Source organism: Oryzias latipes, chromosome 15 (assembly GCF_053564925.1).
Source record: "Oryzias latipes strain Hd-rR chromosome 15, Olatipes_Hd-rR_3.1".
Taxonomy (NCBI): Eukaryota; Metazoa; Chordata; class Actinopteri; order Beloniformes; family Adrianichthyidae; genus Oryzias; species Oryzias latipes.
In genome coordinates, this window is record NC_136251.1 from 23,715,818 (window position 1) to 23,787,906 (window position 72,089).

General features: G+C 39.1%; 1 protein-coding gene across 8 annotated transcripts; it reads right to left on the bottom strand.

The window, feature by feature from the left end:
* Window positions 1-4,780: 4,780 nt before the first annotated feature.
* pax2a (paired box 2a) lies at window positions 4,781-32,627 on the bottom strand. Of its 8 annotated transcripts, none has more exons than XM_078931865.1 (12): window positions 32,048-32,606; window positions 30,781-30,946; window positions 30,298-30,318; window positions 29,715-29,912; window positions 25,690-25,775; window positions 25,454-25,573; window positions 24,498-24,542; window positions 17,865-18,040; window positions 14,750-14,870; window positions 8,475-8,576; window positions 7,444-7,530; window positions 4,781-7,274 (listed from the first exon to the last, which is right to left on the bottom strand). In XM_078931865.1, the coding sequence occupies exons 1-12, from the start codon at window positions 32,088-32,090 to the stop codon at window positions 7,198-7,200; spliced, it is 1,242 nt and encodes a 413-aa protein (XP_078787991.1). In that variant the 5' UTR covers window positions 32,091-32,606; the 3' UTR covers window positions 4,781-7,197. The 8 variants fall into 8 exon arrangements, with proteins under 8 accessions (XP_078787991.1, XP_023819283.1, XP_078787990.1 ...); XM_078931863.1 differs by having other exon boundaries at window positions 5,411-7,255; window positions 32,048-32,619; XM_023963515.2 differs by lacking the exon at window positions 30,298-30,318 and having other exon boundaries at window positions 32,048-32,627.
* Window positions 32,628-72,089: the final 39,462 nt, after the last annotated feature.

A 72,089-nucleotide genomic window follows, 5' to 3' on the forward strand; every position in this document is an offset into this window, starting at 1 on the left:
CATGACAAAACGCAGAAAGTTGTTTTGTCCCTGCGCCTGTCACGATCCACCCTCGTAACCGCAGCTGTGTATTTGTGTTGGCGTGTGTGAATGTGCGTGTCTGTGTTTGGCTGTGCAGTTGCACGTGTGTGTTTGTGCTGTTCCTTTTTTTTTTTGCACTGGCATGTTGTCTTGCTGTCTTCCCTGTCAGCTTGTAGCGTGGCACCTGCTCTTATGTTCCTAATTAGTCTCGTTTATTTAATTATATTTCACTGCAAAACTCGTTTTTGTTCTGCGGCAGATTCTATATTTGGGTTTTATCTCTGAATCTCTGAATTTATAGAATGGGAGCTATAAATTGCAGCTGTTAGTTATAAAAAGTACAGAAGTTTCTAAAAGAACAGCATCTTTTTGTTAGACGTGCAGTCTTCCCCTCTATTGATGCTCCTGGTGACGTTTTCCAGGGAAATGTAGACCCTACATAAGTGTTTGTTTTTTGTTTGCTGACAACTAGCTGACTCACAAGCAGAAACTCTCAAGTAAGCAGGAGGAAAACAAGTCAAGTTTCAAGCATGGTGAGTAAACAGAAATCAGGAAAGCACTTTATCTGTGACAGTTGGCCTAAGCACCTCTTTCTTCTCTGTTAGCTTTTCTGTTCCATTTGTCAAGTTCACTTGGCTTGCATGCCACTTTTATCTATTAGGTGTTGTTTCACTGTGCTTAGCACTACAGTAAAAAACCAAATGGAGAGGAACAAAGCAGGAAAAACATTTTTGGTCTGACCACAGTCATGATAATTGCAAGAAATATCTGTGGGATGTCTGGTCATTAACGTAATAGTATAGAATTTTCCAAAAGCTACAAATAGCTCTCATAAAGTATTTTTTTTTCAAGATGGGACAACCCTCTTAAAACTGAGCGACAATAAAACAGGGGGCATCCATGGTGCACATGTTCATCAATGAACGACAGTGGAAACAGGATTGAGTTTCACTTCCTGATTTCAAAGAACAGTGGCAGCCTCCCAGCTGACCCTCATCCCATGTTTTCCACTGGAGGATCCTGAGCTTAAAGAAAAGATGCTGTAAATAATTAAAAGTCGTGATGAACACCACCAAGCACAGTCACAAAAGACAAGATCAAACTTTTGGCACAGCAGCGCTGTGGTGGCCTGATAGTGTTTCCGAGCATTGCTGGCTGGGTATTGACCATATGGACACAATAATCACCCGTGGGATGAATCAGCAGATTCTTGATCTGGAGCCCAAAATCACACGACACCTTAATTAGGTAGTGTTGATATCGCCCCTTTACAGTACAAATTTGTCCCCGCCAGCAGAACTTCTTGTGGAAAGCACCGTTGGGCTGACTTTGTCAGGAAAACAGAGCAAAACTAAAATGAATCTCTCCCTCTCTCCCTGGTAGCTTTATCTTGCACAGTCCTTTGATTACCACTAGAGGTTTATGTTGTCTTGTTATATTAATTCATAAACAGAGAAAAAAATTCATACCTTGGTGTTGATATCTCGAATAATTTATGCAACTATTAGATAGGTATTTGTTTGTTTCCAGTGGTAGACAGTTCCTTGTACACTGCAAATAATTGCTTTCCTCAGGAAGTGCAGGCACCATAAAGCAGCAAGTTAAAAAGGTCAGGCATGCTGGAAGAGTTTATTAGCATCCTAAAGACATCTTCAGGAGATAGTCCGAGGCATAATTACCTGGATAAGGTACAGATGAATACTGTTTTTTGGGGGGAAAAGGCAAGGTTGGTTGGATGTTGGCTTTGTCTCCATTAACCTGGAGCACGGTGTTAAAGGATCTGTTTGTGGAGAAGAAATGACAGGGAGTCGAGCTGACGAGGCTGGGGTGAGACAGTTAAAGGTCCCTCACTGCATAGGATAATTAATAAATAAAATACCAGGGGAGCCCCTGCCATGCCTTCGTCTATGACAGGGGCTGTCTCCAGTGCGCTAAAGCATTAAATGACCAATTTCTGTCAGACTAACTTCCACCACGCTTTCTCCCCCTCTCTCTCATGCTTGCCCCCTCGTCTCCAGCACACTCTCACCCCTCTCTCCCCTGCTTCCTCGTTTTCTGAAGTGGGGCTACTTTGCTCTCTTTGCACTGAGTTTTTCAGCGACTGATGGCTCTAGTTCATTTCTGCTGAATTAATTGGTCCCTGAATGAATTCTGTTGACAGGGCAATTCATCATGTGTTTGGCCTGACAGTGACTGGGTGTTGGGTGGAGGGCTCATGCATGTGTATGTGTCTTTGGGTGTGCACGCGCGAGTTAAGGGGGTCGGTATGGGGAGCCAATCAAAGGTGGTGGGGGGTTGGTGGTTGTGGCCTCCCACTTTTTCCTCCTTGTGTCTTCTTCTCGACTGAGGCCGGTCTCCTTTCAGACTGAAGACACTCCGCTTGGAGTAGGGGTTGTAGGGGGGGGGCATGCGGTCAGTGCTACCCCATTTTACACACATCAGCCTTTTGTTGTGCCCCTGCGCGCTTCCTCATGGATTTACTAACGACTTAATACGTGCATGCAAACACAGCAAGACAAGCCCCCCACCTCCTCAGCTCTGACATAATCAGGTAGTAAGGCGTATTTTGTGCTTAATTACACTACGTGTTGCACAATGGCCATTCAAAGAAAGATCATCTAGTTCCTGAAGCAAAATTGCTCTGCACTGCTGACTGATCTAACGGGAATGGGAATATTATAACAGCATATAGTTGGCAGATGAGGCCTGGGTTGAGGAACACAGCTATTGCATTTCTCCAGACAGCTCTTTGAGGGCTCATTATTCTAATTGCATACTAGCAGCAGCAAAGGATGCACACGGAGCCTGAGTGTCCTCTGAGCTTAAACATGGCGGAGACCTCTTTAGGCTGTGTTGAGTCAATCAATGCTCACTCATTACAAACATCACAAAGTCATGTTCTTGTCGCCTGGATGGTCTCACCCGCCAACAGTGAAAATAACCTCATAATCATTGCTCTGTCAGGATCAGGATCATCAGAGATCAGACCGGAACTTGGTGGCTCTCCCACCACACAGGAAGAAACGTGAGGTGAAGATTTTTTTAAATGGGATAGTTTGACAATATTCCATCTCATTTTAGTTACTTTTGTCATTGAATAAACACATACTTTAATATATAAATTGCACTTCAACCTTTATTTTTTTTTTATTTTTGATAAAACACTCTGCCACTGTGACGCCTCGTTTTTCCAACACGAATCCATTTGGGATTAACAGAGTTAACGAAGGCCCCATTGTTAACAATACGGCACCCATGCATCCACTAATTAAAATAGCTTCTAATGAGGCCTTGTTGATTGACACAGCAGAGTTGGCCTCTCCCCTCACTTGCATTAACTGTCACAGCCATATGATGAGGCTGATGACAGGCTGCCATGCAGACACATGACAGTACGTCAAGACTTGACCATCAGTGCACCTTATCCATAACGGACAAGAACAAGAAATACGATGTTTAATCAAAATGGGGATCTTTAAATACTTTCTTAACAATTTTTTCAAAGAAAATGTCTGTAAAGACATGACAACAGTAAGGAAAAACAAGTTCAAATAAAATCTATTCTGATGTAAAATTAAAATATAACAAATTTAGTTCTTCTCCACTCATCAAAGTTGGTTTAAACTCTTAAAGGTAATCTATTTTTAAGAGTTAGCTGGATCATATTTTGATGTGTTTTATTAAGTATACTGAGTCCTGGAGTCTTTGTCCACCAGCAGCTCTTTGAAATCATTATATTTACTGTGTTGTAACAGACGTGAATCAAGCTCAAGAGGCCAAGCTGTGGGGTGTCTCCAAGTCAAGCTGACAATAAGGGTGAAGCGTTTGAGTAAATTTTGCACGTGGTTTGCTGGCCCCCGTGGCAGGGGCCTCTCCATACGGGTTTGAGAAGCCCAGAGGATGACAGGTGCTTTTCGTAATGCCTAACTGATGAGAGCCAATCAGTGGGCCACATTCTGCTGGTGTGTGTGTCTCTTCTCCTGTTGTTGTCATCTGGCCTGCTAAAGTAAAGATGAGCTTGACTGACAGATGCATCCGGGTTCACAGTTTATTGGTTTCTACGAGAGAGCCAGATATGCCAATTTAGACAGGGTAGTGACAAAAAAGTTCCCATCTAAATGGAATGATTTTACCACAGGGAATTCTCAGCTGAGAGAAGATGGAGTGTCTGTGTGTGTGATTTTTTTTTTATCTTTTAACAAGGCCTGAATGACACACACACAGGACAGTTAGGTGCTGACAGAAACAGCAGCTTTTGATGCTTCACAGGGGATCCATGAAATAAACAATAGGCAGAGGAAGCAGAGAAATTGAATTACAACTCGTTCGGTTTGTGTATTTCCAAGGCAGGGAGTGTGGGGTGAACGAGAGGCAGCACCAGTGTGGTACAGCCGGATGAAACCAATGCATCAATAAATATACTGGGAGTGTGAAGCGGAGGAAACGCTCTCTTGCTTCCCCAACTGTCTCCCTTTCTTTGTTTAACTCTCTTCTGCCAGTCCTGTGCACACATGCATCAATAAAATGTTTTTTTTCTTCTCTTTTTGCAACACAGTCTAATTAAAGTGAATCATATTTCATTTCCATGTACAGGCACACACATGTGCAGCTTTCATATTTCAGAGTTGTAACCCATGTGCTGTGTAGTACAAACTGTTCATAAAAGCAAACATCAATATACCAGCAGCAGCAAGGATGCAACCCTGATTTCTAAATCATTTGTTATGGGTGTGATAATGAGGGGACACCAAGTCAATGACAGACATATAAAAGAATTTATTTCTCATGTGCACAAAAAAAGAATTGGAACAAAACTGAAACAAAACAATGTTCGAGGCCACAAGACTTTCCTTTTCATTCCTTTCATTTTCATCAGAAATCCTTTCAATGTTCATGACTTTTTTATCTTTACATCAATGGTCCAGCTCCACTTCCAACAGCAAAGACTGTGCCTGAGCGCTCGCACCCCCCCCAATCCACGTAGTTCACATGGGTCTGCAAGTACACAGAAGCAGGCAAATCCCAAGTGCAATTTTTACAGGGTAGCCTCTCATGGAGAGTCAAGCTTCCTGTTTCTCTGCTTTCTGATGCCCTCACAATGACATCTGGTCCTAAAGTAACCCATCAGCTTGTGAAGATTAAGTGAAAACTTTGTCGTTTGCTCAAAAGTTGTACAAGAAGCGGAGTAAAATAAGGAAAAGTGAGCAGCGGGAGATGATATGCTTCTGTTTGGATGCATGGGTCATTTGGATGATGAATACAACATCAACAAAAAGCAAACTGGACAGCTTCTTTGATTGTTGCCAAAGACTTTTGATGCTCATTAAGATGACTTTCAGGAGCTAAGACAGGGTTGAAAAAGTAAACTCACAACAGTGGGCTTCTTCGCATTCTTTTTAAACTTTCACACTGTCCTGGATGGGGATCGGTTATTCTGAGTCCAACAACAAAACACAGAAAGCCATTAAACTCATTGCATAGTGACATAAAACATTATCATGACAATCTCATGATATTAAAAGATGAAGACAACTTATGTGATGTTAGCATCTAGCCGTAGGTTGCCCAGCAGTTGTGTCTTCCCTCAGAGCACAACAATACATTAAGACACAAATGTAATGCATGTTTTTTTTTTTCAGTCTCTTTATGTACAAAGGGGGCCGGTATATTATTATGATACTGTGACAGTGTGTGTGTGACATTATATTTACAGAAAAACATTATACATAAATCATCCTATAAAGCAGCGCTTTGTTGCAGTTGTTATATTGAGTTACAGAAATGCCCCCCCCCCCTCAAATCACAGTCTTGCTTGACATGTTGTCCACCTGCTGAAACGTTTCAACACACATGTTCAGTCTTGACTTTTTCAAATGATAATACTGCTTTAGTTATGCATACACATACTGTAAATAAAATATTAAATATCAAACTAATTCTTTGGCAAATGTAGGAAAGAGTACATTCATAAAATGTTTTCCAAAACAAAAAATGAAAATGCCTAAATGAATCAGTGTTTCCATTCAGCCTCTGTGGAGAGTAGTGGAAGGAAGTGAATATGCATCCTCAAAGGCCATTTATATCACGAAACAGGTGTGAATTTAGCTTGACAAAACAGATTTGTAAGGCAATTATTGGAGCTAATTTACAGTCTGTTTACACACCTGCATACAGCGTTCTAAAGTTTGTAGGCATCTAGTGGTATGAATGATGAAGAGTTGTTGTGTTGAAAAGGATTTTAGCCGAAGAGCAATGGCTTCCAGTGTACTCAGAAAACATATTTATGCAGTCCAACTTAACTTACAGTGAATGTACAGGAAAAAAGGCTAAAGAAGCTGAGACTGTAGTGCAAAACATAGCAAAGGACTTGACAGGGAAATGTGACAGTAATTCAGTATAAAATCTTTACTTAAAAATACAAGAAAACAACAACAAAAAAGTGAGTAAAATTCTTATACGCCCCTTTTAAATGACTGAATGTTTTGTAAAATGATTGTTTGTCACAGAGTGTCGTGGTGTGCAGGGTCAAGTAAAGTCGGAGGGCAAGCAAAGTTTAGCTGATGTTGTGAGGGACTAGGAGAAATGGAAGCAGACGATGTAGTCAAAGCACCAAAATAAAGCCTCTTCTGCAGTGTGGAGCCACCGCGACACCGAAGATGTCAGAGGTAAACACACAGAAAAGCATTTCCAGTCATTACATGAGCGAGCTGTGGGACCATTGACATCTCCCTTTGACTTTTTTTTCTTCCCAGCAGAAAAATACTGCAGTTCATAACATAAAGGAATGTGAGGATCCATGAATAAAATAACAACAACAGCAACAAAGAAACATGAGAATAAAACCCACAACATTTTCCACATGGTAGTCTTCACACTGTTTTGTTCAGTTTATATTTTATGATATATATTTATATAATCTCTTAAAGTCATTCTGGAATTGTCTGTTGCCTGACAGGTGAGCTCCACACGCACGTGGGCCCCGCTGACCTAAAATGTTTAACGCTGATGCTGGATAAAACGGCGCCGACTTTGCCCATCCCTCCTCCACATCAAAAAAGATGACTGGATTTCATTTGGGAATCCACCTTGCTCCCCTTCCACCTTGGTGTTTCTCAGACGGGGACAATATGGAGGCCGAAGCTGTGGCCCTGCAGTTTCAGCTGGTCTCCGGGGTAACTAGTGGCGGTCGTAGGCAGTGGCAGCAGCGGGAGGTGCGGAGCCACGGGATGCGGCACTATAATAATAAGGGGAACCTGAAAGTTAACAGAAGAGCGAGCCGTTGGAAAACACGAAGTCAGACATTATGTAAGACAATAACTGGTTAGATCCCCAGCCTGTGTTTGAATATCGATTTTGGGGCATTTTAGAGCATATCCAATTACATAAAAGACAACAAAAAAGAGTACTCAGGTTTGTACTTACTTAGTAACGCTGGATTACTGAAACGCCAAGCTTCGTTATAAGTCGTGTACTGTGGATGGGAGTAAGGGTTTCCAGAAAAGTCCCCTCCTGTAGATTGAAAAGACAAGAAATGTCATTACTTCAGCTAAATAAATGAAGTATCAACATTCAAAATAAGTACTTTTCTTTGTATTATTAGGTTATCTTGCACAACATCAAAATGTCTTAAAGACATTTTAGTTTTTTAGATCAAACAGCTTCGTGCCACAGGAGGAGGGATCATTGAAGTTGTTTGAATTACGTTCTTTTAGATTAAATCTGTGCTTTTGTTAATTTTCTTTACACAACCACACCAATAAAAAGGTGTTTTTGGTGCTTTGTCTAACTGACTGTAGTTATTCTGGATCAGCATTTCCATCAACAGTCTAGGTGGTACATTTGGAGAATATTCTCTAAGGAAAACTGTGTCTTCACCAGTTTGTAGGACAGATCTACATGCTGGCAGGGATGGCATCCTCACTGCTAGTTGTGTAACTTGAGCTCATCCCTGAGAGAGATAGTGATTTAAATATTTACAGGCTCTCCACGCCTCTGTGTTTTGACCCTTAACTGTTTGCTGTGAACCTGAACTGCAGGTTAAGTAGAGGGGAAAGAGATACGCTCTGCAGCCCTGGGTGTCCGGGGAGGCGAGGAGAGGAGCAAAAGCAGTGTCTATCGATGGCGCTGGTGAGAGTGCGCTGTGTGGACACGGCAAGGGTAATGAGCGCTGGGAGCTGGAGTGTAACTGAGAGGAACTGTCCTATCTCATGGCCACTGATTGCGATGATCGCCTATCGAGTTCATCTAATGTCCTCATCCACAGATGCTAACCGCAGTCTTACAAAGTAATAATGAGCCTGCTTGAGTCCAACACTTCAAGGTTTCCTCCCCATCACTGTACTCTGTTTCTTTTGATGAGTTTTGGTTGATCTGCTTCCTTTTTTACATACATGAAGGTGACTCCATGATGTTTATGCGGTGAGAAAAAAGTGGCAAAAAGTAGCATTACTCACCAGGAACCATTCCTGCCAGTGTGGAGGTGGGGTAGCTGCCTTGTCCTGTTGGGGGGACGTGAGGCGGGTAGCCAGGTAAGGTGGTGCTGGCCATGTCTCGACCTGCAGGTACAAAGACGGCTTTGTTTAATTTGCTTGAAGGCACAAACAATGATATGTATGCCTTTCTACTTTAGTCATTACTGATTCGCAGCCAGCGTTAGATCTACAATACTGTTTAGTCATGGGACTTTGTAACCCTTAAATCTGATTTCACATCACTGCCCTCAGCAGCCGTTTTTGTCTCTTATAAGCCTGTAAAAAAAGGAATTATTTGAAAGAATGCAAAAATTTGTTTTACATCCAAAGCCATTTGTCATGAGTGGATTTTGTTTTTTTGTAATATAAAAAGGGAAACAAGTATGAAACTTTGTCTGTGAACATTTTACTTTCATTTATTAGATACGTTTTGTGTCACAACAAATCTAATAGAAAAATAATATAAGTTCTGTCTCAAAATATAATAAGAGTGGATAAATTATTCTTAAATATATATTTTTCGAAAAAAGACTTCATACCAACACCATTTGTGAAATACTATTATATTTATTTCAAGTGAGGCACCACCTTTATCCTTAGAAAACATAGTTTTGTTTGTGTTATGGCACGTTTTTTTTGGTGTCAATCATCCATCTGATTGCAAGGACATGTGAAAAACACACACTATAATTGGTTAAAAAAAGCACAACATCACAATGCCAGCTTTTGATAGACTAAAGGAAAAAAGACCTTAAATGATTAAATACTGATGTAAAAATGCTGACATTCACATGCTTCTTCTGGGACTGCAGGAGTCCAGCAGGTTGAGAGTTGTTGGGAGGTCTTTATCAACATTTATTCCCACAGGTTATTTTGCATGTGTTTTGTTGTGCATTTATTAGCTGCGGAGACGCAATCCATTCAGAAAATGCAAAGACACATTAGCGTTGTGCTTGTATCCAGCAAACTGACAGCAGCATCCGGCCAATGAGGGCTCTTTCTGCTCACTGCTCCACATTCAGACCTCTAATTACCAGCGACAGCATTGGCCTGGCTGGATGAGGGGGCACACAAAACTTGGGAGGTATGAATCATCAGCATCAGCCCCGCATCCCTGCCACAACCATCCCCCAGACCTTGAGCCTGTCACGAGGCTGGAAGGACTGGAAGGTCCATTGTTAACCCTAGAGACGAGCAAGGGGTCAAATGCAGAGAAAAGCATGGTGGGAAGGGGAGGATAGCAGCCTCTGTTAATGAGGGCCAAACAGTCAGTTTGGCTTCTGTGTACAAAATAGCAGAGCAACGGCGCAGCATGAGAGGCGGCGGCTTTGTTGGATGTTCAACAGAGAAGTCCTTGATGCTTATGAATAAGCACAAAGGTAAATCCGCTCCGACTGATTAATTTACTTCTGGTTATGGGGCCTTATAGGTAAAATTGTACCTGCTATAAAGGGCTGGCTGGCATACTGGCTGTAGCAGGGGCCGTGGGCATAGGCAAGGTAGCTGGGGGTAGAAGCATCTACAGAAAGGCTGGGCTGGTGGGGCAAGACGTCAGCTAGAGAAGAATCCCCAACAGAGGATGGGGTGAAGGGGGCAAAAGATGCCTCATGGGGCTCCCGCTTTACACACATGGAAGGTGGGTATGATGGGTGAGAGTCTGGCAGGTGGAACACACATATAAAAGGGAAAAATAGGAAATAAAATTTAAATGGATGCAAACATACAATGAGCACACATCCTGAACATGCATATATCAGTCACACGCATGAATGTTTGAATGGATCAGCTTCAGTTGATCTATACTTGACCCATGATAAACGAACAGAAGAAATTTATATCCTACAATGTAGAAAAGAGAAAACGAAAGTCTTTCCATTCATCATTAGACTGAAAATCGTAATGAAAATGATCCTACATCTAAAAAAAAAGCAGCAAACAACAAATTTGACTCTATATTTTACCTCGATATCCTTCTGAAACTAAAAAACCCAAAATGTTATATGAATACTGAACAGAAAAGCAGTCTTTAGAGCTTGATTTGTTCATTTACTTAGCTCATAATAATAATCTTATATGCATCCAGAAGTGATTCATTCAACTAAGTGGAAACATAGACCAGTGGATGCTGTAACAACACACTGCGCCTGATCAATCAAGCTCAAATGCATACAAAATTTCCCGAAGGTTTTGAGAAAACAAACAACATAATCTCACCGCTGCCTTCTCGCAATAAATTCACTTCAACGAATAACATTCGGCCTGTCGACAGTGCAGAACTCTGATCTAATTTGTCTGATGGGTTGAGGCATCTTCTGTTTTATCTTAGTCTTGAACGTGTGCCGTAAATGTCAGATCTGTCTCTGGCTTTTTCCTGCCTGTTGGCTGAGGTCAAATTTCCTCTAAAGGCTTTAAGGGAAATAAAAAGGAAATCTGGGTTTCATTAAATTAATGAATCAAAGTCACACAAAATTACAAGTTTAATTTAAGTAAAAGTTGGATAATTCACTCATCTACCAAATTGGCAGTTGTGTTTTTATAAAATTTTTGTTTTAAAAAATGAAAAACAATTTGGATCTCATTCAATTTAACAAAATAAGCAAATGTTGGATTGGATCTCTAGGATAGAGGCAATACTATTAATCGTCTTTTAAATTTTGAAGTAAAAACTGTCAAGTGCAAGACGGATGCACACACTTTTTTGGAACATATCTAAGCTCTTCTAGCTCCAAAACATTTGACATTTAACATAGTAAAGCCTCTAAAGTCTCTGCTCCTTTAAATGAAATATTAGAAATGATGCGACCTCATTAATTTGGGACAATTTGTATTACAAGCGTCACATCAGAATTTGGGCATTGAAAATTTGTGGTTGTGTTCAGCTTTCACGTAAGTGAATGTTGTTCCTTTAGATATACTGTGTTATCTTGTTTTGATGTGTGCTCCAAGTTGTTTACACCGTATATGAGATTTCCTGCATATCTACTGTGAGCTTCTGTTTTTTTCAACCCCCGGGCAACCGTTGTCAAACAGACAGTGGTTACAGCGTAACAGCAACTGATACAAATGCTGCGTTCAAGACCACTGAACTCTGAAACTAATCAGATATGGTGTTGCTTATTGTCCTGGAGACGAGGCAGCGCCCGGGAAAAGGGAGCCTGTCAAATCAGAGGCCCTGATGATGGAGATAGAAGATAAACTCAGGGTCCACAGGGACCTTTTTCCCCTGCAAACACATCTCTGGGAGAAAGGAGGTGGTATAGAGTTCTCCAGCATCTGTCTGTGCTCCACCACAGATACCACATCTACAGACCCCATCAACCATAGAAATGGACCGTTAAGAACCTGCAGCAATCCTAGGAATGATGTTTCCAGATATAGCAGCAAACAGAGACTCTCAAGTGAGCGTTTCACTTTTAAATGCGCACGGAGGAACTTTGGTGAATTTAATGGTAGAACTATTGTTTTGAAAGGTTGACATACAGTTGTTTTCTCTGTATTGTCAAAGTAAAACTTTCCTTGTGCTGTGTCAATGAAAAGTCATCTCCTGAGGAGTATCTGGACATCAAAATTTTTCCTACTGTTGCACTTAAACATATGCTTTTATTTACCTACATCGGTTGCTGTGTTAAGTCATAAAAACCTACACGAAAGGAAACAGAAGAGCAATAGCCAAAGGTTGCTCCTAATTATGAACGAGTGAGAATATTTACAGAGCACAATTCCCCATTCATGGTTTTAGAATCGTTCATTATCAAATGTGTGTTCAAAGGTTAGTGGGAGCTTTGGGGAGGAAAGGGGGTGCAGAATTAATTCAAAGTGCGGAGCTCCGGGCATTTACTGAGATGAGATGAGATGAGATAAGATGAGATGATTGTCTTCAAGCTGCACAACACAGGATTGGCCATCACTTAATTTTTTAACATTCAGCAGAAGAAGCCGGGCAAGCTAGCAAATACAAAATAAGAGTTGGGAGATTTGTTATTTTTTCATTCACAAAAAAGCAACTGAGAAATAAAGACAGTGAACAATCATCCCCTCTTTGCAGGGCAGAATATACTGGGCAAAGAATGTGCCCAATTACATCTGGCTATAGTGCTATGCTGGGAACAATCAAGCCCAGCATTTAACACTATCCTCAGCAGGTTTTTGCCCTATTAAAAAAAGGAAACAATGTGGGAACCATTAAAAGAAAAATTCTTACACATAAAAAGCAAATTTACTCAAAACAATATAATGTTAGGAGTATGATTGCCAAAGCACCAACACGCAAGCAAAAAACAAAGCAAGCATAAATATCAATTTATCTTTACATATTAATTAATATTTTTTACTATTAACATTAAATCCCAGTGCTGTATTATAATGCACTAAATAGGTCTTTGATAACAGGCACCCATCCCCTACCCAGAAAGGGTCTCTTTCACACATTAGGAGAGAACTACAACAGACGATACAAAAGATGGCCGACTTTGCGTTCGCTAGAGCCCCTGGAATGCAAAACTGGGCACTTCATTAATCATTCATCTTTAATAGATTATGCAAATTTCAGGACATAAAAATCAACAAGATCAATAACTGCATGAATTTTAATTGGGAGCAAAAAAACATTTAAAGAATGAATATAATCTTGTGGCTCCATCCAGTATGAGAGCATAATTTATTGATAATTGGATCCCAGCCTAAGTGAGGAAGGTAATTTAGCTGTTTTTCAGGCTTGGCATGCATTCCTATTTACAGGGTTTGCTAATGGCAGAGAAAATAATATTATGCACTAACAACCTACACTCTGCCTCATGCATTACTTTGCATACTTTAAGTAATAAAAGTTTACTGGATATTACCGCAAGTTCACTTTTGTTTACATTCAGATCCTCATTTAAAGTGATCGTTAAATATTAAACTTTATGAAAAGTTTAGTTAGTCTGCATCTTCTTTAATTCAAATGTTGGCCCTCACATGCTTCCTAGACCCCAGGCCTCCAGGTGCCTTGAAGGCCACCTGCCATGAGCGTGTTCCCTAGAGCGAGACCACTTTCATAGGAGGAGTCCAGCATAAAAGACAAAAACACACCTTTCTACTCCTGAGGCCCAACTTTCTGCAGAAAAGATACCTCCCACATATTGAGGCATGAAAAAGGGGTCTTTCTATTCCCGTAGCTCTCGGTTGAGGCTGGACTGCAGGGATCATATGCCATTTTCAATCACGCTGTCTTCGTCTTACCTTACTCTCTCCTTCTCTCTGTCTGTCTCACACACACTGGATACTTTTATTGACGTTGATTCCCACTGCATAATTATGGGACTTTTAATAAAAGTTAGGCATATTCGTCTGGAGTCAGTGTACTGGCCAGAAAAGCTAAATTCACCTGGGGGAAAAAAATCCCCAACAGAGACGAATATTTCAATTAACCCGGTGTCCATCAACCTGGACAGCATATAAATAATAAAAAAACAATATAAATAATATTAAAAAAAAACTGTGCAGCAAAGTTTATGAATTCCAAAACAGTATAACTGCACTGCACCTGCACCCTTTATTGACTCTTAGTAGCACAGACATATAAATGACAAAATTTGACAATAAAAAATAGGTAATGTCATATTTTTCTTGGCTTTCTTGCATTTAATGTTTTTTGCAGCAAGAACCAGCTAGTCACTGTGAAGCTCCAGTCGCTGTCAATCAGCAAACTATGATAGGCTTTGATGACAGCGTCGTGCAGTGGCAAGTACAGCAGCTGTCTTTTATGAGAAGTGCTCCCAGTCAATCTGTTAGTGAGCCAATCTAGGCCAGCACAGTGGCCAGTTAGGAGTTGTGTGTGAAAGACCTGTAGGATTTAATGGGCTCAGATGGTCTATCGCCTCAGTCTGTCACTTAGAAATAAATGTGGAGTGCCTGAAAAAAAAAACACTTGAAAACGTTTTTTTTGTTCAGAAGACCCACCCCTTTAGAAAGTGGCATATACCTTTCTTTTGTTTTGCAATACATTCTTTAAATAAAAATTTGTTGGTAACTTAAGGTGATTATGCTGTTGGATTATTAGAAAGGGCTTGAAAGTGTTTATTTTGCAATTGATTTTTTGGAATTAGGAAGGAGGATTAATGGCAAAAAAGGAGGAATTTTCTAGAAGTTTTCTACAGAAAATTGTAACTACAGTTTTTCCTCATTGACTGAGTTTAACCACCTTGGTGCAGATGTCTTGGACTGATGCAGCTGTGTGCAATTCTTGAGAAGTCAATGTTGCATGGATGAGATTGTACCTGTCACAACAGAGTAGCTCTGGGAGACGCTGGAGGCGAGGTCTGAGCTGGCGCTGGTGGAGAGGCTCGGCTTCACGTCTTCCAGGCCGGCGTTCAGCGATGGAAGTGAGTACTCGTTTGCCTGTGAAGAAACACTTCATGAGCAGGAGGCCACACAACCTTCTTTATCACATTCCAACAGATCAGATCATTTTATTGCAATAACTCAAACTCTCCATGTAAGCTTGTCTTAGACTCCAAATTTGCCAATTGTTGCGACAAATATTTTTCAAACTTTATTATTTGTATGGCGGCTTTCATTCAGTTGAAACACAAAGCGCTTTAAATAAAAGCAAATAAAATACACATTAAAAGGCAGAGTGTTTAAAAAGAAATACACACAAAGAAAACAGGATATTAAGACAAATTTAGCACCCCTCCCTCTACCCACCCAGTTCCCTAATTTAACCCTTATAACGAAAAAGACATAAGAACTGCAGCTCTAAGGAAACAGTCTGGCTTAGATTTTTACATTAATCTGATCCTCTGACTTTTTTTTTCTTCAGTGTTTTTTCTGTGAACTCTGAGAACATCAACTCAGTCCCCACTCGGTGGCCCTGCGATGATGTATGCAAGCATTAGGGCTTGTCTGAAGAGAATGTCGAGAGGGAGAGAGGGATGAGAGAGGGCTTGGGAGAGGAGTGAAAGGACGGGGTGTCAGCTGGCTCTTTGTGCTCCACTGCAGTCATCCCTGTGACCAGTCAAGGGAGAAGACATTCAGGGCTTTGTTACAGGAGAGACATGTGGTGTGTGTGCCATCGGATGTGTGTGTGTTTACGAAGACTACAACCTTAAAAAAAATCTGACTTTGTGCATTTTGTCAAAAGTGGACACAGATTTTTACAATTAGTCAGATTGTTTCACAATTTTGTTTGTATTTTGAATGACATTTTAAGGCTTTTCTTGAACTGTTAACCATCTTTTGTTATTCCAACTGTCTTTGATTTTGCACTTTGACACTCAAAAACATTTTTGTGCAGATCTGTAGCATTGATTCACTTTAATCCCTTGTTCAGAATCTGTGTGCAGTTGTGGGGAATCCTGTTTGTTAATGAGATGACATTTCCTGACCCAGTTCGTCTTTGAAAGGATAAGTGTGTGTGCACACATTTGCGTCTGTGAGTGTTTGTGTCAGAGTGCATGTGTGCATCTGTTTGTCTCAATAGGTTGGGGTCCCATAGGGGCGAGCTGGTGACCCCAGACTTGTCTGCCTCTATCCCAGATAAACTCTAATTGTCTGCTTACAACTGTTCCTTGGCACTAGGCTGGATGTTCCTCTCTATTCCGCTGGGCCTCAACAGCACAAGAGCCATTTTGTCATGCAGATGGGCTGTGGGTAGGGCTGGGCAGGACTGGGCGGAGGGCGAGTGGCAAGCACAGAGGGACCTGAATGACCTGACCACATGGCTGCCAGAAGTGTGGGAGGGATGAGGCCTATTCAGGTTGGCCTCTTCAAAATGGTTTTTTAATGCTCCAACGCAGACAGCAGACAATCCTCTAATAGCCTAATATGCCACCTTTTCGGCAGTTTAGGAAAAGGAGGGGGTGTTGGAAGCTGGCAGTAGAAAGGAGGTGCATGGAAAGAGTGGAAGGCTGCCTGATTAATATTACATTAAATTAAAACTGATTTTTCTGGACCATTCTGATGGCGTTTTTCTGCCCCTTCCTTTAGCTCTCCCCTTGCCTTTTTAATACCTTCTCCTCCACTCTTTGTGATTGCAAGTCATTTCCAATTCGTTTTGGTATTGATCTTGCCGTAGAAATCACTTTGGTAATTAGCTGCATTAGGGGCTGTAAAGCAGGCTGAGGGGCTGTCCCTCTGATTTATCGCCGCTGTAATTCCCTGCGATCGCGCAGAGATGAAAATGAACTCAATTAGGGCACTGCAAAGGCTTCATGGGTACCCATGTAGAGTTCCAATGCAAAATTAACGGTCTCTGGTTGTTTAACAGTTTAATGAATGTAAATAAAGGTTATCCTCTGTGATAAGTTGTAGACTTTCAGGCAGTCTTGAGCAAGAAGTTAAATAGAGCTTTTTTGTCACAATTTGCCTCTCAAGACCTTCTGGCCAGCAAAGCCTTTGTTCCTTGAACAAGGTTCTGCACATTCAGGAGTTTTCAGGAGCTAGATATGATATGTTGTTTTTAGGAACAGACTTTTGTGTGCAAAACTTGTAAATGCAAGTGTTGGATTCAATTCTGGAAACTAGGAGGACATGCTTTGATAAAGAATGTACTTTATTTTTACTAACACATATCAGGATGTCTTGAAGGGGTGTAACGAATATTTTGATACAATTCATAGTCGATATTGGTTTATTTTAAACATTCCAATTCACTGACCTAAAAATGATCCAGGACATCTTTAACCAAAGATTCCACCAGTGTGATTCAGAGATAAATATTTGGGTACTGAAATATTTGGGAGAGATTTTCAAGATTCTTTGTATTTCTTGCAAGATGATAAAGTGTAAATTAAATGTGTACAAACAATTAAGTAAATAATAAATAATAGCAAATTAATTCAAATTGTAGTTTAATAAAGATAAGCCCACTGTTGTTTTTTCACATAAAAACAGTACAAATGGAACCTTATTGTAGGAAAATAAATCTACCAAGCCTCAGTCCAAATGGTATTTTCCAATATATATTATTATTTAATTATTTAACGTTGAAACAATTTTATTACGGTATGGTTTGAGTTTATTAACAACTTGCCTGAGACAGATTGATCTGGTTGGATCATGGAAATATGAATAATTTCATTGACTAATTGATTAATCATTACACCCCTAATTTTGGTCATTTATAATCAAACGTATTAATTCATTCAAGTTTTATAAAAACGAAAAACAGAAAAATCTATGTTTAAAATGCTCCTCAATCTTTCCCATCATCAGTTTACATACAATTGATTAGGGACACTGTGAATCTTGCTTATGGACTGCATGCAGTAGAATGTGCCAAAACTGTCAAATTCTTTAATCTTTCAAAAAATACAACCAAAAAATAAACATGCTTAGATGGGATTCCATATCAAAAAATTCAATGCCTTTAAAAAAGTCTGTGTTCCGAACCTGTTCAGGTTTGATGTGTTCCGAAGTGGGGAAGACGTCCGGGTAAGATGGCCTTTCGAACACACGGTCCAGGGCCTCCAGCTGTTGCTGGGTGAAGGCGTCTGCTCGCAGGTGCTTCCTTAAACTTTCAACGCTTCCCTGAGAGTCGCTGCCTGGTCCCGAACCATCCGAGCCATCTAGATATAATAGAAGAGGAGGGAGAAAAGAAGGACAACAATCTGCATCAGGATATGACTCCAGCAAATTGAAGGACATTTTAGAAAGGTTGTAGATTTACTGAGAGCCAAAATCAAATCTAAGCCTTTTGCTTATTGGTATAAGTGTACATTCATTTCAGCTGCATTCCCAACCTTTAGCCAGAGCCACCATAAGCACGGCCATCATGCAATAGGTAGTTGATGGATTATTTTCAGTGCAAATAAATGTAAGGGAGAGAAAGCATTTCAGGAGAAGAAATAGGGCCAACGATTACACACAGACTATCTCATTCTGACTGAGGGAAATGGAGGGCCATTGTTTAACTGAAGTATTTTCATCCTGAACATACTGCCCTCCCCTTTTCTCTGTCTCTCTTTATCCCTTTCCATCCACCACATATTATCTGTCTTTGGGAAAGCAGAATGGAGTGGGGATGGAGCTCAGGTCGAATGAGAATGGGGTGATGAGGGCGACGTATGCATTTCCTCACACCCTATATACACAAATAAGAACCATGCTTCGCTCGCTCCTCTGATCTCTGACCCCATCAGCTCTACCATGGAGCCTACCACTGCGGTTCTCCTTCTGCTCACTCATCACGTCCTGAAAACTGAAAAAAAAAAGAAACCTAGGGCTGAAACCTCCAGACAGAAGTCCAGCAGCCTCCACTTCTCTGGCTCCCTCCCACCAACCCCCTCTTTTCCTCTTTATACTGCGCCACCACCAACAGCGGATGAGGGCTTTAGCTCCCGTACAAATCTGTCATTCTAAATTTGCAGCAGATTATGTTCTCTCCTGGGCGAGCCAGCGGTGATATATGATATGCAAGGCCGCTATTGATTGCCTGATCTGCTCGCAGAGGAGGGAGGCGAAATGAACTTGGAATGAACATCATGCCTCAACTCATTGTGCGTATAATACTCTACTTAATCCCACATTTTTCTGTGCTATGGAATTCAATTGATCAATCATGTTCCACTGATGGTACCATTTCAGGGGCGTTATTGCCATTCTGCTCGACTGCTTGACCTTTTTTCAATGGCTGAGGCCAGAGGATGAACTCCATTCATACCAAGAAATAGATCCTTGGAGAGAATGGAATGAAGGAGTAAAACTGGGAGGGAGAAGAGTTTAGGTAGATTTGATAAAATACCTTATACTGGCTTCAACTTTTGTGAAGTAATGCTTTACTTTTCCTACAAAAATCTGTTTTCTCATGAAAGTAAACAAAGCTATCGTTTTTTTGTTTTGTTTTCCAGCTTTATTGATTGGTTACAGTGGAAAAAAGATGAAACTTTAGTATTGTTTCAGTATGAAACTTTGTTGTTGTCTCTGATAGAGGAAGATTCAGTCATTATCTACATCGTATCAGTCTCTCAGAGAAGAGGCAAGCCTAATCAATAGCATTTGGCATTCACAACAGAGGGCAATGCTTAAATTCTCCTCACACAGTTAATGAAGCCCTCTGACCTGACAGTAGAAAAGCAGGACACATTTTGGTGGATTCCTAAGGAATCATTGCAGAGACAAATTCCACTCAAAAGCATAGAGCCTAAAATTAACTGATCTAAATAGAAAAACGTACATTTCCATGTTACATTAATATTCTTCAATGCAAACTATTTGCAAAGATTTAAAACCTAAATAAAATGAGTAAAAATCATTATGCTCCACACCACAGAAAACAGAAAAACATGATTTAAGACTAAACAAACAAAACTTAAATTGCACTGTAATTTTTGGTTGAAATTTAAGGAGGTTGTTCAACAAATGTTGACACATTTAGATTTAGATTTGTGTTCTAGAGAAAAAGGGTTAGATTATATGAGGGTTTATTAGATTGGGCCAACTTGTATTAAAAATAATATTCTCATTTTGTCAACATCTTGTTTTAAAATGAGTGACAGTTTTTTGTCACTGTTATTAGGTTATAACTCAAAAATACAAACCATTAGCTCAGAACTAACAAAAGAAGGAATTGTTTGGCTGTATAAAATTCAATTTCAAGTAGTTCTGTAACAGCTAGCTCTTTTAGCTTAATTTTCCCAATTGAATGCATGTATGGAACTACTTGTTTCTAGTTTTCTGATAAGATTTCTTTTGATGTAAAATTCCCTTGCTGCATGGACAGATAATTTTACTAATTTCCATGGATTTTCTTTTTTAGATTAGTGGTCTTTTCCCATTTTCTTGCAGTGTAGATTAATCGTTTTTGTTTATTGAGTCATCCTTTCCTGGTTTCATCACTTTAAAGCCTTTTTTGTAATAAGGATTTTTTATAAGGATATATTTAAAATTTGTGGCCAAAAATTGTAGAATTGGCCTTTAAATCATCTACTTTGAAATCATCTACTTTCAGAATTTACTATTAGAGCTCCATGTCTCACATACATCACGAGACAGCTGCGATAAATCAGATTCATCCTCTGACAGTCGGTGTGTCAGGTGGAGTGTGAAGCCTGACTGTCAGTCTGTGTGTGCGTGCGTCTCATTGACTGGCTGGTTTCGTTTTCCTAGTGTTCCTTCAATCTCTTCCAGTGTCTCAGCAGGTATTCTCTTATCGCTCCCAAAGCACCAGCTGACTGTGTCTCTTTCTTTTAACACCAGTGTGCCAGGAGATAAAAACAAGAATCTCCCATGGTGTCAATCCCACCTGTTATTTCTGCTACATACTGTCTTTGATCAGCATATTGAAATTCTTTTTGACCTTATTGGGTCCAGAAATTCCATGTGTCATCTTGAAATTTTGTCCAAAACTTGATATTCCTTTGTTTTTAAAAAGGGGGTAAGGGGAGGTGCTCGATCCATCAGTGTGATACCCCCACTTGTTCATACACAAACATGCTCACACACTTAAAGCAATAAGAGTAACTATTGCAAAACAGACCACAATGGCATCAAAAGCTTTCGTCTTTTCCTTTGTCTCTAAGGGGGATGTTCGCATCCTGTTGTGGCATGGTGGCACTTAATGTGCTGCTTTCATCTCCCCTGTTCTTGTGATAAGATAACTCAGAGTAGACAAGAGGAGAAGGCTTGTTTGAAAGGCAAATGAATTCCAACGCATTGCCTGGCGCACTCCGTAAATCAATGATATGTGGTGCTCCCTGGATCAGAGTCTTTTGAGTCAACCGTTTACGTATTTGTCCTGCACTGATAGGTGAAATGATGCTATCGCAAATTGTGGATCATTTGTTGATGCTTTTAAAAAGGCCGTTGAGCCTGGGGAGGGAAGAGAGAAAGAGGGAGGGAGCACAAACAAACTGGTGTACCCAGAGGGTGAAAACTCCTTCCCTGTAAGCTGGCTATATTTATGAAATCTCTGAAGCGGAAAGGAGAGGTGGGTAGGGGGTGGGGGAGGAGAGAGAGCAACACTGCCTTAGCTGTTAAGATCCTGTTATGTTGTGGCGTGTTTAAGAGCTTTATTAATTTGATTTAGCACCACCAACCAGTGTGTCGACTGACAGCAGGCATGGCGACGCTCTTCTGATGTTTACTTTCCCTGCCAACTTCTGGATCTTACGTGACTTTCTTTCATTTCTTAGACCAGGGCAGAAAGTTTCTAATAAATAAATGAAAGCTATCCCATTCAGATCTAGTTTGTAGGCAAATAACATCAATATAATCTGGTATTGAGCAAATTTGCTATTTAAAACTCTAAATGTAAATGTTTATTAAATTGAAGAATTCCAATGAGACTACTGCCATAAAGCGTGTAATGTTTTAAACAAGTTTAATTCATTTGCTTAGAGAAAACAGCCTTTTTATGAGTAAATTAAGGGGGGAAATGTCTTGCTAATAAGGAGATTTTGACACCCTCTACCTCTCTAATATGACTCCATTCTCATCTATGATGTGGTGTGTATTTGTGGAAATGCAATTAACATATCCCTCCTTTTCTCAACCCTTCTCTCCCTCCTCAAGCTGAGTATCGCTCCATTAGCTCTCTGCATTGCCCGTAATTGACTTTTCTCTGACATGATTCCTCTCTTCTGCGTGACTTCCCTCTCGACATTTCTGCGACTGGTCTCATTGTATTTTGTATATGTGGGGTCTCAAACAGCCATGCTTGATGCAAATGTTTCAGCCTCAAGATAGATTAGGTGGAGGGACAATAAAAGGATAAATGTGATCTTGAGGAGAAGAGAGGAGAAAGAGGACAGGCTGGGGTGTAATGTGGACCGTTTGTGCCTTCTCTACTGTCAGGGTCCTAACAGCTTCTTGTCTCTATGTTCCGCTCTGTGGCCCCTCACAAACCTGGGTTTTTCTCTCACATACACACCCCATCAGGGCCATCACTGCACTCATGATTCCAATTTTTCTGTGTCGCTCTGGATGCATTTATTTTCTAAAGAGATCCTCTATTGACTCATTGTCATGGCGTGGCTTGACTAGCCAACCAGTGCAAACCCAGGTTCAATTCCATACACTAACTGATTTAAACTCCGCCAGTGGGTCATGTGTGTTCAAAGATCCACTCTGGACAATCTCGTAAAGGGGCCAAATATAAAATGCGAACAAATCAAAACATCTACTGCATTCGTTTTATTTTTCTTGTGCTATTGACTGAGGTTGATACGATTTTGGCGGTTGCCTATGATCTTTCTTTTGTGTTATGAATGAACAGCCTGCGAGGTCATATTTCTTTCGGCCGTCTCACACACTCATCAGCTCCTTCTACACTCATCCCACACCCACGCTAAACTCACAAGTTATGACCTTTGCTTTCTCCATCTAATTTATCACCACTGCTCCCTGCTGCCTGTCCTCCCCGGAGCTCCATCCAGGACTTAGTAAAGCAATGAGAGAAAGCATTCTGTTAGGTCACATCAACCCAACTTCATTCAGCAGCAAGGTCAGGGGTAACCTGTCATTGCACACTGGAAGAACACTGAACTTACAGGAAGCTTCTGCCGGCAAGGGAAAATTACAGCAAGTACTTTTCATAGAAAATTAACAAAAGGCTTCGGGTTTACTTTACACGTTGGGTCCAGAAATGTCAACAAAGCCTTTTTCATTCTGTTTTTGTTGGTATTTTTCTTTTGGTTTCCAGCACAGATTTAAATAGCAACATGCTGTACAATTGTTTAATTTCCCAATGCCACTGTTAATGTATTTGGCAGGGGAAACTTTCTATTTCCTGTAATGGAAAACACACATAATTCTGGCTATTGATGGAGTTGGAGTGGTGGTGTTTGAGGTGATGTTGGTGGAAGAGGGGTTGAGGAAGGGGAGGGGGGGTATTAGAAGCGCGTTCTCCCAGGGCTGGCATAATTGGTATCACTGCTTGCAGACATGCAAACCAATCTCTCCACAGATAGGACTGCGACTCCCCTTAAGGCTATTTCTTTTGTCTTTTCGATAGCTTGCACATCCAAGATAGGAAAGGGGGGTATTAATTTGTGAATTAATAGCTTTCCTCTGCAGACTCGCTAATTCTTTTTAAATGTCACTGTGTTCACTATGTGGAGAGTAGCTAAAGCCACAGAGTCCCATACGAACACATAAAGAAAGGTGCAGCTCTATGCCAAAGTGAGTCAGCCCTAAAACTAATTCTTATTCAAGTCTCACTGAGGCTGCTTTATCCCTCCTTATGCTCATAAACCCCCTTTTCTCTTTTTTCCTATACCGTTTCTCCTGTATCTCCTGTTTCTCCTCCCATTTTCACATCCAGGGTAACTTGCTACTTTTAATTTGCCATACTACATGACAAGGACAGATTAATAGTTCTTATAGCACCTACGTCCCTGAGGCCCGTCTTATGGGGACCTGGTGTACATAACGCGTGTCACACTACATTATCTCTACAGCCCTGCAGTAATGGGGACCTTTTTCTTCCTGAAAGGGCAACCACTGACTTCAGTCATCAGGAGCACACGCCACAGTCATCACAACATAAGCAGTGCAAGGACACTACAAGGCGATATTACAAAAAAAAAATCCTGGTCAGGCTTTCACGGTGCTTGCACAATCATATGAAGCTTTCAGTTATACTGTAGCTGATTACGAGTGAGTCATTTGTTGAAAATGAGACATGTTAACCCTTTAGCTGGCATCTGTGATTCAGGTTTAAACAGCAAATTCCTGAATGAAAAAAAAGGAAATCATATTGTTTGATTGAAAAAAAAAAAAATGAATCAACTTTGCAGATATATCAACAGAAAAGTAAAGATTTGTTTTAAGTGTAAATTTAAGTTATTACTTTTTCTATTATTCAAGTAAATCTTTATCTAATAAAATCTGCAAACCAATCACAATCTTGTTCAAAGTAAATATGATTTTATGAAAACAAGTATTTTCCATGGTAATTTTAATTGTTTTTTGTTTGTTTTCATTGTGTTCGTAACCCTGTAGGAGCAAAAAACAGCAGGTGAAAGTAGAGTACTTGTAGTCTGATTAACCAAAGTAATAGAAAAGGTTGTCTAGCTTTCAACTTACAATGTCCTATTTTCCTTCCATCCAAGTGGTTGCCACTCCAGAGAACTAAAGAGACAGAAACATAAAAGAAGGAAGTGGCCTGTTTTGATGAATGCTCTTTGAGATCATATTCAACCATGACATCCCATCAGCCAGCTCATAGCACATAAACTTCACATGTGCGTACACACAAAGACATGCACACACACAAAAGGCACGCAGGCTCAGCCCCTTCTCTTTCCTCCACCGGTCTGTTTCTACACCTGTTCAGACCTACACTAGGGACATGTTAATTCACAGGTATTAAAAAGCCAATTGTTTGCACAACCGATTATCTATTAGCCCTCAGGCAGCGTGTGTCCAGTTTCTGCTCTGCCTTGGAATGAGACATTCAGGTTTGGACCGGATAGCCCTCCGCATAATCTTTGACTGTGTGTGGTTGGTTTTGCTTGCCAGCTACACTTTTGTGTTTTGCTGTAAGAAGACCTTGACTTTTTTATGTTTAAAACACTTTTTCCTTTCAGGTTAGTGCAAAGCTGCAAATAAAATAAAATTAAATGAACTTGTCCCTGCATTTTCAGACAATGCTGATTATAAAGCGTCTTGTCAACAAATTGTATCATGATTGACCTGTACAGAAGACTTTTTTGTTACAACTAGAGCAGCTAAACTCTGGCTTACCAAAGGGGGATTAGAGTTGTATGACAGCTATATAAGATATCAAAAATAGATCTGGGCATCAAATAGAGATGCAGCTCTCTTGGAGTATCTGTATGGTAAACTGTAAGGCAAGGCATTTTCTCAACACTCACCCTGCCTGATATATACCATAACAAGTCACAGGAGACAACACACAGAAACACTCTTGGCTGCAGCGCTGTCATAAATGCCAACTTCTTTGCACACAAGAAAAAAAAATACAAGACGAGTGATGAGGAGAATTAAAAAGACGGGGAGCAAAGACATTTGTGTCATACCATCGTCTCGTTTCCTCTTCTCGCCGTTGGACCGGGGGATGCCCAAAATGCCGTTGATGGAATAGGATCCAACGGGATCGTTGGAGGCACTGGTCACAGGAGGGGAGGCTGTGCTGGGCACTGACGGAAAAAAAGCTGAGGTTAGAGTGTGTGTGGGGGTTCATAGACGAGTGACTGTACTTCGCTTTTGGTGCTCTCATTATGACTCGTTTGGCTGCATCCTCGTTTGAGCTCACCTATGGTATGGCCGGGTGTGGAGAGCGGCGTGACAGATCCATCAGGAGATGGGTGGAATTGCTGCTGGACTTTGGTGCGGATAATCCTGATAAAGTGAACAACAGACAAGGATCAATCAATACTGCTCCCAGAGCGTCGAGATTACAAACCAACCCAGCAGACCCTTGACGCTTAAGCATGGCACGTCACGTCCACTTACGCCTGTGCATGTACAAGTGCTCCATCGTTTGGGCACTTGTATCCTCATACTCAGGCACCCTCTCACAAATAGCCAATCTTTGGGCTTTAAGGGCAATCTCTCTGCTGCTGTATGCAGCTGAATAGGGGGTGCCCCATGAGATTGTGGATTCAATCTAGCTGGATTCTGAGGTTAGAAATATGATAAAGTCTCCGTGCCAGTAAGATGTGATGTGGTGGGAAAGTCTTCATTGCACTTTGGTCTGAATGATCTTGCAAACAAAGCATGAAATCACATCAATTCACCTCAATGATCGGCTTCACTGGCTCTACCTGGCCAACTCTAATAATCTCTCTCTTCTGCTCCTTCTTTTCTCCCAGTGCGCTCCTTCTCCCTCCATCTCTCAAAGCCAATCTTTTATTTATCCTCTTTTTCTCTTTTCTGACGTCTGCACTGTCCAGAGTGTTCTACCTTATTTACTGTACTTCACAAACTTATCTTTGAAAACTCTTTTTCTTCCTGTTTCCTCTCAATGTTTTTTTTAGTTTTTGTATTTTATTTTGCTTCTTAAGGAGAACAAACAGGGGTCACATTAATTAGAACAAAGATGAAAGCGCAAATTCTATTGATGATCTATATCCATGTAACAGGAAAGCAATATTATCAACTATGTAGGAGTTTGAACCAGAATCCCCGATAGCCGTAGAAAGAAACAAATAAGGGCAGTGTAAACAGATTAGCGTGATACATGTATGTGTATATATATGTGTGTGTGTGTGTGTGTGTATATTTTAAATGCAATTTCAAGAATAAGTTTTGACAAAGCAAAGTGCTAATAGGATGACATCCTGCTTTTGCTTTTATGCGACATAATTGCCGTATATTAAGCCCTGACTATGGTAATCTTTAGATTGACAGAACATGAGATCATTGATTAACAGGCAGCACTGCACTCAAAAAACGTTCACTTTGAATGAACATAAAAAAATTATGGAAAGGATTTCCACATGATTAGATTGCGTTACTTGAACAAAAATGAATCATGTTGGTCCTACTTAATTTATTTAGGTTGGCTCAACTTAATGTATTTATGTTGGGTCAACTTAATGTATTTAGGTTCAAACTAATAAATTTAAGTTGATTCAATTTAAATAGAGCAGTTGCACCCAACTTTAAATTGATATTGTTGCTCACTCTAAAAAGAAAAAAGTTGATCCAATTTAATTGAATCACTTCAATTGGTCACCTAAGTAAATTAAGTTTATTTAATTTGAATTTCTTTTTATTTCTTTAATTTTATTTATTCATCTGTAATTGATATGTTGTTCCAAAGTTACAACCAATGGGTCTTTTAATTTTCACATCAAAGACATGAATTACCCAGCAAAGTCCATCACAAGACAGGAGCTCAATTACCGCGAACTCTGTGTTAAGTATTGGAACATTAACAGTTTGCCACACAAGGGGGTTGGTCTTCATCCTCTACCAAACTTTAACTCATGGTGCAAAAAAAAATAAACACAACAGTTTAAATCACTAGTTAAAACAGAGTAAAACAGCTAGACAATAAAACCCATGGACAAAAACTCACACTTAGACCCCAATCTGCCCAGATAGACAAAGAAAATGGTATCCCACAATTCCTTGCGATTACTAATGCATCCAATTTAATGGTATCATGTTGGATCAACGTGATTGAAATTAGTAACTTTTAAATGGATTATTTTTATGTACAATCGACATGATTCATTCACGTAACATTTACAAACATAACATTTTCTGGTTGAAATGACAAGTTACTTTTTCGTTAACTTAATTGGCTGGTAATTTCCTTTTTTTGAGTGTGTAAGCTGACATATGTCCTACATGGGAGCCCTTTTACTCAAGGGGAGGTGACAAGAACGGACTTTTACAGACTGCAGATGAGGCGACCGGCATCGACATGAGCATCGGGAGCAAGCTATCAGTTCGGAGTCAGGCGGCTGTTGGGTTCACCTCCTCAGGGGGGGAAAATGCACATCAGACTCTTTTAGTTCTCCTCACTATTTCATGTGTCCTCCTTACTCTGCGCTTCAGGCAGGGCAACAAAGGCAAGAGCCCTCCTCTCTGAGACAAACATCAATATTTTATTTGAATGTATTTTTTTAACATCTCCCCACAACTGTTATCTGACCTCATGACTTGAGGGAGTCTCGTAAACTCAAGGATGTCGCTTCGAGGCTGTTGTTGATATTGAATAAGCAATCTGGATGGGTGAGTTAACGACTTTGGCTCTTGTGAAGATATGTTCATCCCTAAAGAATTATTAAAATGTTGATCAATATAATTGAAAGCGGCTCGTGGGTATAGCTTTAACCACTGGGCATTATACAGTCAGGGGGGACACCTTTCTGCAACAACAAAATAAGGTGCAACCCTCTGTGGAATCTTTAATAATTAATGCGGGGAAAATGTATTTAAAGCCAAACTGTTAGATCAACAGAGCAGCTCTTTTAGCAAAGAGACCACCAGGTGTCTGCTGTCCCTTTCTCCCTTTGTTCATTACTTCCTCTCCTCCTTTTACACACTTTTTCTAATATTCTCTTTGGCAGAAACAACAAAAAATATTTCATCACACACTTACAAAAAAACAAACAAACTTTGAGGTAAATGTTACATTTTTAAATTTGGATTTTAATGCAAACGATGATCTAATTGTGTGACGCTTTAAGAAAAGAAAGAATGTGCAGACTTTTGCATCAATTTAAAGTCTGATGTTAATTATTTACCTTAATTGATATGTGGATTCAGTTTGTTTCTAACACTTTTACACAAAAAATAGTTTTTACTATTTTTTAATAACGCATAAAATGGAAAAATATTGAATTTTTACCTGGTTTTATGCACAACAAATATACTTTTCAAAACTGTTAAAATATTTTTAATTTCATATTTATTATAATTTATATGGAATTACTTTTATTATTATTATTATTATTATTATTAAAACAAATAATTAGAAATGATGATTAAATACTGAAGTTCCCCTGGTTTTTGCATTTAACTGGAAGTGTTATGAGACTCTCTTCAGCTCATTAAAATATAATGCTGATGACCAGCTCTCTGGAACAGTGCCTCCTAACCAAAGTTCATCACTGCAAGGCACAACCAGGACTCTTTTTTTAACCCCCTCCCCCCTCTGCGTATACTCTGCTGCCTCCATTCATGAGAAAAGGTGAAGGTGGGTGCCTGCAGTTATGACTAAATTCCTGTAAAACATTTTTAAAAAGTGCAAACTGTCTGTTTATCTCGTCCAAGCCCAAAGATTAACCTAATAATAATAATAATAATAATAATAATAATAATAATAATAATAATAATAATAATAATAATAATAATAATTTCCTTAATTACACAGCCAGCATGTGACACCTTTGTGTTGGAAAACACCTCAATTGGCAATAAAGACGCCTCGCCTCCCCGTCCCAGAGTGGTTTGCGGATCGAACGACTTTGTTGGGTATTTCCTTTTGCTTCTGGATCTGGTTACGCGGTATTGATCGGTTTTTATCGAGACAGATGTGGCTGCTCGTGGCCCCAGCCTCGGAGGGCCGCGCGGCGGATTGAATTGCGCACGGCAGACCACCCTCTGAGAGGCTCTGCTGCAGTTGGAGGCGCGTCTCATGTGAGAAAATGAAGGATTTCAGTTACGGTGTATGCTTTGTTATTCCATCCTTTTTTTATTTGTATCTTTTATGTGTTTCCTTTTAATGTGCATGAATTTGTTTAATCTGAGAGGAATTTTCCCCTCTTTTGGAGCAATTTGTAACGCCATGATAAAATAACAAAATAAGTAATTTCCACGTACCTGTTGATGGATGAAACGCTTGGAACGGTGTCGTTGTCGCAGACGCCCTCAGCCAGTAGTCGGTCCCTTATTTCCCAGGCGAACATAGTGGGGTTTTGGCGCTTGTACTCTGCTATTTTATCCACCACTTTTGGGGTCGCAACCTTTGGTTTGGAGCCACCGATGACCCCGGGTTTAATACTGCCGGTTTCATAGTACCTGCACGGGGACAGAGACAGCGTTCCTGAAGGGATCCCTCTTTTACCCAACAATCAAAGCAGCCCTGCGATAATTAGTGAGGAAGCTGCGACGTTTGTGCCGAGACATCGACCTCCCGGACCCACACTTAACCACCGAGAATCACCAACAAATGCGATGGCGGCGTTTATCTATTAACTGTTCTATGAGTGTCAGCTGGAAGGCGGAACAAAACGGAATTTTAGGGAGATGCAATGCACCCTCATTAAAATCCAAACATGATAGAACAAAGGACACACTGAGCAGAAGAGCACAGTTTTACACCTCATCTCCATGATCTACATGCCACCGTGATAGTTTATATAAATGTTAGTGACAAACATTCAGTGTGTGTGAAATGAAATACCTCTGAAATGCCTTCTGATAGCTGGAAAAAAATAGGCCAGAATATTATCTCACAACATTTGGGCTCTGAGGAATTATAAAGTTTAAATAATTTTTAATAAAATATTAAAAGCATTTTCCCCCCCAACTGTTTGTGATGATAAACATACTCTGCTCTTCTTATTTTATTTTATTTAGCATTTACCTTTCTCTTAATATATTATGTCTTATTTTATTTTAGAATTTAAAATAGATTGTCGATTTTTTAAATGTTTTTCCTTTATTTCTGATTGAGTGAAGCTCCAAGGGATGGATGGAGCATCTCGTGCGTAAAACTGCTGCGTTTCAGACAAAATAAAAATAAAAAAAAGAGGAGAAAAGAAAAGTCCTTCCTAAATCTGCGATGACTGAAATCGAGCAGGGTGCGCGTAAAGTACAGCAGCTGGAGAAGATTGATGTTTGACACACACATAGGGCCGTGTTGGAAGTGAATCCCCCCTTTTACCTGCCGAGGATTTTGCTGACACAGCCGTGACTGACCCGTAGCTGTCTGGAGATGTCGCAGGGCCGGACGCCCTGGTGGGCAAGCTCCACGATCCGCTGCCTCACCACGTCCGGGAGGGGCCTGCCGTTCACAAACACCCCGCCGAGCTGGTTCACACCGCCGTGCCCTGCGTGGGATACAACAGCAACACCGGGAGATATAACATTACATACCTGCAGAGGAACAATACACGGCATCAGCGGAACCTTACATTTCTGCCCATGCGCACAGAAACATTTTGTATCCAAAATGCTAAAAAGTCATGTAATAATAATAATAATAATAATAATAATAATAATAATAATAATAATAATAATGAGAAAATACATTGATTATTATTGTTCCTACTTTTTGTCCTTCTTAGCCAACATTTTCCTGGAGCATCTCTTCCCCTGCAGCCTAACACATGTCGCAACTATTGGGTTTCCACCTGTTTAATTTTCCTCGCAACAATTATTGTAAATAATTAAAATAAGCTTTGATAACTCATATTACAAACGCGGATTGTGCGAATGAGGGCGGATAAATAATTTAGGTACAGCGCGGGTCTTCTTTACGCATATCATATGGAGGGAAAACATGAAGGGATCCCTACAGATGCATGAAAAAAAAAACTTCTCCTTTGTTCATTTTGTTCAATTTAAAGTCGGGCTTGTTTATTCCTATAATAACACGAAGACTTTACGTTCATTTACACACAGCACCGTCCTCGCTTCCTGCAGGACCATGTCATTGCTCGGGTAATAAAAGCTTTGTATTCAAATTGAGCCGCTCATGCAATTTGGAGAAGATGTGACAAAAACTGTTTGAACTTTTTTCTGGAAACCTTTGAGGTTTCCGGTAAAATAGGAAAAAAAAGAATACAATAAAAATGTACGACTATTTTGTGTGTATGTAGATTAGACATCTTGATTAGCTTTCTGTAATAACTTTTTATAGTTTAAAGACAAAAATAATACAATGAGTTGAATGAGTTTTAAGTTTTATTTTTACGTGTAATAAATCGTTTAAAGCCAAAATTTAAAATCCTTAGATTAAAAATACTTGTGATTAAGAAAAGGTAAGAAAAAAATTAACAACACTTCGATTACAACAAAACAAACGAACACAAATCCATTTTAGTTGTGTTTTTTTTAGCTACATTTTTCAGTAAAGCTGTGAGGATGCGCACGACGCGCATCAACACTACAGGCGGGTTTTGTTTTCCAAACTAATCCAGCATACTCACGGTGCATCGCCGAGAAGGGGTCTGCTTTGCAGTGAATATCCATGGGATAGCAAAGGAAAGAAAGGTAATCGACTGAGGTCGCCGTTTCGCCTTGGTGATGCAGCTTTAGAGTGAGAAAAAAACGGCAACAAGCTTCTTGTTTTTGGTACCAAAACAGTCCGTCAGGGAGGTGGGCAGACTCCGCGGACTGCAGCGGCCAACAACTTCTTGGGGGTCGATGCTAAGTCCTGTCAATTTAGAAGTCTGCAGAAGAATAGCCTGTCAGGTGCAGAGTATGACCCACGCGTGTGCAGAGCGCACCAGCCACAGCAACATTTGGCTCAAACCGAGTCACTGTTTGCCTTTAGGACATCATAGGGGAAAACAGAAAGAGTTGCTGCGCGTCTCCACTGGAAAAGAAAAAATCCCCTTTTCTTGGTTCAATCAGATATAGGGGTGGAGATGACAACAACATGGACACGGCGGAGTGTATGGAGCGGTGCGTCCCCCTCTCCTCCGGAATGGGCTGTGCCTGAGCGGAGCTTTGGGCTGAGAATGAAAGCCCTCTCCTCCTGTGTCTGTTTCTAAAAGCTGCAGTCCCACCGATCAACCACCCCCCACACCCACCCCCCTTACCTCCATCCCACATCCCCTTGCATAGAGATGGATGACTTGTCAGACAAAGGCAATAGATTCCTACACTTTGTGATTCGCCCACGTAAAAACCTGGAGCTCAAATGAGGAGGTCCCTGCATCCGACAGCCAGGGAGGGGAGGGAGACGAAATAGGAAATGATGAGACTTTGGGGTGAAGAATCAAGGAAATTAAAGCCAGGAGGCTGGAGGAGAGCTAAAACACTGGCAGGTTATGTTGTTTAAAGCGTCGCTACTCATTCAGATGTTTTCACCAACAGGGGGGCATATGTGGAGGCTTTTAGCTGCAGAGCCTGAAACACTTGAAACACAAAAGGAGAGATGATGACACATTACAAGACTAAACACTTTACAAGGTCTACCATGAGTCTCAAAGTTTAATATTTTATTGAGTTGAAACAAATTAGTGGTTTCTCACAGATTACAGATTAAGTAAAACACTTTTGAGGATTGCAGATTGAGTGAGGTAAACCCAACATATTCCATATGTAAGACATTACAGCCTGTCACAATATCCTCCCAGAGCTATTTGTCTTTTTTCCTTAAATCATTCATAAAAAACGAGACAAAGCACATAAACCACAAGACATTTTTGTGAGTTCTTCAACATTGTTGTGTTTTTTCTTTCTTCTTCTTCTTTTTTTTTTTTTTTTTTGGGGGGGGGGGGTTAGTTTAAATGTTCTGATTTGTCCGTGTTTATCCAGGTTGAGCTCACATCCTGCACAAGGAGAGTCAGTCAGCGGACTATTATCATCCCCATCATCACCAGCATCATCCTCACTCAGCGTTTGCAGCTGCGCTCTGTAGATGGCGCTCCGGCAGCAGCTTCAAGGCCCCTGCGCTCTGGCAGGCAGGCTGCAGTCACGCAGTCCGCCACTGTACGGGTGGATGCAGCTGAGGCCGGCCGGGTCAAAGGTTGATAGTAAGATATTGTGAATTAAAGATAATTAATTTCCTTTTCAATTAAGAAACTAAAAGAAAAAAAAAACATGTAAGGGTAATGTGTGTCAAAAGTCTCAAAATTGTAAAAACATACTGACTTCAGGAATGATTGCAGCCCTCCTACACAAGACACACACACACACACACACACACACACACACCCACACACACACACAACAGTTTAATGCAACAACAATATCTAGCTTTTATTTAGGGGTTTTGCCGACTTCACATGGTCCTTCGTGCGTCCGGATACCCTCTGGACAAGTTTGAGGACGATTCCTCTTGTTTCTGTGCGTTTTTTTTAAAGGCGGGGAAGGAGCTTCTGGTACAATATGTAGCACCGTGGGCTGTAATTTCACACATCGGTGCACTTTTGCCCTAAAGCTGCTGCTATTTCGCCCACAACACCCGCATTTGCCCCCCGTACCTCCGCGCGCTGCTGCAATGACGTCCCCGTGTCACGGCACTACAGCAAAACAAACAGCGCGATGATTAAGAAGCTGTTAGTCCTGACTTTGGCCCTTTGAAAAAAGCTTGACAACTGAAAGCCTACTCCCCCCCCCCCTCCTCTGCTTTGATAAAGCTTTAAAAACTGCATTAAAACTTCATAAACTGTACACAGACTGCGCCATAGCATAACGCTCTTTTTTTGGCTTTTTTCCTGTTCAGAAAAAGGACAATTTACGCGCAGTGATAAATAATTATATGAACAACAAAACGGCTGTAAAGTGGGGAAATAGTCATTCAAAGAAACGGAAACAACGATTTAACGTCATTAAAACTAAACATTTAGATTTGATCTCCCTTTTTTGCTGCATGATGAGGTCTTTGAGGCACGTGCAGATTAATAATTGATCATGCCCGGATTGTCTTCCTAAACCTTTTCAGTTAACCTTTTTTTTTGTTAAATAACATCGTCTATGTAATATATTTGCGATAATCTTCAGAGCTGCGTAAAAATTGAGAAACATATTAAAAAATTGAATTTAATGCCAGTTAATCCCAATCTTGTCTGAATATTTGTTAATTTTCTCAAAATATTCTTCTTAAATAATCCACTCAGGGATATAAATCAAAATGGAACATTTCTTTTCATAGTTCAATATTCGCGTAAACAAAGAAAACCCGCCTGCAGACTGTTGCACTTTTGAGTCACAGAAACGTTTCCCCCTGCCTTACACTTATTATTTTTTATCAAGTACTCATTTGAAAATAATCTGCATCATATCAAGAGTTCCTCGCAACATCCCAGAATGATTTGGAGTCTCCTGACACACAGCCATATGGGAAGGCTCTGCCACACTGCACGATATCAGCTGCGTCCTTAGATTGCCCATTCATGCGCTTTATAACGGGAGCAGATGGATATCAATTTGACTCTGTTCTCGACACGATCACAGATTGATTTTGTACTTGCTTTTAATTTTGCCATAATTAATTAGATCATTACAAGGGCTTTCCATTGATCTTCCCATCTAAACCCAAAAATGAAGACGTGAACTGGATATAACTTTTTAATTGTAGTCATAAACATGTGGTCTTACCATAATAATAATAATAAAAATAATAATAGTAATAATAATAATAATAATAATAATAATAATAATAATAATAATGCTCTTACCTTAAAAAATCTAGTGTACTATGTGGAACAATTAATATTTTAAATAAATTGCACTTTTAATTTAAAAAATAAATATGAAAAGAAAGTATAATCCAGATTAATCTCTGAGATCAATCCCTCAGAGTATTTTCTCCGCACAGTGCAACCAGCATACCTGCAAACAAATGCTGACATCAGTCTGAGACGGAGGGAGAAATCCTTACCTGATCGAGCGGCGCTGTGAGGCATGGCTCTCCCCTGTCTAATGGTGCGTCTCCCCGATGCAGCTCAATAGATCTGTCCGGCCTCCTGCGCTCCCTCCCCGGCTGGGCGTCGCGCTTCTCCCCGCTGGTTGTCAGAATCTTTGACCGATCATCCAAAACTAAACGGTTTAGGCGACAACAAAAAGAGGAAGCAACCTTGCTCCACTGAGCTACGATCTGATAAAGGAGCGAGAAAAAACAGAAATCAAAGAACAAGGGACGATACAGGTGTCGAATTAGGAAGAACTGTAAAACTTAGGAACAATGAATCACTCAACAAAAGGAGCGCAGTTTGCTGACAAATGCCCAATTCTTGTCACCTCAGATGGAAATAAATAATCTTTCATTTTTCAGAATACAAATATAATTTCTGTAAAATGTGAACTTTTAAACACATTTTTTCAGTTGATTAAGTATTTAAAATGTGAAAAAAATAGACTTTATAGCAAAATAGAGCATGGAAAGCCTATCAATCAAACCATCAATCATTTGTCAAATTCATTTTACTTTCAGGGATCCCCCTCACTCTCAAACACACACTTGCGCTCACAGGAGGGATTTAATTACTAATCCTTTAATGTTCAACTGATTTTTTAAATAATTGACTTTTTTTTCCGTTAACTTCATCCAGACTAAACTAAGACAACAGATTTAGTCAGATAAACTTCACCCTGGAAACGTTTTGTGTGTGCCGAGCAGTGGAAGGAGATACAGGGAAAGTATAAGGTGAGATTATAAAACTTAGCAACTGGAACATTAACAGATGAATAACCAGTAAAAATGCAATATTACAATATCCACAAGAACGGCAGAGCGTGGTGAAGCCATAAAATCAAACATTAAAAGATTATAGCTTCTCTATCGGCTATTTAACAAACATTTTGTATTATAAGACTCTTTACAGTGCTTGAAGTTCAAAAAAGGCCTATAAGACTGCCAGTGGACCAAGGACTATAATGGATATTGTGGAACACTTTATTCTCAGCCTGAAGTGATGTGTTACTTACTCAAAATGCCACTGAAATAAAAAGGTTACTTTTTGGCTTTTCTACTTAGATTTTCAGAAGAAATGGACATGAGGAACAATATTTTAAATCAGGTTTCAAATAAATACAAATAAAAACTTTAATATTTTTAATGAAAAAAGCGAAACATGACAAGAAAATTGTCAGCAGTGAGCTTCAAGGTTTTGGGTTTCCTTTTCACCTGCTGACCCACTATTATTGCCTTTCACAGTGTTTTGGTTATTGCTTCAAGTATTAAACATCCACTCCCACCAGTGCTTTACTAATACTGACATTAATGATCTTTATAAGTGTTTTTTTTTAAAGTTTTCTGTTAATGTGCCCCGCTGGAGTTCTACAGGAGCATCCAAATGGGAGGAACCAAATCGAGAATCTTAAATGGCCATAAAGCTGTGTGGGCCGCCAGTAATGGAGCCTTAGCCCTTCTCAGAGTGACACACCACATATACGGGTTATGACTGGACTCTGCAGGAAAGGCAAATTTCAAATTGAGGGAGAGGGGTGATTTTTGCCAGTGGGGAAAGGGGATCTTAATGCCCAGTCCATTAGACTGGTCAACAGTATCTATGTCTGTAATTTCCAAGGATGGAAGTGTGGGGGAGGAGGTGAAAAAGTGGAGGGGTGAGGTTAACGTTGAGGCATCTGTAAGCCCCCTTTTCCTGTCTCCTTGGCGTTCTCACCTGCACCTCCACCCTCTGTCAAAGAAGCTCTGCCGTATTTATTTCAAAGTTCTGTCCCACTTACTCACGGGCCGAAAACTAAACACACCCCACTTGCCTTCACCCTTCATGCTCCCCCTGTGTCTCCTTGGCACCGTATCCCTTTGCTCGCTTGGATGCCACTGTAACCCTGCACCAACCTGTGCTCATCTTTCGATGCATTCAAATAAATGTTTCTTTTTTTGGGAGAGTTAAATTAAAAAATTGAAGTTTTGTTTCATTTTTAAACACCCACTCCAATGAAAATTGTGCTTTTGGTATTTTTTAACATGTTCTTGTGCCATTTTTCTCACAATGGAGGACATACATAAAGAAAATCAAGCTTAAAATTGTGTTTCTGAGTAATTCTTTATTCAAATTGTTGTGAATAAGGATAAGACGAAGAAAAATAACCATTGGAAAAAGCTTGTAGCAGTGTCATAGATGCTACAATCGGCAGGCCACAAGCTCTCTACTCCGCTGCATTCTGATGCAACCACTTACTCAAAACTGTGTATATTTAAAGCATAAAATGTAATAAATAACTAAAAAGATATTTAAAAAAATCAAAAAAAGTGGTTTATACAAACATACAGTATGGCCATTAGAAGATACATAACCCCTTCTTTTAATAGTAAAACCTGTCCAACACAAGAAGGCCTTCAGCTCTCATATGTTGGCTCAGTTGTTCGACAGGAAAAGTAAAAAACCAAAAAAAAACTGTACAGGAGGATACCACAGATATTGCTCGCCATTTTTTGCACCAATAATGTTAGCTTATTGGGTGTGTGATGGGCTGTAAGCTTGCAGGAGAGAGTGTAAACAAGAGGGATGATGAGAAGTAAGCTCAGGCTTACTCTATGCTAGTGGTCCTGCCCACAACTTAGAGGCACGTTTCTTATGAATTTCTGCCGCTCTTCAGAAAATATGTCCTCGAAAACGACACTTATTTTCCCCCCTCCAATTTTGGCTAAAAGCAGCATAATTATAATTAAAAGACCACTGGGAACGATTTTAAAATAGCTCAAAAGATTATTGGAGTGGGACCTTAACAGCAAAAAGCCCAACTCTTCTGTTGTGTCGGCTTAACTAAAAGCAGAATGAAACAATATGTTTCCTGCCTGCTGTGTCGGGATTGTTTGTTGGAAATCTGGACAGAGCGACAGCCAGTGTCATCATCATCAGCTCTTGCCAGCTTTTCATATTTAAAGCCAGTAAGGATTTAATTACCAAATGATGACAGTGTCATATGGTACCACGATGGCATGAAATGAGTGTGCGAGATGTCTGTCTTTCTCTCCCTCTTCTTCAACCCCACACACTTGTTTTTGGTGACGGTGAAAGAGGGTACGCCTGACATACACTGGGAACGTGTCGCGGGCTAAGAGGCCTGTAAAGAGAGGCAGAACACAGGAGATTCAACGAGGGGGAGGAGGAGACAAGAAGCACAGTAAAACATCTGTAATTTGTTATTTCCCTGTATTCAATGGTTGCTCATGGATTAAAGATTCAAATCTATTGTCTTGACAGATGGGAGAAAGAGAAAAGGGGAACACCCATGCACATCCCATTTCCATTTGTATATGAGCGGCACAGTTTGGCTAATCACGGTGGAAAAATAAGCTGTCTGCTTGCCTCACTCTGGGCAATGCCACCATGTGCCTCGATTCCAGCTGTGGTGACAGAAGTAGCAGGCGGCGCCCTCGCTCTGTGTCAACCCGCATTTGTTTAATAATTTTCCTATGGGAATAAAGCACACTGTGATCAGCACATTGACTCTTTCAAAGCATTTCAATCATGACAAACAAGTGGCAACAATACTTTGAAAAAATTATTTGTGCTCATGATTCAGAATTATCTTGGTTGGTCTTTACCGAGAGGCTTTGAGTGCGTGTGTGTTTGTGTGGGTGTGTGTGCGTGTGTGTGTGTGTGTGTAAGAGAGAAGTAATGGTCTGGTCACTGGAGTGAAGCGGACCACCTGAGAGTTGTTTTTGGGCATTAGTGTGTGTTCTCCTTCTCTCTGCCTTTCTTTCTATGTGTGCGTGTGATATATGACACTGGCCATCTAAAGGAGGTACCACGCTCTCCCTCTCCAAGCTGCATGAAAGGTAGCCGAGAAGCCCCGATGAATTAAAGCCTCTCTTCAATAAAACATCAGAGTCTTTCAGTAACACACGCTTGAGATGCCCCAGTAATTGACTTTTGGACTTAAGGATTTACATGAACCCTCCAAAAGCAGCTTACCTGTGCAGTGATGCCCCTTGAGTCTGCATCCTTTCCCCACTGATGTGGATTTCCATAAACTCGCGCCATATTCTTCTTATTATTATTTTTAACATGTGATGAATGCAAAACTGTCCTGCAGTCAATTTGAGGGATTTAAGAAGCATCTGAATTATTTATCAAGACTTGGAAATCTTGGAAAATAAGTCTTAATCCATAGTTACTTGGCACAGTTGTATTCAAATCTAGTTTGCTTTCAGACAGAGTTAAATCAATGCTTTATTTTCTATGTACAGCCAATTTGCAGAGAGAATTGCTATTCTTTAAGCGCCTCCATTTAAAGTCCCACTCCGATTATCTTTTGATCTATAAAAGCATTTCCAGTGGTCTTTTAATTATCATTATGCTGTTTTTAGCCCAAACTGCTTTTTGTGTGCTCCTGATTTACAACGATTTTAACAAAGAAATACTCAGAAATACAATTTTAAGCTTAATGTTCTTTATAAATGTCCTCCATCATGAGAAAAATGCCACAGAAACATGTTAAAAACACCAACAACAAAATTTGTATTGGAGTGGGTCTTTAAACACTCATAAAAGTATTCTTCTTTTCAGGTATAATACACACGCTCCGTGTGCCTGTAGACGAGTGCAGTATATTTGCTGTTAAAAGCACACACTTGTGGCTATCTGTCACACTACACATTATTCATTGCAGCTGGTCAAATCAGCCCAAGAGGCTTTGGTATCTTTTTGTTCTCTTGCAGCCAGAACCCAGAAGCTATTAAGAAGGGCAGAACTGGTGCAGGACACAATTTATTGGTCCATTCCTCACAAGTGCCAAGTAACACTTGCTTCTTATAGCTCCTATCCATAAGAAATGGGAATTCCGGATGCAAATGGATGCCTGGAAATATATCATGTTGAATATAAAAAAAAAGAAAAAGACTAGGAAAGATGCTACCAGATAAAGTTGTGAATCTCGTGCAGCGCATAATAAACTCTTTAACAAGATGGGGAAAGTAAGAGTGAAGGAAGATCTATGGGAGGGGCAGAGGCGCTTGGCAGATTTAATTAATCACCGCATATTAAAATGTTTGTTTACAGAAGTGAACAGCTACAAGAGGTCCGATGTTAATTAATTTAAGACGTACTTCCCCCCCAGCCTCAGTGATGTGTCACAAGCTGTAAAGCTGCTCCCTTTGGCAGGACTGCGTCTCATTGGATATCCATCAGTTGCTCTGAGGTGTGTAAGAAACAAAGAGGCACGGAGCACAAATTAGGCCCAGCGTTGACATGATTGCATATTAAGATTTCTAATTAGCAGGCAAAAGGAAAAGGTGAAGTAGTTCAGGGATAGATGATGTACGGACGGTCATTCTAGTCTCACTACATTGAAACATGAATATTCTTTGTGCTTGTAATTTTAGAAACTGATCAACAGGATGGGTTCTGTGTTAACAACCTGAATACATGTGTGCAAAGCTTCGACAGGTGCGCTGGACAAAGTCTCCATGTTTAACACATGCTGCTTCTGCAGGGTCTCCGGAGGTTCCACTCTGGACAATGATATATCTAACTCCCCTTTGAGGTCAGCTGGACGGAGTCCAGAACATCACCTGCAATCAATAGTGTTGGTAAAGCAGGCCCAACTGAACACATGTGAGGGCAATGTCTCTGCTCAGAGTCCCACGGTGGGTATGAAAGGACTGCATGGCCCATTGCCCCGTTAAAACCAAACCAGAGCCAAACCGGACACCTGACACAACAGCATGTTGAGGAAGGGCAAAGATAACAGAATGACAAAGAGAAAATTAAGACTAGTTTTTGGGGAAAATAAGATTAGCGCATATATAAGTACACTTTTTTGGATGGTAAAATTATCTGCTTCTTTCATAAAGATACTGTAGATAAAGATAAAGAGACAGAGAAAATCCATTGGGGCAGGGCTCAATGATGGGCTAGATTCATATATTTAATGTCGCTTTAATAACTCAATGTTGGCTTTTAATGCATCTCTGTTAGTATAGCTAAAACCCTAATGTAATGTTTTAGCTGCCATCTAGTCAGACAACACATCTCACTGCATGCCATACTATGTTTATGACAATAAATCTACTGATTCTGATATTCTCTCAATATGATCATTTAAGGATCCACTCTGATCATCTTTTGATCTATTCTAAAAGCTTTCCCAGTGTCTTTTAATTGTGATTATGTCATTTTTAGCCAAAAAAAGAAATAATAATAAACAGTAGGATTTTCTAGGACATAGTTTCTGCAGAATAGCAGCAGTTCAATAGAAATTCACTTCTGAGTTGTGGGCGGGACTGTTGGCGTGGAGTGAGCCCACACCACTTCTCCTAATTCATCTGTTTACTCTCTCTACCACTGGCTTACAGCTCCTCACAACCCCAACCTAACAAACAAGGCGACCAATACTGAGCTATCCAGCTGTAGAGTTTTGAGTCAGATACCAGGTCAGACGAGGAAAACAAAGACGTACATGGTTCTAGTCGTCTACAACTATGCATCAGAATGGAGCGGTGCAGGGAGCTAATGGTCCCTCTAGCGTATTTTCTGTGACTTCTACGAGCTTTTACTTTTTACTTCTTTTCAAGTTCACTTGAGTCCAATTCTAGGTTTCTGGGAATATCCAGAAAACCACAGAAAAGCACAGAAAATCCAGAAAAGCAAACAATCAGAGATGCAAATGTAAGCTTAATTTTTATTATAAATGTCCTCTATCATGAGAAAAATGCCACAAGACACATTAAAAACAAGATCTTCTTTGGAGTGGGTCTGAAGTTATCTTAATATCCAATGAACTGATGAAAGTTTATTTTTATTCAAGTATTTTAAACTTGATTGAGGTGAGACGCGTGATTTTCATCCAATGTTTTTGTCTGAAGGATGACACTGTTTGCTTTCTTTGTCCTGATGTGTGCTTTGGACTAGAGATGTCTTACTGAGTGTCGCTTGTGTTCAATTCAAGGTTTCTGGGAATATCCAGAAAAGCACAGATTGTCATGTTAAGTTTTTTTTTTCCTTTCACGCAGAGTACCTTAAATTTCTTTAATAGAGTTGGGTAGGTTTACTATTTAACTATTCCATTAATATACTAAATGAACACATGGTTTTTGTAGAATCAGATTAATAAATCAATTTCATTACATCCAAGGGTCAATAATTGCCTAAACATGTTATCTATAGATCACAATTCTAGTAAACAAAACGAAAAAGATTCAAAGATTTTTGTGGCTTTCAGAAAATATTGCTCAAAAAATGTCTTTGCCTTCAGTCTGTTGATTCCATTCTCACATTGGTGGTCTAAGGCCGAATAGACTGCTTACTATTTATTACCAATTGGTGAATTTAGTGGGTCATGCTAAACTCTGATGCATGAAGCCCTACTGGCAGTTTTTGCAAAAAAAAAAGGGTCAGATGAAGGTACAGCTCTGTCACCTTCTGGAATCCATCAGTACTAAAGCACATGACTGCAACCACGTGAAGACAGATTTCTGCAGTAAATTCAGCAACAAACTGGATAAAAGTGTACTCAAACTTATTAGCAACTCCAGTGGTTTTTTTTCTTTTCAGTGACACTACATTTTGAGTGGAATGGAATGAATGCCTTAAAATGTATATAGTTTGTACATCAAACAGAAACGTAACAATTTTCCAATGAATTTCTACGCATCATACTTTTAGACTTTTTAAAAAAGGCTGTTTAGACATCTTCTAATAGAAAGTTCAAATTTCCTCAAACTAGTAGTCACAGAAAAATAAATACACTTTATTTTGTTTATTTGTGTCTATTCAACACAAAGAACACAAAAGAAAAAAATATTTTCAAAACATTACATCAAAAAAAAAATTCAGCAGTTCTTTTAATTGATTTTCCTGTGTGATATCATAGAAAAAGTATCTTCAATAAAAAAACAGAAAAAAACAAAAATCCACATGCTGCTTCTGCCAAAACAGCCATAGTGATTACTTTATTCATTCATCTGTCCACAGAGCCTTCATAGTTACCTCAATCAAGACTTCAGATTGCCACAATGCAGACTCCACTTTAGCAGACACTGATTCCAGGGACACGGAAAGCTGGGGAAAGTGGCAGATGTTTGGGAGAACATGTTGTGCATGTTTGTGTAAACTCCTACTGTAAGTGGGATTTGAAGAATTGGCACAGTCATCTGTGCAGCGCTCCGCATCTCTCACAAACAAATGACGGCCCAGAGCCTCAAAGTGAGATTGATATCTCTTTCTGAACTTCACAGGGAATATTCTGAATATGGAGAGGGCCTCCACATTCCCAGGGGGAGGATACATAGAGCTCCTCTCCCCACCTTCGCACAGATGACAACAGGGGAAAAATAGCTTGGGTTCATCGTTTATGTTCATCAATATTCACTCATTCATTGTGTGTCCTGGCAGCTGAAACGCAGACAAGCCAGGGCCTGAAATCCACTTTGTCGCAAAGGAAGGCAAAGGAAATTGAAATGAAATTGAGTTTGGAATTACAAACAAAACATTAAATAATTTTTGCCAGTGGAGGCAATTTACATACGGTGACTGAAAACTTTTCAATAAACGGATGGATGTACTCGAGCTACAAAGAAAGAGAGAGAAAGAAAGAAAAAGCAAACCTAGACAAAGGCGTCATTTGACTCCTTCCAATACAAACTTTCAGCAGCAAGCATTCATTTAATCTCCCTCAGCATCACTCCAATCGTCTTTTGAGCAATTTTTAAAGCATCCTCAGGTTTTATTATTTTTTATTATGACTAACCCATTTATAGCCAAAAATAAAATTGGTATTGTTTTCTAGGACAGAGTTACTACAGTGCAATAGAAAATGTACCTACATTGGGGATGGGTTCTGTTGGCACAGAGTAAGCCCGTCCTCATTTCCCATCATCCAATTATTTTACACTCTCTCCTGCTATCTTAAAGCCCTTACAAACCCCACATTACCAATGGAGCAAAAATAGCGAGCAATATTGGAACACTAATATTTGAGCCAGATTAAGCTCAGACGGGGAAAACCAAGACGTCTATGGATGTATCTGTCTACAAGTGAATGCATCAGAATGGAACAGAGCAGAAGGCTTGTGCCCTGAGACGTCATTGCTACAAGCTTCACAATGATTTGATTAAAGAAATACTCAGAAACTCAATTTTTGCTTAATTTTCTTTATATAAGTCTTTCATCATCAGATATATGCCACAAGAATAAGCTAAAAACACCAAAAATAAAATTTTCGTCTTTATGGCACCAGTAATTCAAGAGTTTGACAGTTTCAGTGTTTGATTCCTTTCCTCTGCAATCCAGTGTCTGTAGAAGGAAAACCTGAAAACCAGGTTAAACTGGATACCAGTAAAAAAAAATCCATGTTAATCAGTAACAGTAAATAGCAGTGTAGTTTTTAAAGCTTTATGAAATACCTAACTGATGTAAGTGTTATAACTCCAGACAAATGTTGATGTTAAACAGCAAGAAAAACGTAAAAAAAAAGTAGTGCCAATTTTATATTTCGACAAAAAGAACATTTAAATGTGTCTTTTGTTGGGGTTCATTGCAAACGATAATAACTGATTTCATCTGACAGTGACACACTGACCTGGTCCTGCATGGGTCACAAGCTAAAGAAAAGTTTATGACAACTAGGCAGCAGTGCAAAGACCATGTCTCTTTTAACAGCTAGGAATATCAGTAAACCATGGTTATATGTACACAAATTGTTATTCCATTGTTGGTTGAATTTTGTGATACAGTCTACATCATCATTATCATACAGCTTAATTGTCTAAAACACATAAGAATTGTATTGTAGGCTAGTGTACTTAAATTGATAGACAAAGCTATTTGCTCTTTAAATGACACTGACAACATGTAGAAGCAAAGCTAAACCTTTATTCTCCTTTAAATCCCACTCTCCCAAAGCCACTTCATAATGATCTCCCCATTGAAAGGTAAATCAATTATATAACCACGACAAAGGAACCGTTTTGTCATAAAATGGTAATTAGATTGGGTCCTGACCTCCCTCCTGGCACCTCAACTCCCCCAGCTGAGGACCGGGGTAGGTCTGCGGTCCACACTTAACGACAGGCAGGCGTGACGCACAGGCTGCGCATTGTGGGACCTTTGTCTTCATTCAGAGATGAAGCTCTTGGAGCCGCGTTTATCAATCATGGAGAGGCTCCAGCTGTTTCGCAGGCCTCGGCCTGACTGCTACCGCCGGCCTTACAAATTGTCTGTGAATAGCGAAGGGAAGAAACCCCACCACCATGCCCACCAAAAACACACCACATGTACACAAATAAAAAGCCCCCCTCACCTTAACAGCCAACAGATCCAATTTTATTTGTTCCTGGCAGTACCACAAATTTGTCCAAATTTTTCAATTGCTTTAAAATACCCCCTTTTGTTTGTGTCTGGTGACAAATTTTGTATTGCAGCATTCACACAGACATATTCAACCCAGCAATCTGCTCCGTTCAATTACAAGATGGATTAACAGCTTTCAAAAAAAAAAAAAACCTGAACAGATCTGATTGTCAGAAAAGCATTTAAGGCAATAGTAAATCAAAACAAACTTTTTGTGCCTATGTTAAGCTTAATTCTATCTCGTGGAGAAAATAGATTCAGAGTTGAATTCTAAATGAAAGAAAGCGTTGCATATGTCAAAAATCCAGATAGATAAACACAAGAATGAGTTGTTCCTCAAGGTCAAATGGTGATTGCTTTGTTGCTCTCATGTGGCAGGGTGTCAAAACCATCTGCACTTCTACTTTTTCTTCATACTCTCCACATCAACAAAACAGCAAGACAATGAATTGAAAGAGGTCAAGAAATAGATGGAAAGAAGGATACACGCAACACAGAAGAGAAAAAGAGAGTAAATACAAATTGATTGTTTGGTGGCGAGATCAGTCATAGTCATCCCGGGCGGATGGATGAATGTCTTCGTTGGCCGCGGAAGGTTCAGGGAGGAACTGTCTGAAAACAAGAGAAATTGTTTTGGGCCCTGGGGAGAGGAATCAATGTGTGAGGGCCATTTAAGTGCTGTACAGTTGTTCTGAGCAGGCATGGGAGGGTCACCCAAACTTTGGAGAGGAGGCAGCTGAACATTCAACTTTATTATTTAGCCTTTTAAAAAAAAAAAAAAAAAATTGGAACCAGTTGCAAAGTTACATATCTTAAAAGTCCCACTTCAATCATCTTTTGATCAATTTTAAAAGCACTACTACTGGTCATTTAATTATAATTATGCAGTTTTTTGCAAATATATAAAAAAACTGCAGTATTCTAGGACATCTTTTTCGCAAAACGGCAGGAGTTCATCAGAAATTCACCTCTGAGTTGTGGGCGGGGCTGTTGGTGCGGCGTAAGCCTATCCTCATTTCCCATCATCCCTTTGTTTACACACTTTCCTACTTGCTTAAAGCCCTTCACACCCCCAACCTAAACATTACCGGTGCAACAAAAGGGTTAAGTAAAATTGAAGCTACCAGCCATACAGTTTTGAGCCAGATCCAGCTCAGTTGAGGAAAACAAAGACATACATGTCTCTATTTGTGTGCAAGTGGATGAATCGGAATGGAGCAAGCGGGGAGTTAGTTGCCCACCGACTTTAGCGTCCATATCAACTTTTTCCAACTGCATTTTTTGTCTGCACCTGATTCACCACAATTTGAATAAGGAACAACTCAGAAATGCAGTTTAAATCTTAATTTTCTTCATATCCTCCATCATGAGAAAAATGCTACAAGAACATGTTAAAAACACAAAAAACACAATTTTCATTGGAATGGATCTTTAACAGTAAAAGATCCATATCTCATAATTAACTCACCCAATTAAACACTCATGGAACATACAACTGTTGTAATTGTGGTAACTGTATCAAAAAGTATTTGTAAGGATAATATAAGTTACACACACTTATTATGTATGGGTGTATGCTGTTATATGCTGTTGTACGGAGCCATTACGCCTTCTTCTAGTCGTAAGTAAGGTGTGCATACTGGCTACTGAATGACTGCACGCAAATGCTGCGTGCGAGGGGTGTACATTTGAAACGTAAGTGTCCACAGGTTGCATTTAGGATGCCCACACAAAGTACACTAATTGCCTAATTTTTCTAATTTCTAACAGTCAGGCTGCGAGAACGGAGCAAGGGGGCATGCAAGGAGCCTGACTACCCCTTTAGGTGCACGGGGTTTGGGGTGGTTGAAATGACCACTACTTTCAACGTGCCTGCATTCCACCCTTTCTTGCCGTTACGTCTGTCGTGTTTACCAGGACATGTTGCCAGCAGCATGCCTGTAGAGAAACATGTGCTCTAACGTTTTGGCTATACAGGGTCGCTGAGCGGCCCATGACCTTAAAATGTTGTGCAGGCCATCTGTGTGCTCTGTACAGGAATAACCATTTTTCGCCCGCAGACAGCCAATATCCACCCGTATCCACCCGTAGGGGCAATTGTGACTGAAGCATAAACCCAAACAGGTATAAAATAAAAGCCATGAAGAACAATAAAATAAGTTCAGTTTCTTTTTATGCCATTTCATATTTTGTCACTTTTATCTCTTCCTTATATTTTACATTCTAGTGCTTTTTAAAAGACATTAAACCGTAAACGGAGAGTGTTATAGAGAGTCGAAAGTTGACAAGATCTGTTCTCTGATTGTCCTCCTCTGACACCTGCTGTTCAGGAGGCCCGAGGAGGTCAGCAGCTGGCCCGCTCACTGCATTTCATTTAGTCTTTTATGAATTATCTTCCATCTCATCTCTTTTGAGTTGTGTAGATTCCTTTTTTTTTTTAACTATGACCAGAGGTCGTGGGCAAGGAGGTGTTGAGGCAGGTGGTTCAATTTTTTAGGAGGTGGTGCACCAGAAAGACTGATGGTCAAAATGAATGGAAGTACCTGCAGGAAACATTGTTCACAGTTTTTTTTTTAAATCGTATTTACAGGCTTTTTCTATCACATGTCAGCTTCTGACTCTCTCATTTAGCATTAGCAGAGTGTTATTAACTGATTAGTCTCTATTTTAGGGGCAGAAATAAAAATCAAAATCTCACGCTACTTTATGGAGCCATTGTGACTTAAGTAGTTTTTCAGCTGGATTATGATTTTTCTGCCTGACAATCTCTTTGAACGATGATGCAACCAAGTCAACTGTGCTCTGGTAATGAGTCATATGACAACTCCTGGGGTTTCTTCTAACTATCCAGGCAAATGTCAGCAGTCTACCCCCCATTCCCTTTGATGACCTATTAAATATTATGAGGACCCCCTCCTGTGTACGCTGTAGTTTCACTCATATCAAGATGGTGTTTAATGCCCATGAGACAAATAACAGACAGATTGAAGCTATTATTCCCTGCTGCACTCCCACACTCACCCTCTTCAAAGTGGAGTTATGATGAGTTGTTTAATAGTTTTGCAGCTTTCTATTTAGTTTATGCGGTGGTGGGCTATAAATGATTCTGAGGAAAATATATCTTAGTGATCTTTCACAAGTAAAGTGGACTGCTGACCTTTGCAGCTCTTCTTTCTCACGGCAAACGTTTCCCTGTGGCTATATGTGCCCACAGTCCAATATTAAAAAACAACTGATCCCACTTGCCAGACAAGCACCATGTTAAGATGAATAGTCATTTTTGAAGATGAATAAAATAGTTTAAACAATAGTCATTTTCTGGCTTGTAAGACAAGTATAAGGTGCTAATTATAAGGTGTTACGGGCAAAACCAACTTCTCGTTTTTAGGAATAATGGGAGTGAAATGGTATAGAGTAATGGTGCTATTTATCTTCTTTAGGTTTCTGTCGTGCTCCTGCAGTGGCAGTGCTCTCCAAGGAATATATTCATAAAAGGAAATTGAATTCATAACTTAATAGGTTATTACAATTTCTGAATGCAGAATCAGCTTCCCGATTGCAGTGCTGTAAACTTGAATAGAAGTTTGTGGCATTGTGAGACACCATTTAGTGCTTTTTTTATGGTGGAAAAAATGAGTGGGACATGAATCTCTGTCAACATGGGTATTTGCTATTCTAATTTTATGGCAGGGCAGATTATCAGGCACGAATGTCACCGTGCACAGGCTGACTGCTGACAACACTTTAGCCCTTAGCTATGTGTTTCCATTATTGAAAATCAGTGTCCAGGGCTTTGTTCTCTCTATTGCTTTCTATTTCTGTCTTTTATCTTGATTTAGGCATATTCCTCACCTGACATTTCTAACCATTTCCTGCCACCACTTCTCGAGCACATCTTTCCTCACTCTTTTCCTTCTTCCAGGTGTGCTGTCCTCCTGCGCTCTTCCTTTCTGTCATTTAGTGGGGTCCTAGTCATAGATAGAGTTAAACTTGCCATACATTCCAGGAGATTTAGATACAGAGCCACTAAAGCCAGCTATGTGTTATAGGTACTACATTGGAGGCAGTACCACAGAAGGTAAGATGCATTGAAGAAAATAAGGGGGGAGTGATGGAGGAAGAGGGGTCCATCATCTCAGCTGGATGAGTGGGAGGGGATTTTCTAACCTCAAGGTCAAGGGGCAAATTTATTTATTTCCCTGGAAGTTACAATGAGGTTTTACTGAACACTTTGCGCTGATGACAAGGAGAGATCAGCGGCCATAAATTTGTCTTGCAGTTTGGTTGCCAGTGATGAACCATTTATTATGGTGCCTTCAAGGACACAGCGTGGTATTTGTATGAAGGTGCCATTCTGTGTAATGATATCCATTTCATTGTGCCATATAACACAAATGAGAAAATTAAGAATAAAACTGCTCGGTGAGGAGCAAGTCGAGCTTTTGTCGGATATGTACAGTAAATGTCACCTTATATTTGTGATGCCCTTGTCCTGCTTTTATGCCGGCATTTAAATGTTGTCCTGTCAGGCGGAAAGTTTGACTTCTGCCATTTTTATCTCACAGCTCTAAACCCTTTTGTGTTTTACCCCTGAATTTGATAGGAAACAAAAAAGAAATAATCATCTTGACCAACAAATTTAGCTTTTATCTAGCTTCCCACATCAATCATGGCGAAAGAATAGGGTTCTGACAGTGCGCCTCACATTTTTTGTGCTGCCTCTCAGCACAGCAGACACATCCAGGGTCTCTGAGAGGGCACCATGAACTAATGCTTTGTATTGATTGGTGGTTTAAAAGCCTCTTGTAGCTTTGGGAGCATGTTAATGCCATGAGGTCTTTTCTCTAGTGCTGCTTCATCGTCCCATGGGCCCATGGGTGTATTCCTCAGTGGGCTATCATAGGGACTTCATTAATGGTCAATTACCAGCATCTGATGAGACTCATTGTGTTACTACAATGTTGTAACTGGGCATCTGTCTCTGCTACTTGCAAATATCACTATGTCACAGAGCTGTAGTGATGAGAACAACCAAGACAAGGAATAAGGGTGAAAAAATGTATGTGACATTGATGTTGTCTAATTTCACTTTCAATATAAAACCTCTTTTTTTAGTCTTTTCTTTTGTTTATGCAAGTTGAGAACTATAAAAGTATTTTATTTGTTATATTATCTGACCTGTTTAAGATAGGGACTTGATGCTGTCAGGCCCCGAGAGCAAAGAGACCATTGCATTCGATGAGCCCTTCCGTGACTGCTGGCTGAATATTGGAGGATAATAAAAGGAATAAATCAGACAATCTGGGTGAAATTTTCATTTGTTATCCATAGTCCTTGCGGGAAAATGATACAGAAATGTAAAAACAGCCATTTCTCTCTTGCCCCTGCAGGGATTATGCCAAAGAAGAGGTGCTGTTTTCATGTCTGCAGATAAAGTGCATCGTTGCCATCCTTTTCTCTCTGGTATAAATCTTGCAGGCAGCTTGTTCAGTGTCTATACCAGTACAACATAATTCTTAATAGATAGAATAGATTTGTTATTTTGATAAGTTATTATTTCCATTTTTTCCCCCCTCCAGTCACTTCCTGTCCGTCAACACGGTTCTGTTTGCCTCTATAACTGTCCCTCATCTCTTCCTTTCATGTCTTGTATCTGCTCTCCAGAGGACAGTGTTCAGTCTGGGACTGGATAACTCGTGATGACATTATAATGGCCTTCACTTTTCACTCCCTCTGGTGATAGATCCCCCGAGTTATCTCTCCCTCTGTTGAGAGGTGAAGTTTATCTGAATGAAAAGTGCCTGTGCAGTGATAATAGCATGCATCATGGCCACTTGGCTACTTTAGGAAAGGGAGGAAATGAAACATGTTTGGTGCAGCAGTGGTAATGTGCTCAGCTGACTTTGTTCTGAAAGTTTGGAATGTAGTTTGGAAGGTGCTTCAGATAGTTAGTTGTAACAAAGTCTCTTCGAAGTCAAAAGTGCCTGATGAAACCCAAAGAGTTGATTTTCATTCAAGTTCTGATACATGATCAGAAATATGGGCATCGGAATGATCATAACTCAGAAAAAGACCTATTTTGGTGAGTATTTTATGCCAAATCAGCACTCTTCTCACAGCGCCATGTCAGATCTGTCAGTGGACCCTTTAGTGTCAGGTAGCACAGGGGTGGCAGGGGCTGAAAGCAGGGCAATTGGGATCAGTCTGTGGCTCGTAGGCTTTATCACTTCTGGCCTGACAACGCATCTACTTTTCACTTTCACCCTAGAATGTGGAGGCCGGCGTGGCTTTCACAGAAGCAGCAGCAAGAGCAGGAGATGACAGACATGAAAATGAGCTTCTCTTGCCCCCATCACTGAGCGAATGAGGGAAAATGTGTCAAATCATAGCTGAGTTTGGCTGCTGGCCAAGATAATATTCATGCTGGTACATCAACGCGCTACTCTGCTACTGAGGTCACTCCCCAACATCGTGAGCTGCTACGAGGGCACAGATTTACTTATGTCTGAACACAAACTCTCAAACTACCAAAACTGCAAAAAAGTTTGGGATGTTGCAAATATCTTTGTGGTAATGTCGGCTGTACAACGCATAGAGGCTTCCTGTGTTTTTTTTTCTTGGTTTTAATAAACAATTTAAACATTGTTGCAGTTTAACTAGACAAGACAAAGGGTTAGCCATGCCATCATCAATGCAAAGGCTTCCATTCAGTCCACCATTTCAATTATGCCATAAAATGATGTATTACACATCTTTCGATGCAAACTATACCAACTGCATGAAAGCTGCAAGAAGAAATGCAATGCATGTAATAAATCTGACTCCAGACAGACTTTAAAATTTCCTTAAGCAGTCAAGATGAGCTGTTCCTCCATGTTTGAATTCATATTTACCACTTTTTCATAAACAAATATAAGAAGAAAAAAATACATGATAGCAGCATGTAAGCCACTTTGTAGTCTTTTTTTGTTTCCTTAAGGCCCACACATTTGCTTATAGCTTTGTAATTCAGAAAATTAATGAACAAATACTTGAGATATCAAACTTTTCATTTACAGTAAAAAGCAATAAAATCAATTGTGTCAAAAATCTAAATAAAAATGACCACTTTTTTTAATAAACACAAAACATTATCAGCAACACTTTCTTAGACACCAATGCAAATTATAAGTATGTTTTTTAAGTATCTTTAAAAAGGTTTTTTTTAAACTGAATGTTAATGAATGATTTATGCCTGAAATTGAAAAACATCAAATAATTGTAAATAAAAGGACCACTAAACAAAATCTTTGTCAGATTTGGTGAAGTACCAAAATTGTTATAGTACCATGTTTTCTTTATAACTGTTTATAACCCTTATCCCACTTTTGATATATATATATATATCCTCTCTCTCTCTCTCTCTCTCTCTCTCTCTCTCTCTCTCTCTCTCTCTCTCTCTCTCTCTCTCTCTCTCTCTCTCTCTCTCTCTCTCTCTCTCTCTCTCTCTCTCTCTCTCTCTCTCTCTCTCTCTATATATATATATATATATATATATATAGGTCCTCTACCAGAGGCCTGGGAGCTTGAGGCTTCTGCACTATCTAAGCTGTTCCTACCACTGGATTTTCTGAACTGAGAGGTTACTGCCCCGAGTGCTCCAATTACCACTGTCACCTTCAGTTTCCATGCTTTCTCCAGTTCTTCTCTGAGTCCCTGGTATTTCTCCAGGTTCTCATGTTCCTTCTTCCTGATGTTCCCATCGCTTGGCACTGCCACATCCACCACAACGACTTTCCTCTGTTATTCATCCACCACTACAATGTCTGGTTGGTTCGCCATTACCATCCTATCAGTCTGGATCTGGAAGTCCCACAAGATCTTTGCCCTCTCGTTCTCTGCACCTTCTGAGGTGTTTCCTATTTTGACCTTTGGGTTTCCAGTCCAAATTCTGCACACATGTTACTGTATATTATTCCAGCCATTTGATTGTGGCGCTCCATGTATGCTTTACCTGCCAGCATCTTACACCCTGCTGTCATGTGCTGGATTGTTTCAGGCGCCTCTTTAAACAGCCTACACCTTGGGTCTTGTCTGGTGTGGTAGATCTGAGCCTCTACTCTGGTGCTCAGGGCTTGTTCCTGAGCTGCCAGGATGTGTGTTTCAGTGCTGTCCTGTAGGCCAGTCCTTTCTAGCCATTGGTAGGACTTCTTGATATCAGCCACTTCAGTTATGGTCCAGTGGTACATCCCATGCAGGGGTTTGTCCTCCTATGAGGATCTGTCCTCCAGCGTTGCATCATCTGCTCTCCATTGCCTGAGACATTAGCTGAGCACACTGTCAGTTGGGGCCTTGAGCTTGATGTGTATAAATATCTATATCTATATCTATATCTATATATATGTATATATATAATTAAAATAAATCTGTTAATCAACAACTCAAAAGTAATGGCTGATTTTGATTATTTAATTTTCGATAAATTATAATTGATTGTTGCGTTTGAACGTTTCAAGTTATTTCAGTGAGCATTGTGGACTTTCTTTCTTTAACTGAGGGATACCAACAATTTTGTCCACCGCTGTATACATATACGTATATATATATATACGTATGTATATATATATATATGTATATATATATATATATTTATTGTAGGAAAGAAATCTTCCGCTTTTCAGATCTTTCCATCCATGCGTATTCAATAGTCGACAGAGTTAAAGCAAACCACGGATTCAACCAGATTAAAAATACACAAAGTTTATTGCACTGACAATAGTTCTAAAACAGATTAAAACACATTGTTGCAGATGTCTGGATTCTCAAGTTAAAAGACCTACAGACGCATAAGTTACATGCGAATTACTCGTAGATAACATATATATATATATATATATATATATATATATATATATATATATATATATATATATATATATATATATATATATATATATATATATACACATCAGTGAACACATGAGGATCCCCACAACCGCTGCTTCGAAATCAAAATGAAACACTTTTGATTTCGAAGCAGAGGGTGTTGGGATCCTCATGCGATCACTGATGACCATCAGTCACTAAAGGCTTCTGCCGATATGTTGGCTCTCCAGGCTTGGATAACCCCCCCCCTTTATGCCACACCCTGGGGTGCAACAAATATCAGCATTGTAATTTCACGCCTGTGATTATTATCGTGAGTTCCTGTCTCTGACTGGGAATCCTTCACCCATCCCCTTTAGTCCTCCCAGCTGAGAAACTGTTTAACAGTCTCTCTCCTGAACCTGGAAATTTAGACACATACCCTTAAACACACAAACACACACACACACACAGAAGCATCCACACACACGTGTATAAACTCATGCTGCTTAAGTGCCTTTCCTCCATGGGCCTATTTTAGGCCTTTCATTTCTTTTTCTCCCATCTTCTGTTAATTCACCACCATCTGCCTTAGCATCTGCTTGAAGAGCCAGAAAAAGTGTTTGCAACAGAGAAGAAATGGCTATTTCTCTCTTTCTTCTATCTTCATCACCCCCCCCCCCCCCCCCCCCCCCATCTTTTCCTGGTGTAAATAGCAGCATCCTCTTTGGTCTTTGTCTGGCCTTCTGCTCCACCCCCTCCTCTAAACTGAATCTGATTTAACATAATCTCCCAAAATCCTGCTCCCTCCCCTTTAGCCGCCATGCCACACATGCTCATTTTCCGGCTGATTTTAAGCACTAAAAATCAGTACTGAAAAAAAGCTGAAATATTTCAAACCAACTGAAAACTGCACAGTTGCACATAAAATAAAATAAAGATCTAGTCTACAATTTTGGAGAAATATCGAAAAAAGGGTCAAACACCAGGATAACAAATAAATTATACGGACAGTTAAGGAAAGGGGGGAATCTTTTCGTTTGTAGCATAACCTGTCCAAACCTGCTCTAAATGTAACCGTTTCTTCTGCCCTGCTCTTTTGCTTCCCTCCTGCCTGCCGTCCCATCTTCCTTTTCTCCTTTGAGCTTTTAAGCAACAATGGACCGTCCACTCCACAGCCGCCCTGAGCCGCGGGATCCGTTCCTGCCACAAGAGATTACAAGCATTCTTCATGCAGGCCAAAGTTGTCAAGGAGATTTGCAAAGCTGGGAGCTTTCTGACGACATCTATTTGTAATAAGCCTGCACTTCCCAGAGGTTTTCCTCTTTGGTTTTGATGACAGGAAACACATTCATGAGGGAGTCAGTGAGGAATGTTTATTATCACAATAAGATATTGAAAAATAAAAATATATTTCTTTAACTTTTTTTTTTAAGTTTGATGATACAAACAAAACCGAGAATCTAAGACATTACAAAACCTATAAACCACCTAACAAACAAGAGGGTGTTGCAACATCCCACAAACAAACATACAATTCATTCTTTCATATATGTGGCAATAAACAATAGACAGAAAAGGATAAAAACAGATAGAAAGTCAAATCTTAACTGAGTTTCATTCATTTGTCAACTCATTGTCATGTACATGTGTATATATATATATATATATATATATATATATATATATATATATATATATATATATATATATATATATATATATATATATACTGTATGTATATTCCTCAAGTTATTTATTAGGTTTTTCATCAAACAACCTCAAAATCAAAAATGTAAATCCTCTTTTACCCCACTCCCTCTCTCGTTAAAAATATCTGCCCTCGTATGAAAGGAGACAGTCAGTTTTTCCATTACTTGTTTTAGTTTCTAAAAAAAAAACATAATTAAATGTTTAAATGTCTGTTTTATGATAAGTTATAATGTTTAGGCCAAAAAAAACAATAATTTTGAAAACTACTCTTGTATGTTACTTATACCAACGTGTTTGTTATTTTAACTTTCCCTCTGACTTTGCTCATGTTTGAACAAATCTGTCAAATATTTTGTTACACAGTAAAATCCCAAACACTTTCTGTCTTTCCTATTTCATATTTAGAGTTTTTTATTTTATTTTGTAGGAGGCACAAACTTTCTCAATCAAGATGAGCTTTATATGAGCTTTTTTATTTATGTCTATGAGTAGGACAAAGAGCTAAAATAAACATTAAAGAGTGTTTCAAAACAAGTCAAATTAACTTTTACTTAAACTTTTGTTAAAAATATTCTAAAACACAATATTGGTGTCAAAGAAAACAAATGTTTCATCTTTTGGCCATTTGATGTTTTTGTGTTTTGACTGGGGGAGTTTAACGAGAGTCAGATTTATGGTATTCTTTTGTAATTACAACCTCGAACAAAGGGATAAAAAGACACTCTAATGTTTTCTCTGGAACAATCAAAGCCATCATTTGCAATTTATTGGTATCAAAATGTTTTGTTTGCCAACAGCAGTTTAACTCCGCTGACATTCGGATAGCGGACCAACAACACGGTCTGTTTATTTGTCTTGACACGGCTAAGACACACGTCCTTGTTTTACTGCGTTTTTCTTTCTCTCAAGACGTCGCTCTGTGTTTACATCTTTGGGAGTGACAGACTTCCCCTCATGATCTCAGGCCCGCTGGGACCGGCAGTGTTTGTTTAGCAGCTCTTACAGACCGCATTATAAACCCTTCACTTACTCAGAGGGGTTGCCACAGGCCAGAGCTGTTGGACTCATCTAATTAAATGCAGAGCTGGACGCTCCTCGCTCCCCTCAGGCCAACATGGATGGGACAGCTTTGTGCAATATGTCAAAACATATGGAGCCAAGGCTTTGCACTTACCATGATATTTGATACTGGCACTTCAGATAATTATGATTATCATACAGTTACTTCTTCTTCATCAAGCTATATTTTTTTTGTCTGCAGGCAATGATATTTCCCTCCCTTCCACCTCCTTCCTCAATATTTCTCGTTCTTTTTTCCTCTCTCTGTGGGGGAGCTTTTGCCTGATAAGTTGTCACATTAAGAGCTAAGTTTTGGGTGATTGCTGGGCTTTTTCTTTCTATCTCTTCATGGCCAGACCGTCTAATAGCTGTCCTGCAGCAGCACCCGAGGCAATCATGTTACAAATAAACAGGCTGACACAGTCATTTACTCAAATAGTCCCTACACTATTCACAAGCCTCCCCTGGTGATGATCTTTCGAACAACAATTATTTCAAATGTCAAAGATCCAAGCCTCCAGGGCCCAGATAAATGCACATTAAAAATCTATTACCAAACTCTTTAAAATATATATGTAGTTTTTCTCTTTATTTGCCTGATAATTTATTATGTTTGGGAAAATCACTGCTTTTCTTTTTTTGTAATAATTACACCTCTTTTGGAGAATTGTTTCAAAAGTGGCTGCGGCAGGGGTTCGAGTTTTATCTCCTTGTTTCCTTTCATCTCACATGACTGAAAGCAGAGGGTGGGCTCTTGATTTGTGGTCACGCTGAGCTGTTCTACATGACCTCTCATAACCTCATTTCATCTCTCCGAGGACTTCCAGGAACCTTCGGTCAACCCAGCGGATGAGATGAAGATATTCTTACCTCAGCAGACTGTAAACTCTGGAGGAGATGAAGCTTTTTGAGAAGTCAAATTTTGACCACAATGATTTATTATTTTACAGAGAGAAGCTCTAAAAGAAGTGTTTCAGAACAAACTTGAAACCCTGGAATTGTTTTGTTTGGCAGCATCCTGTTAAACGTTTCATAAGTGAATTGTCCTGTTAAGATATATAAGCTTAATATCAAAATACTGCTTGCGGTACCAATCTATTCCATGTGATTGCCCTTCATGATGGGCAAGAAATCAATCCAGTGATAATGGCATCAATCTTCACCTTTATGCTGCATGTATTTGTTACCTTTGGCCCAGTAGCAATAAATCCAATCTAGTCTCCTGGTTGTGGACCACTGACCACTGTGAACTGGTCAAGGAGAATAGCTACAGTTCATTTCACTTCACCACCTGTCATGATTATGAAGAGATTAAAAGGCCTGTCCAGCACTTTTTTTTAAAAGCTCATATACTTTAAGTCAGAAAAAAATAAAGAATTCAAACATGATTTTAACTTTACAAAAACTCCAAAACTGAAACTGTTAAGATGACAGGGACCTTTACTGCTTTAAACATTTAAGTGTGAAAAACAGAACAAATAACTAGATCTGGTTTGTTTGTCTCTTCTTTATCTTGTCAAAAAAATAATCAAATAACTTTAAGACTTTAAAATTATATATTTTGAAGATCATAAAAGTGTTCCTTTCAAGTTGAACATGTCACTGATACTTTAACAATAAGTAAAAAATGGTTTTCCACCGTTTTTTATGGTAATGAACAAAATATGTGTAAATATAAAACTCCAGTTTAAAGAGAAAATATAATCAGGCACACTGCAGAATTTACTTTATTGTGCTGTATCTTTGAGCACAAAGTATTTGGGGTGGAGCAATTAATTGACAAATTGATTTTTATTCATAGGATCGAACCAGAATGACCCTATACCATTAAAAAAATCCTTCAAAATGATATAAATCGATAATCAAATCAAAATTGGAAAATACCAAATGGTTTGAGACAGTAGTTTTATTGTAACATGAAAATGACCATCAGTACCATGTACCAAAGTACAATCACAACAGAAAACACACATGTGATGGCAAAAAATGATCAACCATAATTTCTGTCCAATGTGTGGAAACACTTTGAACTTTGCAAAGACATGTTATTATACAGTGTGGTAGAATGTTCTAATAATGTTTCCTTTGTTTTATTTTGATATGGAAAAACAACAGTGGGCTAAACTTTATAAAACTACTATGTGAATGTATTTGCCATTAATTCTTGTTTAATTGTTCTTCACCTGCACTGTTCAGTACCCAGGTATTTATCTTTGAGTCACAATGGCTCAATTTTTGGCAAAGGATGTCTTGGATGGATTTTTTGAGTTGGATCGAAGCTGATCATTTCAAATCAATCAAAATCAAAAGTAAATTGAATAGGCAACCACAAGTGTCGAATCAAATCATTATTAAAATGAATTGTTACACGTCTAAAAAATATAAATAAAACTGTTGCATTCTCACAAATATATGTGTATGTATATAAGTGTGGATGTTTGAGTTAGACTTAAAACTTATGCTACGTTCATACTGGGCATTTAATAAGCACTCTTGAACACACTTTCGGTGTTCGTACTGGACTAGTGGGGAGGGGCTTCTTTTTTCTTTTTACTGTTAACCTGCGCATTTTTGCTACCTACAGTTGGAAGAGGCTTGATGCGAGATGTCAAAACCAGGCTCCAGGCTTTTTCTTTTACAGTTTTTTATGAAAGACTTATCATATAAAAAAAACCTTCAGTTATTATATTCTCCTCAGTTTTCTGTGAACACCATCCATACGTCACTACCAAATGTGAGTCTATGATTAATCATTAAGCTTTCAATGCAGGTTCAATGGCCATGTGTTTGGTATGTAAAGCCCGCAAACGGTTGTAGAAACTTGTGTAACGATGTGTAAATGCAAGTTTTGAATGCAGAAGCCTAGCTTTGTGTGAATGCACTTTTAGAACAGTGTTTTTTAACCTATTTTGAGCCAAGGCACACTTTATCCTTGACAAAAATCCCGCGGCACACCAGCATCCAAAAATTAAAAAAGGAGAAACTCTATAGTCTGTATATATGTACAGTCCCTTCACAATCTCGCATGCATTTTAGTGATAATTGTGGCAGAAAGAGCTGGAAGTTGCAGCTGTTTTTTCTAAATGATTTAGTAGGTTTTCGGTGATAATTTTCAATTAAATTATTTGATATTTTACCCTGGTCGTTTTTTTTTCCTCCAGTTTATTAACATGCAATTTAACGTAACCTCACAAAAAAAAAAATGTATTCTTTCTAAATAGTGATTTATTTTTTCTATATTTATTTTAATGTTAGTGCAAAGGCAACTGTAATCTTTGAACAATTATATGATCACAATATGTTTGATAAAATTTACACAAAAAAATGATATTATATTTAGGCCTGCACAATGTATCGCAAATTTATAGTTATAGCGATTTTAAGCTGTAAAATATGTATATCGCAAAATATGGCGAAAATTGCAATAAATGGTTACCTTAAATGTGCTAAAACAATCATATGGCAGCTTGAAGTATTTCACAAATCAAGTAAATCTCTTAATCCATTTGACTAATTAGATGTACGCCCTCAAGTTATTCACCAATCGGATGGAGCCATTTAATGTTAGATTTTTGCCTCCTATGTAGACTATGGTTTACTCTTGTTTAAATTAAGGTGTTTCAGTAAAATGGTAATTATGGTTTTAGTTGTTTTGCTATTTATTCATGTATCGCAAGTTATACCGTCATCACAATATTGATCACGAAAATTGCATATCGCGAGTTTTCCTCATATCGTGCAGCCCTAATTATATTTATTTTTTCTGGAGTTACACAAAAAGTGAACATGTTGAAGTTTTATTAGTTTTTCTTGTGTCTTAATCAAAAATGAAGACTTTGAAAACATTAACAAACATGTTTTATTTCTTTTTAGATTATAAAATTGTTTGAATTTAGTTTAATTGTGTCTGTTGGCCACTTCACCTTAATCCTGTTTCTGAGTCTGTCCGCCGATGGCAGACAGACTCGCTTCTCTGAGCTTCGTTGTTTTGTTCACTTGTTCCACGGTCTGACACCGGATTCTGTGGAAAGCTACACCGCTGAAGGCTAAAAGCTATTTTTGTTGGAACTGAGAGACTTTACGAGTTAAATCAGAACAAGGAAGTTAAGACTTTAACCACTTCTGATTGGTCAGACTGATGATGTGTGATTAAGCCTATAAGAATGATTGGTGGAGACAGTTAAAGGGGCGGGACTAAAAAAAAACAGAGCTGAAGCTAAGGCTAAATGTGGTACTGTCATTCTTATCAAAGTGTCTTTAATAGAATCAAATAAACACAAAGCAGGAAGTGTTTCATGATCTTTCATATTCCTACAACTCAGTGTTTTATCAGGGCCTGTTTGGATGAACACAGAGCTGATATCCTGGAGATGGTCAATGTTTTTAGATCAGTGAAAGGGGAATTTCCCACGGCACACCTGACCATCTCCCACGGCACACACACTGGTTGAAAAACACTGCTTTAGACATTATATTAGCAACATCCACTTCACAGCTTTACTTATTTCTAAATCCTATTCTAGAATGTTGCTTCATGGGAAAACACATTCTTTGTTACTATATGTATTTGCTATATATAAAAAAATATGTACACAATGTAGGTGAAACTGCATTATAAACTTAAAGGTCTTGGCTTTAGAACCATAGATGTTTGCGAGGGTAAATCTTTTTTATTCTGTGGGACTTCCATGCAAATATCTACATTTTAAACTGGTTGTTGGACCTTGGTTCCTCATCTAAGTTGCAAAGAAGTCACACAGATGGCAAAGAACAAATTGTCAACATGAGGAACTGTTTGCTCTACTGTCTTTAAGCACACAAGTCTAAATTACATGAGTTTTTTTTGAAAGAAACAATTTTACCCCCCAAAAAATGTAGCATGTCACACTGACTTTGGTATTGCACTTAGAGTTCCACATGGCTCCCGTCAGTGTGATGGGAGCCATGTGGAACTCTAAGTGCAATACCAAAGTTTTACCATCACAGCTAATTTTATATGTGTGTTCTAAAGGTGCATTCATCATTATTTTCTTCAAACCAGGTTAATCAATTCAGAAGAGATCTTGTATGCATGCAAGCTTACTGCAGCATCTTTGAAAATAACTTTTTACTTCCTATACTGTAATTGTAAAGTAAAGTATATTTTTCTGCTTTTTACTGCATATCTAGTTTTAGTTCCAATCCTTTTTTCCTGTAATAGTGTAAAGACATAGTCAGTTTTCTACAATTATGACTTTCCAAAAATATTTCTGTTCCTCTGTTTCTTCCTATCATCTATAACTGCACATTTCCATTATCTTGTTTTGGAATATTCTGTGAAACAACAAAAAAGCTTAAAAAAAACAAACAAACAATAGGTTCTGCCTAGATTTATCACATACAGATACTTAGTAATTTTACACGACTTTAAATCTATCATTCTAACAAACAAACAAAAAACAAGTCACATGTTAATATTAAGGTAAAAAAGGTATATTCCACTCAGTTCCATTCTGACAAACTGTTTATAATCTAATGAAAATCAAATTAATCAAATTTGAATGAGTATCCAGTGCTTGATTTCAACCTATTATGGTCATCCCCCTGGGAGCTGCTAAACTAGAGCAGATGGGAAAAATTTAAGGGGTTTACAGAATTTTCATCAATTACTCAAGATAGTGTATTAATGTGAAGGACAACAACAGATTTGTAATGTTGTGACAGGATCATCAATATATTAATGTCGACAATGGAGATCGTCAATCTTAATTTTGCACTTTTAAGAAGAAATTTTTGTCACCAAACCTACTGGAAACTGGTATTATACGCAAAACGCTTGCCAAAGCCCATGTGTGGTATTCCCAGTATATCACATCAAAGGAATATGTGAGACTCTGTCCTAATTTTGAATGTGAGACGAATATTGTTTCTGGTATGTCTGTCGATTATTAATGTTATGTGTTTCATTTTCCGATTAGTGGCTTTAAAAAAACTCTAAGCTCTCAGCTGTGATCGGGTCTCTTTTCTAAATGCTGCAGCAGGTTTTGTATAATCATTTTAAATTTTAATTTCCTGTGTCCATTCAGTTTCCATTTGTATACTCTCCCTTACCCAATGACTAAAAAAGAGATACTTGGAAAGCAAAGCAGTGCAGAGAAGGTTAGACAGATAAAACTGGTGCATCTCAATAACAGCCAGGCACAGGGCTATTGCCTCTGATTGGCGGCCTGTACTGTAGGCCTTATGCAGTTCAAGAGCTACTTTGAGTGGCCAGGAATAATTTCCTTTGAAACAACCATCCATTCATTTTCCAAACCCGCTCAATCCCTTTCAGGGTCACAGGGATGCTGGAGCCGATCCCAGCCACTGCGAGGTAAAGGTGGGGTACACTCTAGCTCAGGGGTGTCAAACTCAAGGCCTCTAGGGTCAACCTCCTGGTGGTTTGCCAGAAATCCTGCCTTATCTGGTGCTGATTACCTTAATCAGGTGAGTTTAGCCAAGAAGGAGCTTCAGTGGGAGGTTGGTTGGAAAATCAAAAAACACATGCTGGACGCCGGCCTTCAAGGCCTGAATTTTGACATTCATGCCATAGATGGTTCGCCAGTGCATCAAAATGATGTTAAACATTTTTGACGCATTTTAAGTTAATTCAGAATTTTTCACACACGTAAAGTCCATGAATGCAGCACTAAGAGGAATAAATTGTTCAAAGTAACAAAAGACACTCCCAGTATTTTTCTAAATGAACAGTTTTGCTGCTTTTGAGTGACATAATGAAATATGTTACTAAAAAAAGGTTTAAATGTAGTTTGTTCTATTGACAATAGTATTACACTCTGTGATTTTGACTTTACATTATACACATTAATAACTGTTTTATGAATATACTTCTTTGGAGCTATAATACATATTTATAAGAATATTTTGAACTTTTTTTCCTAAAGGATTAAAAAACCTCTCTTTGCTATGTGTTTAATTATTAGTCCCATGTATGTGGAGAAACCTTGGGCTTGTATTTATAATAATCTACTGGACTTCTTCAAATCTTCTGACCCATTTCATTAAGAGAATAGTTCTGCTTGATCCTGTCTAACTGCTGAACTGAATGCTGAAGCACTGGAGTATGTGGAAATAATGACTTAGAGATTTAAAAGAAAAGATTATTTGTATTTTCTGGATTTCTTACAGAGCTTCCAAACACATTTTAGCCTTAATTGTAGCTTATTTGTCATGGGGGTTGAAAAACGACATAAATATTTACATTAAGGATTAAAAGTGAATAAGCCGATTATAGACTTATCCATTTACAAATCAGCACAATTCGTTTTTTTATATTCATTTTTAATTGTCATAATTGTATTTTTAGATGTTACTCTGTCTTTAACTGCTTTAACTTAGCTAACAATTTTGTTTAGTGAAATCAATTATCCGATTCACAACGGCCTTTAAGTTTTTTCCTAAACCTGCTGATCTTTAATTATACCAGCACAACAAGGCTAATCTACAAATTTAACTTGCTTTCCATGAAGTAAGAATTATGCACACCCACTTGCCAAGGCTTCCAAGTTTTGCCCTCCATTTTGCATTTTTTGGGCAGTTTGTCTCAAGTCATTTGCATTTTTATGCAACGTTAACCGTGAGGGGTTTCTATAGTTCCCATGAATACATTAAGGAAACCATTAATCTCATTTAAACTAATACAAAGTGAATCACCAAGACACCTGCCCTGTTTGCCAAGAGCTGTGCTACTTATCACTCATATGAGGCAGTGAAAGGACATACAGAAAAACGCCCCCCTCACCCCCCAATAGTAAGCAATGGTCAACAAAGTTTTCCAAACTTTAAAATATGGATCTATGTGTACCTTTTCATTTTCCCTCCCAAAGTCTTAGTGACTCTTCAATGCGTGTCTGTTTTTATCTGAACTTCTATAGTTTTATTTAAAATCTAAAAAAAGACTAAAGCATTTAAAATCAAGACAAAGTTGAATTTTGGTTTTAAAATTGGTTTTAATCAGCTTCTGCCTCATTTTGACCAAGTCTGTTATCTTACTCGGGGGCATGCCAACTTCAATACAAAAACGTTTATTTTGTTACTGATCAAAATCCGACCAGAGCCACTTAACCCTTTAGAAAAATACACTTTGTATTTGTTTATGTGACCATTAACCGCTTCACTTAAAAAAATGTAGCTTTTAAATATTTAAAATGAAGAAATTATAAAAGTGTTGTATTTTCTTCTAATTAACAACCTTAATTTATTTACTTTTGACAGCAGCACATACAATTTCCTTTCAAAATAAGGTACTTCCTTTGTCAAATAAGATCATGATTCTCCAGCTCCTTTACTTGAAATAAAAATGGAAGAAAACCAAGTGAAACATGGCATTATCAATCATTAAGACAACAACTGGATGCTATTGTGCAGCATATGTGCTTAACTTAATTTTCCAATTTAATATTTATTCAAATTGGGTTCAGGTTGCAGACCCCTAACCTAAGTGTCAGAACACAACGTCATTTACGAATATCATAAAAAAAACAAATAAATATCTTTAAATAATTTTAAAGTTGTGATGAAAATAGTTTTTAATCTGATGAATTAGTGGAACATCTAATGTAAAATTAACATTTTTTTCTGTTTCCTCAGGTAAAAATTGTTCTGATAAAATAATGCATGGTAAAAATATGAAAATACTAAAGTACAAGGAACCTATAAATAGAAAAACTTCTATACTACAAAGAATCTTGTAGTAAGTTTTAAATGGAGCAGGTCAACAAACACTATTTTTTGTCGTCTTTTCCTATTTTCATTCATGTTTTGAAACCAAATTTAAATATCTGCACTTTGAAACTAGGTTTGTTTAAAATTTGAGGCAAAAAGGGCTAAAAACAGAAAACTCAATTGATAAAAAATATCTGGCAGATTAATTGTGATGAAAATATGGTGCATTTTATACAGAGTACAAGTCAGATGTTTCTTAATAATTTCATAAAACAAACAACAAATTCAGCACAAGAACTTTTATTTCCCCATTGTTTTAGTCTATTTTAGTCCATGCATAATGAGTGAACAAAGGAAATAGTCTATACTAAATTTATGAATGCAACTTTCTTGCACCATAAATGCACAGAGAAGTCTTGCACTCTTTATCTTCTAAAGTGTGACACTAAGAGGTGTGTCTGAGAGTCTTTCAGGTCTTTGTGCATTTGGCATTGAGTGGAACTACATTTGTCTTAATGATCGTGCTCCTTGAGCTGATTTTTTTTTCACAATAATCAATATCGAAGTCGCCAGTGGCAGCAATGCCCAGGAAAAGGGGGGGTAAATGTAGAAAGACATTTTTTCTTTGCGCTGGCCTTGTCAGTGTAACAATGCTTTTAGAGTTTGGCCCTGAGCATCTAAACACACTCTCAATCACTCCTGAAATCCTAGTAGGCCACACTTGGCTGCTATTGTAACTTAGATACAGTCTCAATTTGTATGTTGTCTCTCAGCAGACACGGAAGCAAAATAGATGGAGTGGGCACTCGGCACTTCAACATCTGGGGCGCATCTGTTTGGAGAGAAGAAAAGTTACAAATAAACAGTAATTCTAATTTACCTGCAATGAATAATCCATATTTTCCCTCTTTTAATTTGAAATATTTTTATTCTCTGAAGTTTTTCAATTTAACTTACACATGAGATGTTCTAAGTAGTGAGTAAAAAAAAATCACATTTATATATTTTTATCAAGGAAAAGGAGGCTGTTTGGAAAATAGCAGTTAGTCAAAGTTTTGGAGCATAAAGTGAGGACAAAGATTATAAGAGGTTTGTGGCGGATATCCTTTTTTTTTTTTTTTTATGGGTGTAAGGGGTAAAGCCACTTAATCTGCTTTATGTCCTTGCAATTTTACAGCTTACTAACTCACAAAAAACGGAAGCTAATTACTTTGTTTTACTTGTCTGCAAACTTTTTTGCTACAGTTTCCCGAGCAGTAGGGTTAAAATTGTTGAAAACATTTCCCTGGTGCTTAATATGCAAAGCCTGTGAGGCTCACTCGGTTAAATTCAGATACATTTCTCTGCTTTACTATTCTAATCAGACTCAGACTTAGATTGCGGTCTACTGAAGCGAAGGTGTGAGAGGCGCGCGGCCCCGTTTGGCCCCTCAGTGACCAGCGAGGAGGTGATAAATGACTGCAACTCCCATCTCTGTCAGTGCTGGTGGTTGGGGGGGTGATGTGAGGTGGGATGAGGAGGGGAGCCCTGGTACCATGAGCTACATCATCCTAACAACATTATTCTTTTCATGCTGCTTGTCGATAGAAGCCCTCTGTGATTGGCATGGGGATCCGCTCAGGTTAATTGGAAGCCTGAACTGTGTAACGGCATGGGAAGCTGAGCAGACATTGTCCCTCTTGTAATAACACAGGAGGCCTGTGTGTCTGTGTATCGATTACATCTTAGGTTCACAGCACCCGTATGGGAATGAAATATCAGAGGACAGGTTATAGATGTTGCCATCAGTGGTACTGAAGGAGCAGAGATGAGCAACTTAGTAGTGGAGGGAAAACTCCATAATGAAATGTCTTTAGAGATGACATTATTATTGCTTCTTTGATCAACATCTCATATGTTCCCCATCTAAAAGATCACTGATGCTTTTCTTTATAAAGATCAGATCTACACCACAGTTTCAAATTTATAAAACTAATTTAATGATAGAGATCCGTGCACCTGTTTGGCATGCTGCAGGTGTATTTGCCCTCATTTCTGAGCTTCGAGGGCAAAGAAACACTTTGTCCAACTCCCCACTCCTTAGTCTCCTTTTGATCAGAGGTCCATAGCTCCCATTAGATGAAGGACACATGATACTCCATATAGTGAGTAACCTAACACAGTGCTCCCAACTTGGAAGTATGGTCATGTGGAGGGGCCACCCTGGACAGAGGTGAGATTAACAGCAGACTCACAAACCTGATATGAAAGAGTAGTAAAATTAAGAAACAAAAAAACTTTTTCTTAATGTTTGCAATTTAATTTAAGGAAGAAAAACTTTTCTTTTTAACATACTTTTGTACAATGCTCCTCAATCACCAAAGTCCCTTTCTTATTATCATCTCTGTCACGTGGGTGGCACCTTGATGCATTATTTAGTGACCACAATTTTAGGGGATTTGATGCGATAACCCAGAAATGTTGCTTATTAATTTCAAAATTAATTACAAACACAAAGTGACATTTTGCAAGAAATGTTTAGCATAGCATGAATTATCACTGCTGCAAATTAGATGCAAGCGACGGAGTGCAAAGCCTTGACTGGAGCTCTTTGTGATTAATAAAAGAAGCTTTCACTTCAGTTTTAAAAGCAGTCATGATGAACGATACGACGGGTTGAAACAGAACTCCTCCTCTGGCTGAAGGACAAGCTGCTTCACAAGAGGATGTACATTTAAAAGATGTATTATATTAAGAGAAATCAGGGTGATCATTTATTGTATTTGTTGTTCTGTCAGACACTTCAGTGACTAGCAGCCAATGAAGGACATAAGTTAAGGCGGAGGTCGCACATTTGTTCTGAAGATTGCAATTTCTGCCTTATAAATACGCTAAACGAGTCAGTGTGTGTCAGTAAGTTTTCTTTTGTTTTGCTGATGATCACATTAGTGTGTGACATTTTTGTCATAGATGTAATGCCGGCATTAGCGACTGCGCAGGCAGGCAATGACTTGGACACCCTCACTCTGTTCTGTGGAACACAAACAGGAGGTCCAGCTTTGTTTCCTGGGGAGAGGAGGATCTGGATTCTACATGAATGACTGAGACACAGCATTCTCCATCCTGCCTCTCATAGCCCCCTCGTAGAGCCCCACAAGGCCCACCACGTGTCTCTCAGTGCTGAGGTCCAGACTGTGCCACTGGGCTGATACCGGACTGGGGGCGACGGAGCCCCAATCCATCTCCCGCTGGGTCCCGATGACGGGAGCATCGGTTGCCCACTCCCCGGCTCTGAGCACAGTCACGAAGATGGATTGGTTGGCCAACTCACCAAAGGAGGCAAAGCATGCCGCTAAGAGCCTGTGCATCACTTGGCTGCTCATATGCAAAGTTTGATGAAAGAGGTTTTTCTGGGAGCAATGAATTAGGGCTCCACTGTGAAATTAGATTCCTGGTGAAAACCTTACAAGGTTTAGGAGTACCATTGTTTCTTTACCACCACCTATCCCAGCAGTGGATTTGATGAAATGATTAGTGGTAAAGATGAAGGTCAGAATGTTTTCATGGAGCTTTCAACATTTTAAATTGAAACTGGCACAAAAAATGTGAAAAGGTTCAGAAAGAATCCAGAAAGTCTTTCCTCCAAGGTAATCTGACATGGAGAAGCTAAACCTAAATTTATCAATAGTTGTACTTTCAAATGTGAAAGTGTTCCGGCAACAGTTGCAACGCACTGTTGTCATTTAGTCTGTCCCAACAAGCATAGAAACACAAGGTAACATTCAGGTATGTGCAGGATCTTTTTTCACTTTGATGAAAAAATGGAAAAATGGCCTCATCTTCAAAAAAAAGACTCCAAATTGGGCACCACTTTAGCCTCATACACTAAAGATCCCACCTCCTCCTCGCTCTGACCCAACGCTACAGCGGCACCGTGAGCTCTGACAAATTTGACAAAGGGAATTTGCTCAAAAAACACAGCCTCTATTTGGTCAGCCAAGCGGCAAATATGTTGGATGATATGGTTTATTAGGCAATCCATTTCTCTACAATAGTGGGGCCATCTGCAAAGGTTAGCGTGCATAAGGTTCGAATGGCAAATTCTATGTAATCTGCCTTCAAGAGGCTGCTGCAAAAAGTCAGTGGCAGATTTTTTATGTTGGTACGATTTTGAATGCAAATAGAATAGCTGATGAAAGAGGTGACCTTCTATGTGCAGAGCAGCAGGGCTTTGTGGAATATGCAGAGGCAGAGTAGAACAGAAAAGAATGAGTTACTGCCACTGCCAGCTTAGCTGCACGGTAATATACGACTGGGGTTCTGATACAAGTGCACCTGGCTACAGGAGCTTGTAGGTTAATCTACGAGGACAGCACATCATGAACTCGATTATATATATATATATATATATATATATATATATATATATATATATATATATATATATGGCTTTCATATGAGACACTTGTGTGTTTTATTTTTCTGCAAGAGTCAGAAGAAACATAATTTTTTTAAGTTAGTACAGTGTAAGCAAAACTCTACATTTGATCAGCTTTTACTTTGGAATGTAACTGGCTAACATCAAGTTCAATTTATGTCCCTACCGCACATTTTGCATAGTGAATAGCGATACATAAAGAACATTAAGTGCTAAATTCAGTTGATGGATGCTGCAACATGACTCAAATCTAGCTCAAAATGAAAGCTGTAACAAGATATTCCACAATATCAAGGTGGGACTATATGTCAATAGTGGGGTGTACTGACTCCTTTGTCATAGGCAGTGCAAATCTTGAACACGTAGACAAATGGGTGAGGTGTACCATGGTCATTCAGCCGTGCACGTCTCATCTGTAGCTAGCTTTGGCAGAGTAGTCATCTTCATTCCCTTTGTCCTTACAAGAGTAGGTAATCTATCAGGCCCCAGACGTGCCGAAGAGTCCGGCTGGCCTACTCGCTCTCCCATTTGAATTGAGAACCCAGTTTCTGTTATACCCATGGTCCCAGTTAGACTGAGCTGCAATTGAGAGTGATTGAGCTGTCCTTGATTCATATTACTGTCCCGCTATGATTGAGCTTCTTTGCTATTGCTGGAGAATAGAAAGAAAATTGAGCACTTGACTTAGCTGCGCTGAAGTCCCACTACTGCATGTATGCATTTTCTCCAAGTTTTGTTGTTTATGTTGTGGGCAATGAAGCTCAGCAGTGTTTGTAGCTTTTTTATTTAGAACATGAGAAGTGTTCTCAAAATACTTTAGGTAGACATCAGAGCTGGGTTTAAAAAACTAATTGATAATGAATGAATTACTTAGAAGTCAATATTGGATCATCAAGCTCATGACTTGATTTATTTTCTTTAGCAGCAGAAAACAGCTTTTACTTAACTTTCAATTAAATTAAATAATTAATATTTTGTTCATTAAAGTTGTTTAATTTACATTGCTAGTTTTGTGAAAAGTGTTTTTCCTGAGCAAAATAAATTGGTTTTAGAGTAAAAAATCACTTCATGTGGTCTTTGGTGTTGAATTCCAACCATTTTTATTTCTTTTAGTTCATATCTTTAAATGTAAAAATGCCCTAAACAGTAGTGGGAAAATATTAAGTTTGGTTTAGGAACCAATGTCTAGCTTCATGTGATATTTTCATTTGAAAGATTTTGTCTTTGTCCTTGCCTGCTATTTCTGTAACAAATAGCATAAAATGTGAAACTAATGTGAGCACTTTTTTGATACTTTTGGTTCATGTTGGATTTTCCAGGACATTTTTTAGAGGCAGCCTTTTTTAAACTCCCTTTCTAGGTTCTGTGGACTTGTTGGGAAAGGAAGTTCCATCTCAGAATGAAAGCAGTTTTAGCCAAATGCTGACACATTTATGCTAAGTGACAAACATATGTCCTTAGGTTGCATTTTAAAATAAAAAAAGAGATGCAAATCGTTTTAAGTGTCTTTTGAAGTTGAA

What these genes read in the sequence shown, in the direction of transcription:
- pax2a (XM_023963511.2), bottom strand. Translation starts at nt 31,016, where the DNA reads ATGCCGTGTATTGTTCCTCTGCAGGTATGTAATGTTATATCTCCCGGT. An exon ending in CACACCCGGCCATACCATAG is followed by an intron (nt 25,574 to 25,689) that starts GTGAGCTCAAAC and finishes TTTTTCCGTCAG; the next exon opens with TGCCCAGCACAGCCTCCCCT. An exon ending in GAAGAGGAAACGAGACGATG is followed by an intron (nt 24,543 to 25,453) that starts GTATGACACAAA and finishes CTGTCTCTTTAG; the next exon opens with TTCTCTGGAGTGGCAACCAC.